The 67,840-nt window shown below is 39.3% G+C and overlaps 9 protein-coding genes across 10 annotated transcripts; 4 read left to right on the top strand and 5 right to left on the bottom strand.

Moving 5' to 3' along the window:
* Positions 1-5,888: 5,888 nt before the first annotated feature.
* On the bottom strand, positions 5,889-21,883 carry shcbp1 (SHC SH2-domain binding protein 1). The gene is given in 14 exon segments (XM_043245587.1): positions 5,889-6,643; positions 6,645-6,706; positions 9,263-9,404; positions 10,085-10,171; positions 10,410-10,528; positions 11,853-11,984; positions 15,681-15,801; positions 17,228-17,405; positions 17,741-17,971; positions 18,431-18,526; positions 20,607-20,815; positions 20,924-21,039; positions 21,127-21,318; positions 21,580-21,883. Coding segments are annotated over 14 exon segments (2,052 nt in total). The 5' UTR covers positions 21,668-21,883; the 3' UTR covers positions 5,889-6,364.
* Positions 21,884-22,190: 307 nt separating this feature from the next.
* On the top strand, positions 22,191-24,664 carry pop4 (POP4 homolog, ribonuclease P/MRP subunit). The gene is made up of 7 exons (XM_043245588.1): positions 22,191-22,331; positions 22,519-22,571; positions 22,747-22,967; positions 23,057-23,134; positions 23,261-23,322; positions 23,473-23,574; positions 24,142-24,664. Exons 1-7 carry the CDS (start codon positions 22,325-22,327, stop codon positions 24,276-24,278), a joined length of 660 nt encoding a protein of 219 aa, XP_043101523.1. The 5' UTR covers positions 22,191-22,324; the 3' UTR covers positions 24,279-24,664.
* A 1,648-nt stretch (positions 24,665-26,312) lies between these two features.
* plekhf1 (pleckstrin homology domain containing, family F (with FYVE domain) member 1) lies at positions 26,313-27,823 on the top strand. The gene is made up of 2 exons (XM_043245399.1): positions 26,313-26,485; positions 26,675-27,823. Exon 2 carries the CDS (start codon positions 26,687-26,689, stop codon positions 27,554-27,556), a length of 870 nt encoding a protein of 289 aa, XP_043101334.1. The 5' UTR covers positions 26,313-26,485; positions 26,675-26,686; the 3' UTR covers positions 27,557-27,823.
* A 2,391-nt stretch (positions 27,824-30,214) lies between these two features.
* Positions 30,215-32,673, bottom strand: si:ch211-260e23.7 (protein C19orf12 homolog). Its single transcript, XM_043245401.1, has 3 exons — positions 32,496-32,673; positions 32,107-32,285; positions 30,215-31,698 (listed from the first exon to the last, which is right to left on the bottom strand). The coding sequence occupies exons 2-3, from the start codon at positions 32,264-32,266 to the stop codon at positions 31,430-31,432; spliced, it is 429 nt and encodes a 142-aa protein (XP_043101336.1). The 5' UTR covers positions 32,267-32,285; positions 32,496-32,673; the 3' UTR covers positions 30,215-31,429.
* A 1,221-nt stretch (positions 32,674-33,894) lies between these two features.
* Positions 33,895-35,147, bottom strand: zgc:101715 (Protein C19orf12 homolog-like). The gene is made up of 3 exons (XM_043243534.1): positions 35,047-35,147; positions 34,716-34,893; positions 33,895-34,610 (listed from the first exon to the last, which is right to left on the bottom strand). Exons 2-3 carry the CDS (start codon positions 34,873-34,875, stop codon positions 34,345-34,347), a joined length of 426 nt encoding a protein of 141 aa, XP_043099469.1. The 5' UTR covers positions 34,876-34,893; positions 35,047-35,147; the 3' UTR covers positions 33,895-34,344.
* A 268-nt stretch (positions 35,148-35,415) lies between these two features.
* Positions 35,416-37,033, bottom strand: si:ch211-260e23.8 (protein C19orf12 homolog). Its single transcript, XM_043244822.1, has 3 exons — positions 36,648-37,033; positions 36,063-36,240; positions 35,416-35,779 (listed from the first exon to the last, which is right to left on the bottom strand). The coding sequence occupies exons 2-3, from the start codon at positions 36,220-36,222 to the stop codon at positions 35,514-35,516; spliced, it is 426 nt and encodes a 141-aa protein (XP_043100757.1). The 5' UTR covers positions 36,223-36,240; positions 36,648-37,033; the 3' UTR covers positions 35,416-35,513.
* A 142-nt stretch (positions 37,034-37,175) lies between these two features.
* On the top strand, positions 37,176-40,448 carry si:ch211-260e23.9. The gene is made up of 4 exons (XM_043244821.1): positions 37,176-37,304; positions 38,486-38,644; positions 38,983-39,118; positions 39,611-40,448. The coding sequence occupies exons 2-4, from the start codon at positions 38,515-38,517 to the stop codon at positions 39,837-39,839; spliced, it is 495 nt and encodes a 164-aa protein (XP_043100756.1). The 5' UTR covers positions 37,176-37,304; positions 38,486-38,514; the 3' UTR covers positions 39,840-40,448.
* On the bottom strand, positions 40,438-44,543 carry zgc:162297 (uncharacterized protein LOC555865 homolog). 2 transcript variants are annotated; one of them, XM_043244820.1, is made up of 7 exons: positions 44,089-44,543; positions 43,929-44,011; positions 42,756-42,936; positions 42,586-42,663; positions 42,513-42,540; positions 42,251-42,378; positions 40,438-40,675 (listed from the first exon to the last, which is right to left on the bottom strand). In XM_043244820.1, exons 1-7 carry the CDS (start codon positions 44,315-44,317, stop codon positions 40,485-40,487), a joined length of 918 nt encoding a protein of 305 aa, XP_043100755.1. In that variant the 5' UTR covers positions 44,318-44,543; the 3' UTR covers positions 40,438-40,484. The 2 variants fall into 2 exon arrangements, with proteins under 2 accessions (XP_043100755.1, XP_043100754.1); XM_043244819.1 differs by having other exon boundaries at positions 42,513-42,663.
* A 125-nt stretch (positions 44,544-44,668) lies between these two features.
* ccne1 (cyclin E1) lies at positions 44,669-50,834 on the top strand. The gene is made up of 12 exons (XM_043244818.1): positions 44,669-45,034; positions 45,514-45,567; positions 45,722-45,809; positions 45,893-45,955; positions 46,746-46,909; positions 47,204-47,339; positions 48,151-48,297; positions 48,450-48,545; positions 48,652-48,786; positions 49,464-49,575; positions 49,686-49,843; positions 50,071-50,834. Exons 2-12 carry the CDS (start codon positions 45,551-45,553, stop codon positions 50,185-50,187), a joined length of 1,233 nt encoding a protein of 410 aa, XP_043100753.1. The 5' UTR covers positions 44,669-45,034; positions 45,514-45,550; the 3' UTR covers positions 50,188-50,834.
* Positions 50,835-67,840: the final 17,006 nt, after the last annotated feature.

Genomic DNA, 67,840 nt, shown 5'->3' on the forward strand with positions numbered 1-67,840 from the left:
GCTAAATACAATAGTTCTTGGTGATTATGTCATATGCACTGCAGGTCTGTGCTGGCACGCTTCTACTGAGGCAAGCCTTCAGTGAAATCATTAGTTCTCATGCAAAGGCTGTTAATTATTAATGAGCATAAATCCTGCGATCTTGAAATGGTTTGGAATTAATTTAGCTCTACAATACCTTATCTCTAGTACAGCATGACATAAAAATTAGCTCTATATAAACCACGGGTGTCATGCACTACATTATTTTTGTGGCATCTTTGTATATAAAAAAAAAAACCTAGACAAAATCATTGCATGACGAAATTAATAAGCGCACTGTGTTTTAGCTCCAGCAGAAACTACAGAATAAACCTGGCAAAAATGGTGCAACAGCGAGAGGCCAGATCTTCAAAGAGCGTGAGACACAACATTGATTTCTGCTGTTTGATATGTGTCAAAAATCATATTTGGGTTCTTAAGACAGACAGCAAGAGAGAGATGAAAATGAAAGAATTTCGTAAAGCTATGAGATGAATGAAAATAAAGGGCAAGTGTTTCAGTTTGGTTAGATGTATAACATCCAAAATCCAAAGGGAAAGATTTCGTCTCCACATCTTCATTGTCTGTTAATGCGAGATTCTTCTGCTATTCCAATGCAGAATTGATTAATTATTTGACATTTCAGTCAAAGACCATTTTGTCAGACAGTAAACATTGTTTAGCAAATAAAACATTCTGTGCGTCTTTGTACACAGGCATGTTATTACCAGCAATTCTCAACGTTTTTCAACCAGGCCTGGTGTCCTAGCTTAAACTCTCTTTAAAATATTGAAATATTAGATCACAATTTCTGTGCCCAAAAGTCACAGTTTCAATTATAAATGCGTGAGGCGCTGAATCTCTCGGGAGCCCTTCAATATTCTTGTCAAATTTTCACCTGACACTGACTATAAGCTGACACTGACTTGACAGAAAATCGGTGATAGATAAGTTATACAAGAACTCTTCATTACAAAATGTTAGGACCCGGAATCTGACAGATTGACAAAGCCATCTACTTCAAAAACCCTTTAAAATGAGTCAGCATGAAGAAATGAATAACTTTACAGCACTCAAGACAGCCTACGAAGAGGGAAAAAATATATAATTTGTGACAGGATGGGTACCGTAGATTCCGGAGCCAAACTCATTGAACTCACAGCGTGAGCAGTAATGGAAGTATACACATTTTTCCGCCATTCCCGGCTGCTGTCCCTCCTTGGAGGTGATGAAGAGGGGGCTGATGGAGAAAATGGTCGGGGAGGTGGTGTTGAGGGGGGTGCGCGTGTCGATACCATCCAAAACACACTGGCAAGAAAGGCAGAATATGAGCTGACAATTACAGCCTTTAATCCTGAACAACAGAATCGGACCTCCTGCCTCGTCCAGCGCGGCGTGACAGATGGTGTGAGATATTGCAGTCATTAAAGCACGGAAACTCTGGCAAAGCGATCCTCCAAGTGTGCGCAGACTTCATTGATCCGAGCTCGAGCGACACGTCCAGCCTCAACACCTTACACCTGACCCCCCGATCTAATAATAGAGAGAGATCTGTGACGGAGGGCATGAGAGAAGAGCGACTTGAGCCTCTGCTGAAAGAATCAATGTAGCATTATCTCTTGCTGTTCGCGTTTCCAGCTGGAAATGCATTATATTCAGATTTGTGCCTGCTGGATTAAGTTGGCCTTTTTAAACCCTTCAATGGCGTTATTGCTTTGTCTCGTAGTCCGACTCCTAATAATGGAGTGAAGTCACTTATCTTGAGTGGCTCCTTTACAGATTTGGCAATAACAGTCTGCTGACTGGACGCTTGAGCCAATATGGAGATTTAAATGAAGGAGTCCATCGAGGACGCAAACCACTCATCCACTTTGGCCTGGAGATAATAGGCCTGCCATCTGTGACAGGTTTTCTCAGAGCTAAAAGCTCAACCACACATTACATGAGAAACTGATGCCCCATTCGATTTTTTGACTTTTGACTTGCTAATGCACAACAAGACAAATAGAAACTTTTGGAACTTATGAATCATGTCCAAATTCATAGCATTTATAAAGTCTACTAATTCCATTGAAATTGTACAACTAATTCAACCGACATTCCTAGTGCTGCATTTTTTTTTTTTTAAAGCAAAAGAAAAATCCTAAGCCTGATTTTTTTCTCAAGGGCTTTTTTCAATTGCAGCTCACGCAAAGCATCCGATGACTGTGGTAACTTTAACATTTGAAAAGATACCATGACAAAGTTCCTTATTCAAAGAAGAATAAAATCTACATCACACCAAATTAGTTATATCACTAGAGGAGTGACAACATGGCATGAGAAGACAAAATATTTGTCTTTTAATTATAAAAAAAGTTAAACAATACAGTTGTATTTTGAAATATTTTAACTAATCTAGGGCTGTAACTACGGTAATCAATTATTTCGGTAATCAAGTAATCTGCTGATTATACAGCTTTTCTTTTAGTAAAACAAACAAGACTAACTTTAGCATGACTAATGATAAGGCGGTAATAAAATATCAAAGCCAAGTAATTACATGTTTTATTGAACAACACTGTTAAAATCTATAGTGTAATACGCATAAAGGCTACATAAAATGAACAAAAAACCTTTTTTATAACAAATTCCTGAGGAGGGCACAGATGACCTGGAGACGTTTCTCCGAAACGTTATTTTAAAATCGAGTTAATTAATCAAGTACAATAAACGGCATATATTAAATGGATTAGAAATAGGTCGAAGTATTCTCCTGTGTTGGCAAAGGTTTATAAATGATTGACGTTGCAAATCTAGTGAGATAATACAGACTGTTTTCCCCCGATGAACGTTAAGCAATTCATATTCACAGCGTAGAAAGAGTTAAGTCAGACCGCTTTCACACAGTTACTGGTAAATTACTGGCAAGTTTAAACATTAAGAGATGGATAACAGCAATAGGACCTTTTCAGAAATCCCGGTGAATGTGTTCTGGTAATCATGTCATCCTTATGGAGATGACATGATTACTCTGAGCTGTTTTACAAAGCTCCGCTGCTTGTTAATTAGTTCTTCCATATCAATACAATACAAATACATGCGTTAATATGCACATCTCGTGTTTATATGAGCAAAACATTCTGATTGGCTGAGATGGGAGATGATATTCGAGTCAATCAGGCTACAAGACTGCACTGTGACTCAACAAAAACATTTCGTGCTCAGCTAGTTATAGCAAAATGAAATCAACGATCTGTTTATTGTCATTGTTCATCATTTAAAAACCATCTCATTTTAAATATAAAGGTAGCCTATGCATTTCTAGATGTCTGACAAGAAATTATTGAGCAAAAGTTAAACAAAAAAGTAAACTACTTTTTAAGTAGAAGATGGAAAATATCCAACTGCCAACTTCTGGAACCCAGCATAAATGTGCATCTAATAAAAAAAAAGTGACTCCAGTCCAAAACCAGTCATAAATATTATGGGTATATTTGTAGTAACAGCAAAAAGAAAAAAAAGATTAATGCCAAAAATCATTAGGATATTAAATAAAGGTCATGTTCAGTGATGACATCATTTAAATCACCTACCATAAATATCAAAACGTAGTTCCATTGCTAAGAACCATGAAGGTGATTTTATTTTATTTATTTTTTTTTTTGTAGCTCAAAAAAATCTTCAAATTCCAGAATTCATCTTGGGCAAACATTGTCCTGTCCTAACAAACCATACATCAGCAGAAAGCTTATTTATTCAAATAAATATAAAATCTCACTTTCAAAAAAAATCTAAATACCTCTACGACTGGATTGTGGTCCAGGGTCACATGACATCACAGATGTTACTCGTCATCAAATGAAGAGTGATTTTTCTGCTATTTTACGGGGAGATTTTAATCACTCTTTAAACACAATTACGCAGTCAGAGTGCTGTTGTTTAAATATTATTTGTCTGCAAAAGGTCAAAGGTTGTCAAAACTGCATTCAGACAGACACCAGAGCTGAGAGATAAATCATACAGCAGCTGAATAAACAATTGGCTAATACTGAATAACTCCCATTCTGCGATATCGTGGGTTATTTCTTCTGCTTCTCTTTTTGCTCTACCGGACGAAACAATTCCAAACGCAGACGGAGCAGGAGTAACACGCAGTAGTGACATTTCCTCTCTGAGCGATGCAATCTGCAGAGTCAGAACCCGTTAATGCAGACTGAACGTCTGGAATATAGACAAGCCGAGTGATACAAACGATTTCACACTTGAGTGCCGAAACAAACTTAATTTTACTACTTAAAAAGATGAAAATATTAACTCAGCTGACGAATTACAATTTACAATCATTGTCAAAGGTCAAGCAACTACACGGAGGGAGAAAAACCACCTTGCAAAACAATTTTATTCCTGACATTATCAGAGCTCTCATTCTTGTATCCACGTTTCCTCAGATCTCGTAACCCCCGGGTCAAAGCATTTGTCCGGTTTTAATAGAGTTGGGCGCAGAGGTAGTCAGGACGAGACCAACAAACCTTTATGTCCGTCAAAACTTTACAAAACACGGCCTCTCTCACTCCACCGAGGAGCTTTTAAATAACAGCATCCCAGAAAAGTCCAACCTCAAGAGAAGGACGATGCTCCCTGACATTTAATTAACAGACAGCTCTGCTAATTAACCAAACCGCATTCACCGCTATCTTGTATTTAAAGTGTACACGAGCAGCTTGCTTCTCCAGCATTCATATGCAGCATCACAAACTCTTGAAGGTGAAACACTCATTGTCACAATTAATGAGCAACTGGTAGATATTGTAGGTCACCTTAGTTTTGAGGCGGAAGGGAGAAAACAAGGAGAGGGTAGCGATGTTTACAGTCATAGGGGACACACCGAAACTAACTGCACCTTCAGTGGCTTTGACAGTCGCCCTTACCTTTAACAACGGCGCTGGCATTGTTCTCTAGACCGCTCGCTGGTCTGAAGGACACCGCTTCAAAATGGGACACTTTTAGAGTCCTCCATGGCTGCAAGCTCTTGCTTTAGTCTGTCCAGACTGTGACACCTCTTTTGAAGATAAAACAATTGGCACAAAAGAAGCCTGTCACTTCTTTACCCTCCATTTCTGTTGCATCTAAAATATGCCAGATGAATCAGTAGAAGGAAAAAATAATCAATAATCCCCAGGTCCTTTATGCCCCCTTCAAAAAGAAAGGTGTATACACTTTCTTTCTTTTTTTTTTTATCGATTCCACTCAAAGACTTTGACCTATACAACAAACGACGACGTCTCATGAAACTGAGAAAAACTTATGAGAGTGTAATAAACAGGAAGAGAATTCTTTCCCATAAGTCTCCTTTAAAAGACAACTGGCCTTTCCTAAACGCACACTTTAGACAGCAGTTTAAGGCAACAGTTCACATGCGAGTGCCAAGTCTAAAAACGCATTGAATTAAGATTCATAAATGAATTCGGCGTAAAACTGAATTTAACTTGGTGCTACGAGGAAGGATAAATAACTAAAAAGACAAACCATTTTCATTATTTAATTGTTCTTCACTTCATGTCCTCCAATGAATTTTGTAGGGTTATATTTCACTTTCATGCCTTTTAAATATCTCATGATTTTTTGGGGTAAATTTTTTTTACCCACTTAAAATGAAAGCCTTGCAAAGTTTGGCTAATGCTGATGTCCTTAAACAGACCATTTTTGACAGGGCATGCTGGGTTATGAAATTATTCAAAAGGTATACATGATAAAGTGGTTTACCTTTAATTTTCTAAGCATCAAATAAAGTGTATTTAATTAATGAGAATTAAGTTGAATGAATACCAGCAAAACCAGTAACTCTCTTATTCTTTATAAAGTAAACAACAAAGCACAATTTGCCATTTGGGACAATAAAACAACTTTATTTCTACAAAATATAGAGAGATAAAGGAGAGGAAAATGTTTTTGCTCCTTGCTCTTTTAGTGACAAGATGCTTTTCGGTGTTTATTAGTGACTATATTAACTAGAATGTGGCCAAAACGTGAACTCTCTCTCAAAACAAAATGTGTCTTTGAACAGACTCGTTCTTAAACATGAAAAACCGAGGTGCTGCTCTTTTGTGTCATTATACGCACAAGTGTTTCAGTGTTCAAAAAAAACGTCCCGATAAACAAAAACTCCATCCAAAAAGGCACAGGATAAAAACTAAATTTTAAAAAGGCTACACATTTTAGCACATTTAATTCATTTAGCCATTTCACTCACACGGTAATTAATGAAGGCTCACAAAGTAAACTCGCAGCAAAAACTGAAGAAACGCAGAATAAATAATTAAACAGTAAAGTGTGTCTGTGCGTGCTTGTCGTAGAGAAGACATCAGTACAGGAAGGTCCCAAAGCTACCCTTTCCGTTGTGCTTGAACTGATTTCCATGAATGGAAATGAACATTTCCTGTGAGAGTAGATTCTCATCCGCCTGCATGGCCCCTAGTGCTTTCATCCTGCTCTTCTGAAGCCCATGTTTCTTGGCCGATGTGGCAACCAACTCTTGCTTGATGGCATCATTTCCCTCAGTGAAGTCTGGAGGGACGGAGTGGCCATGTTTGATGACTGGGCACTCTTCCTCCACGACAATGGCAGGCATCATCATCATCATCATCATCATCATTATCTACATCTGCCTCTGATTGTACTCCGTTGTCCTCGAATTCTTTCTCATCTGACAAAACAAAAGAGGCGCACGACAAGCTTCAGAACACATTTAGATTTGAATTGTTTAGCGTTAGCATGTTTTATCCAAAACCCCAAACCTTAAAGGAAACGGTAAATCTTAACTAGAAAAGTCTCGGTGCAAACATAATTGGAACAAACACGGACTGAATTTTCAGTTCAGAAACAGTCGTGCAGGTTTGGAATAACGCAATTTTCATTTTTGAGCGAATTGTTCTGTTAATTCCTCACCAGAAAGCAGGAAGCACAGACAGATGGGTCAACACAAAGCGCTCTCGTTCACCCTTCCAGCAGGGAGCAATATGAATGGTTATAGTCAGCCAGAAAATGATAGGGTACAATAAAAGGATGCGTTTGAAACATCTACAACTCTCCCTTAAATGGAGGGCCTCTGCGCTCAAACTAAACCTTCCTGGCAAACAAAGTCATTAATGGCACAAAGAACAATTACACTGTAATACTAGACTGAAAGACTTTCATTTCCTATATAGGAGAAAGCATCTTTAGGAAAACCAGCAGTTATACTCGGGAGTATAGTATAAAACTTTCTCTTTGCTTTGAGACCTGCAAGGATGAGCTACCCTATACCCTACATTTTCTTTCCAACATGTATTATATTTCATTCAAACGGTTTCATCTGAATACAATGAGATTTGCAATCTAAATTACTCCTAACCTGCACATACAAAAATGGCTACGGATCAACCCATGCGTAACTCACCTGCATAATAAAAATGCATAACATCATTTATTTTAAAGAAAATAGATTCTGTATTCCCCTAACCAACACCCAAATGAAAACATTCGCATATGTCGAGCGAAACTATTTAAATTGCACTTTCTTTTCATGTAAGAGAGGTTTCAACGCAGAAAAGAAAGTCACTATGCCAATGCATCTAACAGACAAAGGCAGACGGTGAGAGGCGGAAACAAAGGAACCAGAGGGAGAAGTGGGGTCTACTTTTATTTTGAAGCCGAGATGCCTTCTGCTGAGCATAATTCAGAAATTAAGCATACTGCATTCACAGCTGCCCTTCATTGAATGTCAAGCGCATTTCTGAATACGTTCTTTCCTTTTCTCAATATGGAACTGGCTGAGAGAGAGGGGGAAAAAAGCCGATCCTGCTGAAGAAAAGTACCGTGGGGATGGCAGTCATTACAGACAGGCCTTCCAACAGCCCCAGGGGGGCATTTTTAACAAAAATTTTATGCAAGCGAATATATTTTCACAGATATTACCGCAGGAGAAAGTAGAGCACTTTTCTCATAGTCCTGCGGGTTCCTTCACAAGCTATATAGACGCGTGGCGTACGCAGGCATGCACAGAACCATTTACAGTAATGGGGGGACTGGTTGTGGCCTATTTAATTTGTGGCAAAGGAGATGAGATGTGCGTATTATACATTATAAGGTTATAAAAACATCAAGTATGGGGAATAGTACTATTCCCCATACAACAAACCAAGGACATCCAGCAGACCAAAAAAATAATACAAATATTCAGAGCTTACATGGACGGCCTGGACACATGAATGTATTATTTATGTTGTGTATTATTTGCAAGCTCAAGCATGTTTTATATTTTTCAGTAAACAGTAAGAAAATTCTGAATAAATTACAAAAAAAAAGATTAGCGGTAACATTTTACAGTAAGGTTTGTTAGTTAATAAATAATAAGTAATTGTCATTATCCACACTATGACAGCTCATAGTAAAAGATTTTTTTTTTTTTTTTTTTTTTTTTTTTTAAATCACATTTTATGGACTGCTTTTAATGACTTATGAGTGATCTCTGAAGCTATACAGTTGGACTTACTGACTTACAAACTGGACTGGTTCTTAGGTTCAGCTCACTGACTAAGAGCAATTATCAATAAATAACTACAATTTATTTTACAAATTCTGACATATAATTGTGTTATGGCTGATAACAAATACATTTAAGGTTAGGTAAATGTATAACAATAAACAAAATTACAGGATAAAAATTTTTTTTTTTTTTTATTAAAAAACAATACAAACACTTATTTGTTTAACTGCATGTCACGTGGCACCTGGGAACCTTGAACATGCAATCATGTAGAAGTATTGGAATTTCTGATACTTTGTCAAAAAGCCTTTCATCTTACAACTGGGTTTGGGAATCCATGACTGTATTTTATTATTTATTTAATATTTGTAGTAATATTTGCAGAAAACGTAACATGTGCAATGTTTACTCTTTTTAAATACTAGTACATTACATTAAAACTCAAATCAAGTTTATCACAAATAGGTGTTGCGCCATTTTGTAGTTTGACAAGCTGGTCACCATTAACAGTTGTTATATAAAAAGATCTGTGCAAACATTCTTTTCCCATTTTTCGTTTTGGATTAGCAATATCTATAGCGCTTGAAGCAATTTTTCTCTTTACAAAACCTCGAGGCATTAGCGTTTATACTTCAGGTGCTGCTAGGTACTTCAAGATAAGCCCCCTTAATGAACTAGCTGGTGTCGAGAATATGTCCTGCTGCTTGTGAACTGAGGTGGCAGAAGAAGACGCACCTGCGGCATTGGTCTCTGTGGGCGGTTCCTCCGCGGTAGCGTCACCTGGCTTGACCAAGATAACAGCGTAGCCCTGATTGTTGTGGATCACGTTATTCACCATGGTGATTTTAGGCATGGCGTCCAACTCGTCTGCAAAATCCTGCCAAAGGGGAAGCAGGGGGGTGGTAAACACGCAGCATGCCTACACAAATGAACATGTGCACGCACTCTCTCACATCACTTTTCTGGCCTAAGCAAAGTGGGGAAGAATAAAAGACTGAGGTTGGGAAGGCGCAGCATGTACACAAACGCACAGAGCTTTAGGAAGGCAGATAAAATCCAATTATTCCGCCGGAGTTAATTGTGGAAAAATCCTTTTGGGATGCTGCTACCTGTGTGTGAATCTAATTTGCTCTCAGGTGAAACACTGACGCCGAGTTGAGCTGAAGCATTATGCGATGGCTTTCTTGAAACGCGCTTTCTCAAATGAAGCCATGCAACTCCGGGGTGCTCACTCGCTTCTCGAAGATTTCCTCTGAACTGTGTGAGTGTACTGACCTCTGGTGACACGGCTTAAAGCTATTAGCATCAAAGACGCCCCACGGTAGCCAGTGAAGTCCCACTCCACTAACACACTAAAGAGGCCAACTTCCCTGGAGGTCTTCTAAATGCATTAATCCACTAGATCATTAATACGATACTAAGACAGCTCTAAAGTGTGGCTCTGTTGGGTCCGGTAAGATACTTGCTGTTGCCTGGGCAACGATTAGCAGTAACCAGGAGCCAGACGGGCTAATCTATAGGCGTTTAGAAGAGCAGAAGCTCATCCATCTTCCTCACCTTAATCAGGATCCCCTCCTTGCAATGATGGATGCCGTTGCCCACCAGACTGCATACACTCCCAGGGTAGATCTCCACACCGGCACCCTAAAGCAGAGCACAAAATGACCATCAGAACGATAATGGTATTGGTCAATGAAGAAGAGGTTCTTTCGTAAAACGGTGGTAAATCAGTGCAAGAACGCTGCTGGCAAGACCTTTTACATCTCTATTTCATGCTGTAATAACTACTGCAATGAATAGATTGTAGAGCAAGACATTCATTTTATAAGTGAAGAAGTCATTTTATAAATTACGTGAGGTATCGTGTGCTAGTGCAGCTCACCTTGGAGCCGTACAGGTCACACATGTTCATGCAGAGCTGGGCCGCCGATCGCACAATCACACCTGTGGTCTCACACTGCATCACACAATTTTCCATTTCCAGCTTCCCCTGGCGAACACCTGATGAAAGATAAAGGGTGACCAATCGAAAAGACATTAGAGGGCGGTGACAGGACATGCAAGGAGGAAAAGTTTCTGGTCTTATATAAAGATGCCTAGGTTATATTGAATATAAGAAACATAAAAATTAAATAACAGTAGCATATCACAAAGATTTTGTTGACTAATAGTTTCCAAAAGGGAAAAAGATCTGTTATCCCGATTTCAGAGTATGAAAACGTTAAGGCGGATAGCATCTTTTATACACTGCTTTATTTATATTTGTGAACCACTTCAAACTGTTTGTTTCGAACAACTGGAAATGTTGTTCATGCAATTATATCATACATCTATATCATTGTATATCTTTATTGCGGATCTTTTATTAATGATTGTTATTATGGTTTAAAAGTTTGGGGTCAGTACAGTTTGCATTTAATGTTTCTTATGCTAACCAAGGCTACATTTTTTAAAAATCAGGATTTTACTAAAATATAGTGGAAAAAAAAGAAAGAAAAATAAATATTATGTTTAAAAACATTACTCCAGTCTTTAGAGCATTGGTCTCAAACTCCAATTCCTGGAGGGCCAACAGCTTTGCAGTTTATCTCCAATCCTAATATAACACACCTGATTCAGATAATCAAGGTCTTCAGGACCACTAAAAACATCTTGGAGCTGGTTGGAGCTTAAGTCTGCAGAGCTGTGGCACTCCAGGAATTGAGTTTGAGACCACTGCTTTAGAGTCACGTGATCCTTCAAAAAAATCATCCCATATACTGATTTAGTAAAGAAATTGTTTAATATTATCCATGTTGTAAATAGTTGTGCTGCTTGATATATTTAGTAAAAATCAGGATGCATTTTTTCATGAATATATATATTAATATAAACAAACAGAAACCTTTTGTAACAATTTAATAGTGTTCACCGCCCTTTTTTAACAATATAATGCATCCTAGCTGAGAAAAATATACAATCTTAGTAGGGAACATAATGTTTTGGAATCCAGCAAGACATCCAGTGGATAATAAACAAGCCTGTTACTCTGACCAGATCAGAAATCCCACAGGAAGCAAACCTTTCGTGTAGCCGCACACAGGGAAACAGATTTAAAGTCTCCCTAGGCTAGGCATGCCAGAATGGCTCTCCAATGAAATGACAAGAAAAACATAAGATGACTCTCCTGTTACCGTAGAGGCCAAATGAACGTCTGAGCAAAGTGTGCATGTCAGGTCTCTGTTGAACATGCTGCTGTCCATTCAACAGCAGCAATCTCTCAAGACTCCTCTACAAACAGTTGATAAAGGGGGAAGGAAGCAGGACAATTTCCTTTGAAACTCACACAAGATGCCTTCAATGGCGTCTTGCTGTATGAACTTTAGATTCAAGAGTTTGACGTTTGCTCCTGTTGACTCCACAAATGCGTCACCCTTGTTACGCTTCTCGATCACCACCTCATCCGGCAGACCGTATCCTGAGGGAAGACAGGAGAGAAATGGCTCTAGAAAAAGTGATTTTAGGTCCAACCCTTACATTTTGTACTCAAAGCAATTTACAAAAAGCACAAAAAATGTATTTGACAAAAAAAAAAAAAAAAAAAAAAAAAAAAATTAAATCAGCTTAAATCAATTCATGGACATTTAAAGTTGTTTATGCCTCTTTTAAATAACACAAAAACAACCTTGTTATAAAACAGGCCGGCGATAACGGTTTCACCGCTAACAAGAACCCGTTAAAATTGCACTCTTTGAATAAAACATTTTCTGAACCTGCATGACAAAAAAAAAAAAAACGCTGAGGGGAAATTGACAGGCCCTTAACCCTGATGGATCACTGTCATTTACCACTAGGCCTACCATCCAGCAAAGAACATCTCATTATAGAAAAAGCCTCTCCATAAAGGACCTAATTCTCTATGGAAATTAGACCGTCTCTCGGTCTAGACGCATGGTTTCCAAGTAACAATGTGGCTAAATGACCATCAACAAGCATGTTGAGTTTATATCAGCCGGCAGACTGATGACTGAGAGGTCAGCTTAGCACCATCTCAGTTAGAGATAGTGGTGGCAGGTCAGCGAGAGCAGCGGTTCAAAGCCGCAGAGTTTGACAGCCCGGCTTCATTACACACTGCTCTTTGACAGATGGTCCTGAAGCAGGTTTCTTCCAGAGTTTTCTAACAATGCCCAGATGAACTTGAGCCCCCTGGTCAGCGCTCACACACTTCTTTCAAATGCCAAAGGCTGAATATAGACCAATAAGGTCACAGCACCATCCTCACTTCTACGTCTGCAGGTAACAACGGTGGATTTGCTGGAAGATCTCACCGTAATTGACAGCAGTGGGACGCTTTGAATTGGAAAATCAGCGACTCGCGGACCGTACTTCCTGAACTCCGAAATGCAACACTGTTGCAGATCTCAATGACTCAATCACTTCTAAAAACATGCAAAACTCTTTAGAGCTCCTTCAAATAATCTTGGCGATAAAGCCGTAGCCTGAGACAGAGGCATGTGTGTGACGTTTTCGCTAAATATCAAAGACCTTTAGCGCAGGGAGCTGAGTTCTTTTATGGTAATCTGGCAGTGGTCTAATTGAGTTGCTCTTCTCCTGTAGTAGAGCCAGCAGCCGCCTGTGCGTTATCTCCTCTTTCAGGGCTTCCCTGACGCTGCAGGAGGGACTGCCAAGCACACAAAACCTCCATATTTAAACAGCGTCCTCCAGGCCTTCTTTCCTCTTCCTCATTTGACTTCATCACTATCTGACTTTGCAGGTCGTCCATTTGCATAAAGAGACTCGACCCTGACCCTGTGCTCTCTCTGCTCGCCTGCCTCCACATTCCTCATGCATTAATTTCCGCCCCCCCATCATTGAAAGGTGGTTATTGCACCATCGAGCTCAATTACCTCGGCAGGCTTTCTAATATTACACGTCGACTGCGGTGTTCGTTTTATACACGTCCAGGGAACCATTTTGACAAACAAGGCCCGGTGCCAGACTATTGACTTAGTGTTATGAAGCATGCTGTATCACAAAGCTTTATTAAAGGGAGAAGAATAGTACAAGACACGGGTGATTTTCTCAGTTTCAGATGGAGGTAGATGAAGAAAACAAAAGAAAGTACTTTCCAAACCAATCGGACGATAAAGGTCAACATCTGTACATCGCTGCAGCTAAAACTAGGCAAACCATTTAGACACCAATAATGTCAGTAGTAGTGCGGAAAGCTACTTTTAAAAGTAATGCATATAAACAACAACCACACATTTTTGGCAGTTGTAAAGGCCTTTTCACACACAAAAAACCCCTAAAGCCTCCGGCTGAAGAAAGCATCTCTGCCTCTGCACCTCACTCCCAATTCCTCAACACGGGACAGGAGAGGTGTCAGTGATTACACAGGAACAAAAATATGAGTTACTTATTTGAAAAAGTAACTTTTGTTGTAAATTTAAAAGCAATGCATTACTACTAGTTATTTAAAAAAAAGTAAATCTAATTACGCAATTTAGTGCTTGCCCCAATAATGACTGTCACTACCTTTCAAAGGGATAATATATATATATATATATATATATATATATATATATATATATATATATATATATATATATATATATATATATATATATATATATATATATATATATATTTTTTTTTTTTTTTTTTTTTTTTTTTTAAATTTCATTTCACTGTCACTGCCCTCCACACTTGTAGTATTATTTTGGAGACTCATTTTCATTTTTCAGAGAAAAGAGAAAAAAAGTCACAGATCTGGTACAACAAAGAATCTAAATGTTACCCTCCTGCTGTGTTAAAAGACTGCTCCATTTGTGTTAGGGGTCAAATGGAAAATGAAAAATTAGATGCACAGACAGAAAAGAATTTTTTTTTTCCCCAAATATCCACTTGTAGTGACTATTTGCTAAATGAATAAAACGAATGACTGCATGTGAAAGACTGCATGTGACTGCAAATGACTACAATTAGTTTTAATAGCTAAATTAATGTGAAGTGTATTTATTGCTATTGGCACATAATGCAAAAAGACTCTGCCTTTGTTATTGAGTTCTGAAACTCTGTGAGGGTTAAAAAAAATAATAATAAAAATTCGAACAGATGAAGTCGAACAGATGGAGTGGAAATATTCTTGAATAATTCCCAAGATAAGGATGCCTTAAATTTCCCATTGATTTTACATGGTCTTCATTTTTTTTTTTTTTTACTCAACTCTTTTTTTTGTTTTTCAAAATGATTTTGGAAAATTGCAGGTTGCACATCAGTGAAAACACTAATTTTTCCAATTATTAAGAGATAAGCGATTATCTTTTTTTCGTTTTTGAGTCCTTTCAAAAAAATTCTTCCAGTTAAAAAAAAAAAAAGCTGAACCAATGTCATGAAAATTAAAGTATATGCGTTAATTTGGCGTTGAGATTGGCTGGAGAGAACGCGTCTACATCATCAGCTTCCCAAGCTTTTCTCAGTATTATTCATGAGAATAAAGTCTTATGATCCAAACACTGCGCTGTAGGCGTAAGGTTGGATTACAGCAGAGAATTCAAATCTCATGAAAGAGCTTTGTGCTGTCAGTTCATCTCTGTAATCATGACCGTAACCGTATTTAATATGTAACTACGCATGAGAGACCGGTTTCTGCGCTGAACATTACGATAGGTTTACCAACACTCGCTGTGAGGATCGTAGTTCAAATCCGGGCTACAGTAAGCACGTTTCAAGTTTTTGCGAACATATTTTATATCGTCTCATGCTCCACATGAACTAGCATAGCGTACTCATAGATATCATGTAATACTAAAGTAACATGCGCAAATAAGGGCACTGATACAGCGTTGCATCTGAACATGAACTCTATGGAACAGTAGCTTATCAAAATACACAACTAACAATGATATTATCTGTATGTATAATACCTGTGTTGTAGTTTTTATTGTATGTTTTCTCCCCTCTTCATGCCCACCTTTCCGTAGCTTTACATGCTCATTTATGGAGTCTTTATCAAATCTAAGGTGTTAAAAACCAGTGCTGAAACAGGAAGCTTCATGACACTTTAAGCCCCAACATCAGTGTAGGCGCAAAGTGTTATGAATGTCAACAACTGTCAGTTCCAAACGAGGTCAGTTCGGACAAACATGCACACGGTGAATCATGTGATTACCTTCAACCTCGATGGAGTCAACAATACTGATGGAGCTGGTGATGCTATAAAGGCCAGGGCATACGATGACCACATCCCCCTCATAGCACGCATTGACCGCAAGCACTGGGTCACTGTGAAACTGGGATCAAAAAACACACACCATTACTCCAACTCAAATCATCCTGATCCTGAAAGCCAACTGAATTTCAAATCACAGGAAGTGGGGGAAAAAAAAAAAACAGCCTGACACACAAAAACACGTAAGTGAATGCGCCTCAGTGGGGTTGAGCAGAGGTATCTGATCACACACACATCTGCACCATTTTAACAAGTTCTTGAGGGATAAACTGGCTCACAGTAACAAGAGAGATCAAACATGAGCCAGCGCATGAACAAAACTTTACAAATCCTGCATTACAGCACCTTGACATTAGTGATCAGACCCTCCTAACAACTTCCTGCACAAGGCGCTCTTTAATCTTACCATCTGAACAGAAAACGGAGAAGCGAGAGAGCACACATGAGATTTTACTTGCAAAATTATGCACGGAGTCCTAGTGGTCATAAAATTATACTAGCACGAGCGAAATCGATGATTTGATTTTTTTCTGAGAGCTCCGAGGCAGCCAGCGCTCTCAGGCAGATATTAACCTTTAGGAGGTAAACCCAGGAAATTAAAAGACAGTGATCAGAGGCTGTGGGAGAAAGAGAGCAGGGCATTAATATCAGCATTTGGGGAGGATTTGCACTCTACCTTCCCTGTCTGAAACTACTTTATTTAGACGATCAGACCATCCTCCATCCAGATTCAGCTCCCAGAAGTGTGGAAGTGACCTTTTCCAATTCAAATACCATATTTCCCACTCAAATGTCTTGTCATGGCTTGAAACTAGGCTTAGCTCAGAATGCATGCAAAAGTGGCCAAAATCCTTTTCTTTCTTTCTTTCTTTGTTTTTTTGCTTATGTGTGACTCAGATCTGGTTTTTGTTCTTCTTCATAACAATGTGAACAGCACAATCCACATTGAATCCCATTTTTAATTTCTAACTTGGGTCTTAAATCAGTCTTTGTTGATATTAAATCAAAAGATTAATGTTTGTTAATGACGACCTTAAATTATTGGTAAAGATTACCATTAATAACGACACATGAATGTGTTACAAGTACAGGTCATTTTAAGTTCATGTTAACCGAGGTGTTTTAATACATAAAACCTCACTTTAATCACTCAGATGTGAAAACAGTAATAAATATTATTGGTAATATTTTCTGTTGTTCATCTTCATCCTGCTTACAGACTATACACAAGCATGAATGAGATCTTTGTTTTTATTCTTTTGCATTTACACACACAACATCTGGACTGTGAAAGGGAGAACTTTAACCTTATATAATGTATAACAAATATCACTAAGGCTAAAGTGTGAACATTTCTCTACAGTTCTCCATGTCACAGTCCAGATATCATAAACCCCTTTGAAAATCCCCATTTACAAAGCCAGTATTGGAGAAAACGAGACCATTTTTTCTGAAAAGCTGCAGCAGAGAAAGGGTTATCCACACACCTGAACTTCAAACTCTTCACTCGAATAGTGGGGCATCAGTTTGTCAGTTATCAAGCTTTGAAGCTGTTGAACTGTGGCCGAGGCAGATACCAAGTGAACCACTCGGCCGCCAGCGGGACGTGGCCCTTTTGCCCTGCATGACTGCTGCCCGGAGTTCACCTTGTAGCCCAGAACATACCTGCAAAGGACACACGGGAGCAATGGGTGAGCAACCCAAGGAACTAACAGGCACGCTCTCTCAAACGCAGCTGTTCGCACCGACACGTCTTCGATCCCATCTGGAATCTAGTAACTAGGAAAAACGGAGGATTAATTACGGAGCCATGCATATCGATACCGGGGGTTTTGAAAACGCGAATAAGTCAATGCTTCAAAAAGCATGAATGCCCGACTGCAATATTACACTCATTACGTTACTCTTCTGATTAACTTGGATTTGAGTAGCAAAGTCATGTTGTGGGTACATATGTACAAACACCTCTCGATCTCAACGCACGCAGCAGTAATAATCACCTGAGCAGCGGGTTTTCAATAATACGCAGCTTGCGTTTAAGTGCTTCCAGCTGCTCATACAGACGCAGTCCTTCCACCATGGATACGTTGTCTTGCTCAGATTCAGAGTCGCTGTCCAAGCCACTTCTCAGGCTGGAAAACTCCTGAAACTTCTCAAAGCAGAGTGCCAGCGTTGAGTGATACTCGGCTACAAGACCAGCTGGAACACGATCCTCTAAGACATCATAGTACCTGTGAAAAAAAAAAAAAAACACGGAGGGGGAGAGGAATACGGACATGAGCTGACAGAAAATCCTGTACTCATTAAAAGGTGATGAAGTGTCATTTCTGCATAAATAGTGGCACCAAAAAAAGTCGAAATCAAATCAATTAAAAAAAACGTCACAATCGTACAATTAGACTCGTTTTTATGCCATCTCCACCGTTGATGCGAGTTTAAAATTATATATGCTGTGCTCGGATTAAACAGCACACTCTATAAATTATTTGCGAAGTAAATTTATTTGCATTACTTCAAGCTATTTATATTGTTGTCTTGTAATGAACTGCTCATTAATGAGTACACACTGCCACCTGGTGGTCGGAGCTTCTCTGCAGCAGCCACAGAGCTGCTGGGATAACGCTTAGATTTATTCAGTGTTACGCGGTCATGCTTCGGGGGAAGAGACAGGACGCACAGAGGACACTTACAGCCTAAGACGAGGCTCCACACAACGAACAAAGTAATCAAAGTCATCGTCCTCATCTTCCTCATCCCACTTCCTCCAGATATGCTTATAGAAAAACCTGTGGGGATTAGACAGAAATGCGCAAGAGTGAATGATAGAGAGGAGGAGGGGGAGGAATGAGAAAGCACTGTGGAGGGAGAGTGATAGGAAAACCTGCTTAACCAGTCAGTTTAAAATGTAATAGAAGAACCTTTTGAGAACCGCAAACCGGTATACAACTGTCCATTCTCATCACTCTTTTGATACTCAAAGGATGAGCCAAAGAATTTAATTTCATTAGATACTCAAACCAAGATATGCAAGGTATTCATTACACATTTCAAAATGTAGTCCACGTGTTATGGAATGAAATGAGAAATAAAAATGAAGAATACAGGTGCTGGTCATATAATTAGAATATCATCAAAAAGAGGATTTATTTCACCAGTTTCATTCAAAAAGTGAAACTTGTATATTATATTCATTCATAACACACAGACTGGTATATTTCAAATGTTTATTTCTTTTAATTCTGATGATTATAACTGACAACTAATTACTGACAACTAAAAGCCCAAATTCAGTATCTCAGGAAATTAGAATATTACTTAAGAAAAGAAAGGATTTTTAGAAATCTTGGCCAACTGAAAAGTATGAGCAATGCGTCGTGGCATGAAGTCGATCAGTCTGTGGTACTGCTCAGGTTGATCTGACAGTGGCCTTCAGCTCTTCTGCATTGTTGGGTCTGACATATCTTCCTCTTCACAATACCCCATAGACTTTCTATAGGGATAAGGTCAGGCGAGTTTGCTGGCCAATTAAGAACAGGGATACCATGGTCCTTAAACCAGTTACTGGTAGCTTTGGCACTGTGCAGGTGCCAAGTCCTGTTGGAAAATGAAATCTGCATCTCCATAAAGTTGGTCAGCAGCAGGAAGCATGAAGTGCTCTAAAACTTCCTGGTTTACGGCTGCATTGACCTTGGACCTCAGAAAACACAGTGGACCAACTCCAGCAGATGACACGACACCTCAAACCATCACTGAATGTGGACCTCAGCGTGGATTCTGTGCCTCTTCTCTTTCTCCAGACTCTGGGACCCTTATTTCCAAAAGGAAATGCAAAGTTTACTTTCATCGGAGAACATAACTTCGGACCACTCAGCAGAAGTCCAGTCCTTTTTGTCTTTAGCCCAGACAAGATGCTTCTGATGCTGTCTGTTGTTCAAGAGCGGCTTGACACAAGGCATGAGACAGCTGAAGCCCATGTCTTGCATAAGTCTGTGCGTGGTGTTTCTTAAAGCACTGCCTCCAGCTGCAGTCCACTGTAAATCTCCCCCACAGTTTTGCATGGGTTTTGTTTCACAATCATCTCCAGGGTGCGGTTATCCCTATTGCTTTTACACTTTTTATCTACCACATCTTTTCCTTCTCTCCGTCTCTCTATTAATGTGAACAGCCGGTCTCTTTTGCAATGATCTTTTGTGTCTTGCCCTCCTTGTGCAAGGTGTCAATAGTCATCTTTTGGGCAACTGTTAAGTCAGCCTACAGATTGTGTAGCCTACAGAACTAGACTGAGAGACTATTTAAAGGCCTTTCAGGCCTAGGTCAGTTATAATCGTCAAATTTAAAAGAAATAAACATTGGAAGTATATTGGTCCATTTGTAATGAATGAATATAATATACAAATTTCACTTTTTGTATGGAATTAGTGAAATGTTCAACTTTTTGATGATACTCTAATTATATGACCAGCACCTGTAATATTGCATTTACTAATTAGTAGCTTATGCAGTTAAACGTGTGTGTACATATGAATGCACATACATACATATACACATACACACACACATATATACACATACACACAAAGTTTCAACTTTGACACTGAAAAACTGTTTCATGAGCACCAAATAAGCATATTAAAATTATTTGTAAAAAAACTTTTACACTTTTAAATTGTACATTTTGAATACATTTCACACTACTGTTACTATTAAAGGCTAACTGTATTTTTAAATCAACCTGACTTTAACTTCAGTGTATGTGAATATATGCATTTACTGTTAAATGTCATTTCATGTTTGTTCTACCAATATAAAACTAAATTGCATGACTGCTTTAAAAAAAAAAAAAAAACCTTTAAAGGGTTAACAAACCTGAGGTGTTCAAGGGCCAAAGCTGTCTGATCAAAGTCCCCGGATTCATCATAGACAACCGAGAGCTCGAGAAGAGGCACTTTATGAAGTGTAGCCTCCAGCAGGGCCTTCATGGACTCTTCAGTAAGATCACAGCCTCTGGTCTCACACTCCATCGGCAGAACCAGCTCCACCTTCGCCTTTAGCTCCTTACACTCGACATCAACAACCTACAACAACGGCAACCCTCAGCTTTCTAAACACTCCCCTGCGAAGATAGCACTACCTCCTCACGTTTTAATTGTAAATACCCAAAAGGCATGCCACGATGAACTTACTTCGACCAGCACATCAAACACATCAGTGTGCCACACGGCCTGCCAATCGCACGGCTCCACGATCTTCTCCAGGTACTCAGCCGTGAAGGCTTCCACTTCAGACGTTTTACAGTCACCTGTCAAACACCTCAGGTTTATGAACGCACACATATATCAACTCATTTACCGTTGCGAGCGTCTGTCAGAGGTGTTCGCGTGGTTACCGAGCATGTAATCTTGATACGCTTTGAATCTCTCGTAGTACAGAAGATGGTCTGTCTGGAAGGTGTCCGGCAGTTTTCCATTCCCCAGCCTCTCTGCTCGCTGTAGATGAGTACACGGTCTCTCATCTCCATTCAGATAATGGGTTCCGCTGTCATCATCATCATCATCTTCTTCTTCTGCCTGAAATAACCCTAAAAAAACAACATACATCAGCAATGGAAGCTTAATAAAGTGGCCTACAGACTTATCGAACAAATGTATTTAGGATCATTTGATATTAAATACATGAATAAACAAACAGCATGTCGCAAAATCAGACATTGGATTGAAATATTTATTTATTAAAAAAAAAAAAAAAAAAAAAAGTAAACTACATACAAAGTAACTTTATATGGGAGAGGTCACAGATATGGGTTAAATTCATATGATGTTACCGTGTAAACTTTACAAACCTTTAGAAACACGCCTGTGGTTTGGTGTGACCTGGTTACCAGCAGCCTCTGCCTCTGTCTGCTGTCTGATAGCTGACGTTATGATCATGATTGTTTGGTGGATCTTCGCTGGTCAGCGTTATAACGATTTCTACGCTGTTTTCAGTCTCGGCGTTCCTCGGCTCCTCCGGCTTTGGACACAGAAGCTCCTCAGACATCGCTGCGGTTTAAAACGTCAATTTAGCGACGAAGGGAAAACAGTAAAAGAGTTTAGTTAACCAAAGTTATTAACTAACTGTCGGTCTCCTCCCTTCGCTTGTAACTATTTTCAAACGCTGCCCGGGCGGAGCAGAAGAGCCCAATAAACTGAGGGGGCGGGGCAAACCGACGCAATCTTAAAGGGGGACTACACGTATTTTAAACTCGTCGCGTGAATCGAACGCTCTAAATGTAACGTTATGTTGTAGATCGCATTGTGAACGTTTTATCACTCTATCATTCATTCTGCAGTCTACTATTCGTTATCATGTCATAACTGGGTGTTATCTCTCGTGACAGTAAAGATACGTCTGCACGTCTGAATCATACCATACATCGAGACATAAATCTTCTCCACAGTGATTTATATTTATTTATAATGTAAATGTACGGTGAACGATGCCGCGCTCGATTACTCTGGTCTGAATCCGCGATCAGCTCGTCCTTCCTGTCAGCACGTGCGGTTTCACAGCAGCGGCGTTATTTGGATCCCGTGCGTTTTTGAGCTATGGATAGTAAGTGCGACGAGGCTTTTTGTGTTGTTTACGATCCCATCAATGTACCGTTGTTTAATACATTGCGCTGCGACCATCCCGGAACCCGTTTCCGTGCTAAACTCAAGGTCGCCGCCATTCACTCGCTCCTAGCCAAAAGAAAACAAACGTTAACCCTACACTGTTTTAACTATTTTCACTTCCCCAGGTGTCGTGCAATCCCCACTCCCGCCAAAACAAAGCGAGATACTGGGAATCAAGGTGACTCCTCATGAGCGTTACTTTCCTAATCCGCGCTGTAGAAATACTAGTCGTTTTGTTAAATCCGTTAATATGTAAAGGGCTTTTTATGTCGGGCTCTGCACGGGGGCCTCGGAACAGATGCTGTTTGACTTACAAAAACTTGACAAACCTGTCGAAATGTCACTTTTCACAGTCTCAGCAAGCAGCGGCGGCGGATGCGTTCACCGCATCTTTCCTGAGGAATTGTCTTCCCCAAATGAAAAGTAAAGACATCGATGAAGCGATAGCGTACAAAGCGGTGATACTGGAATATAAAAGAAAGAAGAAGAAGGGAAAGAAAAGAAAGGCCAAAGGACTGAGTGCCAAAGAAAGACGACAGCTGAAAATACACCAGCTCAGACCTGAACATCAAAAGTACCCTCTCTTCAACTGTAATATCGTGTTTTGCACAAAAGCACTGCTTATGGCTAAAATCACTCATGCATCTTTGGTGATTATTGTAGGTATGAACTCTTCTTGCCTCTGCATGAGCTATGGAAACAGTACATTGCTGATCTGTGTAATGGACTGAAACCGGGAAGGTAAGATGCGTGTCATAATATCTGGAAGATGCCCTTCAGAATTTTTTTTTTTTTTTTTGGGATGTAATTTCATTTCCAGTCTCGCTAACGCTCCATGAATGTGCTGCCTGTTTCTTTTGAATGCAGCAACCCACAGATGATCCAGCAGAAGCTCTTGAAAGCTGATTTCCACGGTGCTGTCTTAACAGGTACAGCGTCATGCGCATTGGAAAACGTCTGTGAACAAAGAAACACATTTTTGCTTTAGCGGCGGTGTATCCTGATTCGATTTAATGGTGATATTTTTAGCGTGTAGTGGAACCTCATGTTCTGTCTCTCATCTCTTTTTTTCCCTGTAGTTGTCAGATCAAAATGCCCCTCGTATGTTGGTCTAACTGGCATCCTGGTGCAGGAACTGAAGCACGTCTTCAAAATCATTACGAAAGAGGACAAACTAAAAGGTATATTTGTAAATGCATACATTATTTTTACAGGTACTAATATTTTATTAGATCTATGTATATATACCGAAGGATGGAGAATATAGATTTTGCCCATATAGATATATATAGATAGGTGAAATATATAGTCCAGAAAAATCTTATTTTTGTTATTTATTTCAAACAATAACTCAAAATAAAGATATAATATTTAGATATGATAGAGTAGAGTATATATATATATCGATAAATATAGATATATATATATATATATATATATATATATATATATAGATATATATAGATATAGATATATATATAGATATAGATAGGTGGCAAAAAAAAAAAAACCACTTCTAAACTTCCCCCTCGCAGTCATTAGCCACCTTTCAGAACCCCTGTGCCTAAATGAAACTGAGAAAACAAAGTCTTGTCGAAATATATTGTGTGGAAAGATCTGTTCTTCAGTTTTGTTTGACCGTTGGTCAACTTTAACCTCTCAAACAAATGTCGCTCATTTATTGTAAAGCCTGTGCTCTACATGAAATCCCTCTGAATATTGACTTTTTCCCTGCTCTCTTTCTGCAGTCATCCCGAAGAGGAATAGTGTGTTCAGTGTGGAACTTGATGATTTCGTAACGCACATCTATGGCAGCAAGTTTGAACTGCGCTCCAGTGAGCGGTCGGCAAAGAAATTCAAAGTTAAAGGAACTATCGACTTGTAAAGGGACGTTTTAAACATCATGTCAAGTTTAACGGTATAATTTTACTTATACTGGAGAATTAAGAGAAGACGTTTAATCATTACGGATTATTTTTTGTTTCCTCCTTGTATTGTTATTACACTTTTCTTTTCTTCTGTTTATTTATGTTTTTGGCCAGTCGTGAAACTATATGGGCCATTTAGAAAAGTTAATTGTTTTTGATTGTCCACCAGGGGGAGCTTTTTTTATTTTTTTTGAGGGCGTGAGAATGAATTTTGATCTTTTTATTATTATTTTTTTTTAATCGTACCTGACACATCCCACAACCTATTTATTTATGGCTTTATTGCATTGTCAGGCGTAGGCAGCACTGCAAATGCTACAAATAAAAGTGCTTCTCCCTTAAAGACGTTTTCCAAGTCTTTTTTTTGTTACTGTTAGATGACATGATTGTAGATTCAAGTTAATTTATTCATAGAGCACATTTAAAAAAAAAAAAAAAAAAAAAAAAAGCCACAAGGCTGACCAAAGTGTTGAACAATTAGTAGAAAAATAAAGTCGTAAATATATAAAATTCTGGTCATTGGATCTTGTGCGTATAGAAACGTAGCCACTCACTGAGATAACAAGGTCCTGGTTATGTAGAAATATATATATATATATATATATATATACACACACACACACACACATATCCACCAGTAAAAAAATGACTCTGCACAAAGTTCATATCACGCAATTATTTTCTCATAGTGTGAGGTATTTAAGTAGATTGTATAATGTTTATTTTAATACATAAGTAGCAGTTGAATGAACACCGCTTCAGATTTCAGTTAAAAGCATCGAGTAGAATTGGAATAAGTTTTGTGGTTTTGTTTCACTGAAGAATATGTTGTAATATCTGCCAGCTTACAAAACAAGGAACTTTTTTTTTTTTTTTTTGTCCCACAGTGAAACTGGGCCTGACACTCAGTCAAGGTTTTTCCTTGTTAGCTGACTTGCAAACGCCCCTTCTGGTAATGCCAGGGAAATCCCTCCTTCCCGTACCAAACACAGAACAGGTTTTCTCATTTTTATTTTTTATTACATGTTATTTTTTTATTTATTTTTTTTTCCTCTGAGAGCATAGTGCAGCTTTTGAGTACAGACGCTGTTTGAGTTAAAGGAGAATACGACTGCTTGTTATGTACTGAAATAATGGATGTCGTCATTCTTGCAAATGCACACGAACTCCATTCATCATTCAGCTGTGCAATAACTTTTATAAGAAAAGAGGTCCTTACATTAAATGTCTCCTCCTCTGAAATCACTGTCTCAATAGCGTTGCATCAAAAGGATGTGCACTTCCTCAAAAACCTTTTTTTTACTGCTACAAAAAAGTTATACTTTCTTGTCACATGTATAGGCCGTAAACATATTTAAAGCCTGTTGTTTACAGTCTCCTCAGAAAATTCTTTTGAAAATCTTGCTCGACTGGTTATGGCTTCAGCCCGGTGTAAGGGTCACCGTTCTCTTGTCGTTTCGTCACTGTTGACGTATCAGTAAATCTGATAAAAGAGTTCTCTGTTGTCTAAGCCAATACTGATTATAAGATAAACGGCAAATATAGACTTAACTGTTCGCTTCGCTGTAATAGGAAGTGCGTATGAAGAAAGTTTATCCTCCTCATATAATTATTTGAATAATACCCATAAAAATGGCTGCACTTATTTACCTCTTTTATTTTACGGCAAAAGAATGTAATTTCTAAAATCTGATCAGTGCTGTGAAAGAATTATTGTAGATCCTTTACAGTTTTAATTTATCGGTTGTGAATTTTGTTTTAACATTTAATGCATTGGCAAACGTGATTTAATTTTTCATCTAATGTGTATAGATTTTTATTTCAGCTTTAAACCAATTAATTAACCTGATTCGTCTGATGTGCAAAACATACAGCGTTTGTTATGCGTTACATTCAATCTGATGAGCAAGGAAGGTTCCGCCTCTAAAACAGCACAGACTTCAGAGAAGATCTGGAATTTCCCCTTTTCAAACAGGAAAGACGAGCTCACGACATTATAAAAGGGCTCGAAACAACCTGCCCGGAGAAAGAAGAGATTTGTCGTGCTGAACGCAGAGGAATATTTTTTTATAGCGATTTTTATTGGCGTTTGAAGGACGAAAGAACTGCAAACAGATACGGTCTGTTTACCCAACGATAATTCACTACTTTTTACAGCAATCAGGTATTGTTAAATTAATATTTAAGATATTTGAACATCCATGTGTGTGTTGTATAATTTCGTTAATAAGAGTAATCAGGGGTGAATGACTTTTGAAAGTACTGCTAAGAAATGAATAAATAAATGTACATGTTGGAAAAAGTGAATCCATCAAAATCAACTTGACCATATCATTGCTTTTGCATTTTACAGGCAATCCAAAAAATGGCAGAAGAACTGACTTTTACCATTCAGAACCGCGAGCGAATCCAGGCGGTGGAGAGCACCTTCGGCCGAACCGGAAAGATGCTTCTCAAACCGGGCCGTATTCTGGTGGGGGAGGGCTGCTTATCGAAGCAGTGCAGACGCGGACCCAAACCCAAAGCGTTCTTCCTCTTCAACGACATTTTGGTCTACGGTAGCATCATGGTGCCCGGTCGCTGGAACAGTAGCCAGAAGGTCATTCCTTTGGAGGATGTGCAGCAGGAGGACCTGGAAGACGGTATGGCCATGCCCAACCAGTGGCTCATCCGCACGCCGCGCAAGTCCTTCTACGTCTCGGCGGCCTCGCCAGAGGAAAAGAAAGCGTGGATGGGACACATCAAGCAGTACAAGTCCCTGCTAGTGCAGGTTAAGGGCCTTCCCGCTCACAACCATGCAGAGAACTTCGCTGCCACCTGGATCCCCGACACGGCGTCGGCCATCTGTATGCGCTGCTCCAGGCGATTCAACGTTGCCAATCGGAGGCACCACTGCAGGAGATGCGGTTATGTAGTATGCAGAGCTTGCTCAAAGAGCCGGGCCTTGATACCGAACATCTCCTCCAGACCGGTGAGAATTTGCCGGGCTTGCGCGAACAGCGTTCATGAGGGAAATGAGCAGGGAAAGCAGAGAGCTAAGGGAAAGCACTGGAAGAAGAACTCCGTCGAGGATGCGCCGACGTTACCCGAGTACGAGACGTCCAGCGACGACGAGTCCGGTGAGCAGGGGTACCAGGTGCCCACCAAGTGGTTCAATAGCCCGGAAGATGAGGGTTACTCCCCCTACTGCTACATAAAGCCTGAGCACAAGAGTCCTCCTGTCTGTGGACTCTAAACCTGACAGAGGCGATGAAGTACTAATATGAACTACGATGAAGCTCGCCATGTGTTGCACTTCTCCCGAGAACAAGAGCACAGAGACACTAGCACTGATTTTGCACGGAAGTATTTGAGTCACTTCTATTGCTTTGCACTTTTGTATATTTGCATGTGTACGTATATTGTAACTTTATTGTGTAGCAGATGTTTATATTATAGCTTGTGTAGAACTGATGGAACTATGTACTTTTGTAATCGGTGCAATAAATAAGCATTATTCAAATATTTTGGTAATCGTATTAAACACAGACACACACACACACACGCACGCACCAGAATTTGTGAGTGTACATGTTTATTAAAAAACTGAAGAAATAATCAAAACGTTCCTAAATGATCATTTATAGTGTGGATAATATCGCATTCAGTAGCAGAAGTATTCTTAAAGTTATTACCCGAGATTGCAAAAAACATACAGACGGTACATATTTCAGTATTTTAGTCCAGGTTTGCAATAAGTAACTAGAGTCGTATTACATTTTTGATAATTCTATTTTTTGAAATTTAAAGACTTAAGTGAACACTGCACACGTTAAAATGAGTAGAAATGCCACAGTTGTGAGTCATGACCATTAAATAAGTGTGAAAACTCTGAACTGATATGAGACACGCTTAATAGCTTATTAGTGAGAAGAAAGCGAGAAGGGTGTTTTTTTTTAAGTAAAAGTGGGCGTGGTCATTTGTGAATTATGGGTCTAGCTTCCTGGCTCATACTTCTCCAGATATGTTAGTATCGTACAATATTTATAGTTGTGTAAAATGTGTGTTTTATCATTTTATTTTAATGTATTATCTTAATTATGAACACACTGGTTTGTAGAGCAAACAGTTTTACTGCACGTCGTTTCTCTCCTTATTTACCTGTAATGGAAGTCTCACCCATAGGTTGAATAAAAAGGTGGATGGTGTGCCAACATTGAAATCATCGTTATGTTGAAATTAGATAGTTATTTGGGATGTTATTTTGTTTAGGTCATTTTACAGGTGCACACGAAGGCAGCTCACGAGTTTCAGCATAAAACTGTTCTTCGGAAAGATGAGGTTCTAAATAGAACCAGCGAAGAACCTCTACAGAACCATCGTGTTTTTGGTTGAACAAATCAAATTAACTTTGCCTTACAAACCAAAAATAACATTTATCTCTTTTAAACAATCACTTAGTCTCAGGCGATCGCTGAGTAATCAAAGAAAGCATCATTTAACCGAGGCAGACCGAGAGCTCCTAAGTGAGTTCAAATGTGCACATGTAGGCTGAAGCAGTTTTTCACTTTTTTTTCTTGCATATGGAAGCAGAAAGAGAGAAAACAACTCTGTTTTGCGAAATGCACAACTTAATTTCCACAACGAGTTGATGAGCTTTGGCACACCGTGTATAGAAAGTTTTATCTACAGTAACTCACAAAACCTGTTCAGCTGTCAGTTCGGCTTTCACATACTTCATTTGTTCCTATTATTAGACAGACAGAAATAGTTACGGAAACGCTGAGGTAAAACACAACCCACTTGAGCAGAGACACGTTACCGAAGAAAACTGTTAGCGAACTGAGCAAAATTCTGAGAAAAAAATTAAATAAATGCAGTGTAGCAAACTCAAACACACTACAGTCTGAGAGTCTTACCACAAGCTTAATTTCTTGGCATCGCAGGCAGGTCTAACATTAAATACGCAATTAATATGACTATAAATGCACAAGATATTATAAACTATATGGAAATTGTTACATTGAAAACTCTTACATTTGAAACGTTTCAGTTTTTGTTGCCTATAAAGGCACAGTTCTGCCAAATATAAGCATGCTGTCGTTCTGCGCTCACCCTCAAGTCTGCATGATATTTCTTCTTCTGCAGTAAACAACAGAAGATGTTTGGAGGGATCTCGATGACCATTGACTTACAAACAAACACACACACACACACACATTAAACAAGACATTTCCCTAAATGATGCTTCAAAGATAAAAACATTGTAATTTGAAATGACATGAAAGTGGTGACAGATTTAAATGTTTTCGGTGGACTACTTTCTTAAGGTCATCACTGAGTGAGTGTATCTGGAAGAGTTTTACGTCTTTTCATGTTTACTACCAGAAATAAATGCTATGTCCAAATACACACACCTGATATGAGGAAGCGGTAACATTTTTCTTGGAAAACATCCAATGTTATACAACCCTTACAATCCCCTTGTAGTGAAACTGGTGTTTGTACTTTTATGCGTAATGTGCGGGGTTTCAGCGTAGGCTGTTCTAAGTAAAAAATGTCTGCTCTCCATCAAACCACAGGAACCGCACTCCATCGCGAACCGAAGAGCGAAGTACAGAAAGAGTGAGGCACTGTGGTTTTATTGGCCAGCGACAAAAAAATGTGATGAGGAGAAAACTAAAACTAAAATCGTCATTAGACTTTTTCTTTCTTTTAGTATTTTCTAAACACAAAAACACCCTTCGTTTCTTCCATGCTCAAGAAGAAATATCGTCAGTATGCTACAACATAACCGAGCTCAAATTATGATGATTCTGTTTTTTGTGGCCTATGCAGTCCCCCGTGATATGAAAAAGATAGTCTACGTTAACAACCTGCGGTCTCAATCTGCACAACAAAACCAAACATTTCATAAAAGATACTGATGCTTTTATTCAGCGATGGTGCATTACATTGATCATCATGTTTTCCCGCAAAACTATTAAGCAACTGTTTTAATGGTTGATAAAAATATATATATATTTTTAAGAATCATGTGACACTGAAGACTGGAGGAATAGCTGCTTAAATAAATGACATCTAAATAAACAAATGGCATTTTAAATTGTATACAAAAATGTTCATAATAGTTCACAATACGTTCTTTTTGATCCAATAAATACAGCATTACAGACTTTTATGAAAAGGGGATACAGTTAAAACCTTACCAATCCTAAAGTTTTAAACAGCAGTGCATCTAAGTGTCACACACTGGTTGTTTTTTGTCTTGTACCAGGTGCTCTGTGTGCCCTACCTTCCCTTCCTGTTAATTGTATCATTGTCTTCACCTGTGTCTTGTTAATTTAGTCAACTGCTTTGTGTATTTATTCCCTGTGTGATTCACTTCTGTTTGTCCGATCTCGTTAACTTTATATTCTCGTCGAGCGCTCCTTCTCTTTAAACCTCACCCTGACAATAAGGTACCAGGTAAACATAAAAAAATAGCATGCGGTGCACATGTTAGTGGATTATTCCTGCATGTTATGAAATTACGCCGTTAATCATGTCACGATCCGGTTGGAGAATATCAAACACATTCGATATTTTGAGTTTGTTGTGATCGGAACGACTTAAAGCCTTGTAGTGTGTAATGGTCAGTTTTCTTCGGCGGCTATTAAGTGAATGATATCTAATATTTTCAAATCTGTGTACTGCATTCCAGCCATAAAAACACAATGATTCTGATTCAGGACATCATTTCCTAACTATATCCTCTCCTATGTTTTAAAATTTACCTGAATATGAACAAACAACGCTTTTTTTCAATTCAAAAGCTATTGTACACTTTTTGCAGTGCGCTGTCCCTTTAACTATCCATCGAGCTGATCTTGATCACGCGTGTTTTTCTAAAGGATTGATTTAGGTTTCATTTGTTTGTTTTTTTTTGCATATTTTTAAAATTTACATATGTTAAGCATCGAGGTTTACAGTGAAAATCTCGCTCTGGTCAGCTGAATTGAAACTGAAGTGTTGGAAAAGGAGCTGAAAATTAAAAATAAAAACACATTTTTCAGAAACTACAATAAAAAAGCTCTTTAGATAGGCCCTAGTCAAACTTGCCTTAGACTAAGAAGGTGAAATGAACATGCTATTTTTGCCCATACTCCACTTTGGCTCCAAGCTCTTTTGTGGCAAAAGAGATTAAAGTAGAAAGGACTCGCATCTGTAGAGAGGAATTACCCGTCACTAAAAAAATGAGTTGAGCCAGATCGACCCAATCCAGATTGCCCAAGACAGCCATGACCTCAGAGTACAGTTTCCTCTTCTGTTGCGGAGGCATCTCCATTATGATTTGATGAAGAGGAAGGAATTTGTCACTAGTCATCCACCACCCAACGGCACCACCCAAAGCACCACCTGCATGTGACAAAGGGAGAGCAAGCAGGACGAGATGCACCAGGTTCACTTAACAAACCGTCCACAATTATCACTCATTATTTCTTTCTATAATATTGACTGTTTCGTGTTTTCTAAACATTAGCCTTTGCGAAACGAAGAATGAAGAATGTTTCTCGATGTTTTTCCACTACAAAAAAAAAACTTTGTGTTAAAGTTTTTTCATGGAACTATGTATGCCAATAAAAAAAAAAAAAAACATTTATTTAGTTAGCTAGTTATTTGCTTTGCATTTTTACAATAATACATACATAATTATAATAAAATAACGTCTTCAGAGATTTTTTTTTATATTACAGCGCCACTCTGCGGTTAAAAAGTAAAGCGGGTCAAAGTTTGTAAACGAAAAGAAACCGAACACGTACGTACCAATAAATATACCGGGCGGACCTCCGAGCAGCCCCTCTAAAAAAGCCCCCCCGCCCGCTGCGGCGGCTCCTTTGGCTGAGTTCTGTACAGCTGCTTGAATCCTCCCGTCCTCTGATATCTTACAGCACAGAGCCATTACATCTTCTAGTCGACGGCTCATCGTGCTGTTCAAAGACCGCCTGAGGAGGAGAAACATGAATCAAAGTGCTGACTTTTCTCGAACGTGTGAAGATTTAACGGCATCGCAGACCGGTCGCTTTCTGTCAGACCAGCAGCTTTTAACTAAAACTAACCAAGCGCGTTGGGCCGCGCAGGATGTGTGCATTTGACGATGTTTAGTTTCGTTTATTAAACGATATTAGCCTGTGAGAAGTTAGCCTTTAGCCTACCTCTTTCTTTCGTTGAAGTTACTTTGGGTTTGAGGAGTCAGTGCATCGCGCTTCCTTTAATTCGTGTCACGCTTTAATAAAGCCTTTAGTTTATGTCGGAGCATCGCGTAAATGTAATGTAAAGGAAATGGAAACGGTCTCTGCTGTGGGCTACTTTTCCCGATAGGCCCACCTGTTGGACGAAATAGAAACAGCGCCCTAAATCTTTTTTTTGCTTTTAACTCTACAGGTAACACTTTATTTCAAGGCGTCATGATACAGAGTAATTACCTGATTTGGTACTTAGTAGTAGCTATTGTACTTACATGACATAAGATGTACTTATCATCAAGTTATGGGACAGTTTGCAGGGCAGCTAGTGTTACACATATGTAACACACCGAGTGTGTAACACAGCAACTTACGCTTAAGTACTAACTTGATGCACTTTATTTTAGGTCGCTCTTGCCTGAATAATATTCTGTCATTTTAATGCAATTATACAGGTGTTACATGTATTCAAGCTGTCTAATATTTAAAATCAAACTAAGCTAGATAAGTTGTACAGTAGATACACATGAAGTACACTTAAAGACCATCTTGATACACTTTATACACCTGTGCTTGTGTAATATTCAGAAATTCTAATGTAACAGTAGCATCTACATAATTACAAACTAAGTACAATCTGTTTCATAACTTATATGAAGTTATATTAATTTAGTACAATAGCTGTAGTTACTAGGTAATTATTCTGTATTATGGGCACTTTAAAATAAACTGTTACCCAACTGGGTAAATAAAGGCCTATTACAAAACATTTCTAACATTTTCACTTGCATTATTATCTCTAAGTGTAATCCCATGGCAACTTCCGGCCCCATCTTCTAACGAAGGACCCTCCTTTGCTTTCAGAACTGACTTTATTCTTTGTGGCATCAGTTACACCGTAAAATATAAAATAAAAAAATATGTTTTTGGGGTCTTCTTCTGCTGTAGCCCATCTGCTTTACTCTTCTGTATTAGGCTACCTCAGTTCAAACAAACAATTAGTTTTTTTTGTCTTCAGCTCGAATTGTTGCTCTTCTTTCAGCTTGAACCAGTTTGCCAAAACTCATCGACCCTCTGGCATCAACAAAGTGTTTTCACCCATGCAATCTTTTTTAGATTAAAAGAAAATAAATGAAAATAACAGTGCCTTATATTTTATATATATATATATATATATATATATATATATATATATATATATATATATATATATATATTTATATATAATCATTGATGTTTGTGTGTGTGTGTATACAAAGATATATAGTGTTTTTAGTGGAACAATAACTTTTTTTCTTGACTTTCGTATTTTGAACTTGTAGGGCACATTTTTGACTTGGGATAAAAAGACACATTTACACAGTCACACTTCATGTTTCTTTTCTTTATGCATTCGCCTCAATATACAGTGACACCTACATTAGCCTACACATTTTGCATCCACAGTATGAATGAAGAGATGGTGTGCTTTTGTTCACGTAAACCTATTTTTCAGATTTGCAGCCTAAACACGAAGGCCCATCAGTGATTTATTGCAAACTCGCGCATGATATGATTGCAAAGTAGTTGCTCCATGTTCTTAGCTCTTCGTCGAACATGGAAACTAGTTCTTTAACAAATAAACCAGTGTTGACATAAATATAATTACTAGTAGTCAGCCTTAAATGCCCTGTCATTCGGAATCATAAAAAAATAAATAAAAATATCATAAAAACTTCTAAAAACTACAAAATCGACATTTAAATGAAAGTATCCCCCAGTTGAAGAGAAATGAATGCATTAAAGAGATAAATCCTACGTTTCGCTTATTCTCCAGCGGTCAGTCTTCATACTGCACATCAGCCTTGAGTTGGTTTTTAGTATAACTGAGTATGGCACCCAGGACCTGCTCGTGCAGAGTGGCGTTCCCGTTAACTTTAGCGATCAGCTGAGCGACATCGGTCCAGTTCAGTGTACCCACTATGGCCATGACATCCGAGTACAGTTGCTCCTGTTGTGCAGGAGCCATTTCCATGAGGATCTCGGGAAGAGGCCTGAACTGACCGCTGGTCATCCATCCTCCCAGAGCACCTCCCAGAGCGGCACCTGTGAGCGATAAATCAATAAAACAATGCTATAGCAACATCTAGCGGCTAACAAGTGAACTGAACCAAAAGACGCGGATTAAAGGAAAACGAGGCGCAAACGTACCGACAGCTATACCGGCCGGACCACCGAGCAGCCCTCCGACAAAAGCGGTCCCTCCGGCGACCGCGGCTCCTTTCGCCGAGCTCTTAAACGCTGCTTTTATCTTCTTATTTGAGGAGATTTCACAGCAAAGTGCCATTATATCGTTTTTTCGATTTGCCATTTTGAAGCGTTGCGAAACCTGGTGATAAACAGCGAGAAACGACACACGACGACATTTCTTTAATCGTCCTGTTTGTTTTGAGGCACTGGCGCTGGTTGTAGTCCAAGCGCCGTGACCTATGCGATCCTACGGCCTATACCTAAATATGTCGGGCATTTGCACAGTTCTTACCTGAGTGTCGCTGAACTAGAAGCAGTTCTTATCAAGTTAAAGTTACTTTCGGTCTCATATTCATGAGCATGTATGGACGTGCACTTCCGTGCTGTGCTCAGCGATTCTCTCCGTGTGTTAATGACACTGTAACCACTAAGATATACTTCGTAGATATGCGTGATAAACTACCATCCAGAATAAAATGTTATGTCCGTGACAAATAGAGCTAAGGATTTAAAACAGGCCTAGACCTATACCATTTTAAAACTCGCATGTCATTTCTCTCTGTCCATATATGAGCTAATTAAATATGACATGTTTAAGGAAGTTTGGTTTGCACTACATCAGAGGTTTTAACGAAGAAAAAAACACGCAGACTTAACCTGCTTCGTTGTGATAACCTGCGTTCTGCAGGGTTTTTTTTTATTTGATCAGAGAAACAGAAACACATTACATGAACGTGTGTGACATCAACCCTCTAGAGGTCAGTTTCCATACTCTACTTCAGCCTTGAGCTCTTTCGTGGCGTAAGTGAATATAGCAGCAAGCACTTGCTCCTGCAGAGTAGCACTGCCCATGACCAGAACGATGAGGCCAGCCACGTCTGTCCAGTCCAGCGCGCCCAGAGCGCCCATGACATCAGAGTAAAGTTTCTCCTTATATCTTGGAGGCAATTCCTTGATGATCTCGGGAAGAGGTTCGAACTGGCCACCGGTCATCCAAGTTCCCAAGAGACCTCCCAAAGCACCGCCTAGAATAAAACGATATATTATGAGATGCACAGAATATGATTAATTAGCTTTGTTCATAAGCTTCCCAATAACCATATGCTCAAACAAAAGCGTATAAAACGGATCTTCTAACTATTAAGGCTATGAAGTATAAAGTATTTTCTAAATTTTAGCTTACTTGAAGGCAAAAAAACATTTGGGTAATACTGCACCAGGCCATTAAAGATGATATTATAACACAGCCCTGTGATGAAAGTAGATGAAAGTTCGTTGATTGCATGGAAAACCGAGGCATGATCTTACCAACAGCTATTCCGGCCGGGCCTCCCACCATTCCCCCTACGAAAGCAGCTCCGCCGGCCGCTGCAGCTCCCTTTCCAGAGCCCTTCACGGCGGCTTTCATCTTCCTGCTGGCCGAGACCTCACAGCAAAGCTGCATAACATCATCCACTCGACTGCTCATTGTGATGTCAAGAGAAACCTGGAAATAAACGCTAATGGGTCATTTGCCCTTTTACACGCAAATGAGAAGCACAGAAAGGCACGTTGATATGCGGACACAAATGAAGCACTTTAATCAACGGGTCGCCCATTCACATGCGACATCTCAGAAAATTACAGACCATTTCATGATATGCTCATTTTTAATCGCTCGCAGTAATACAGCCTTCGTTTAGGTTTCACTGTTTTGCAAGCAAACAATGGAAAAACCAGTAATAAGCCAATAAACTTTTCAGAAACTTGTTAGAATAACTCAAATCTAGGCTATAAGCTTAAAACAAACATATATATATATATATATATATATATATATATATATATATATATATATATATATATATATATATATATATATATATATATGTTACAGATTTTTAAAAAGCTTACTTTTTCTTCTTCCAAGAGGAGCTAGCGGACGCCTGTTCCAGTCACTCTGGGTGAAATCAGTGTGGGATTGCTCAAGCACATTCAGACACTTCCGCAGTCTGTTCATCTGATGTAGAGTCCAGTGACTGGTAGACCCCCAGCCCCCCTCACTTAATTTGTGACAATATTAATATGAACGTGACACACAACCCATTTCAAGCTCGTAATTCATATTAGGCATTTAGATTAGTCCATGCATCTACGACCCTGTTCTAGATAATCATCCGAGATTAATTCATTTTAAGATGTAATTATTAGGAGATACTAAGTTATTTGTTTATCATAAAGTGCCCGTGACCGTTCAGTTCGACGGGTGAGCGGGCAGGAATAAATCTGTGAATGAATCAACGTTTTGTTTAGTGTTGTTCAAGACACCTGTGAACACCTATGAGACGTTCAGCGTGTAAACAAGAAGACCCGCGTGCGCGGGTAGCCCTGACGCCCCGCCCCGTGGGGCGGAGCTTGTGGACGTCAGGCGGAGTACAGTCAAGAACGAGGGGGAGGAGCCTCGGGTACATAAACAAGTCCAGACTGTACACCGACAGAAGCGCCTGCGACACAATAAAGATAAAACAGAAGCATTCGAGCTGCAAAACTACTTTTCCGACAGCTAATGAGGTAGGCGAATCTTAAACGTTATTAACGCTTTTCACCCAATCTTTCTGAAATGTCGAATTTCCGTGTAGTTTAAAGTAACCCGCGAATGTTTTTGTTTTTGCTTTCTCGAGAAAGTTACAATGATCTGTGCAGTTAAATCGCGCTGATTGTTTTTTTAAATTAAAGATTCAAACATTTTTTAAACACTGCACTATCGAAACTTTCTGAAGGACAATAGACAGACAAAAGCAAAAGCAGTTTATGTCATTAATGTCGTTCGCTTCTTCAATAATCCGCCTATTTAACTATCCTTAAATTTAGAGTTAAACTATAATAGAGTAATTTGAATAGATATGAAGAAACGTACAGTCAGCGCTCGACTGTAAACAAGTCTAGATTCTTTAGATGGTCAGGGCTCCAGCTGATCGCTCCTTCCTGTCCCACTTCACTGACGTGTGTTGCGGATAATTTTAGGGTATTATTAATAAACATAACAGTGTTTATTTCTGACTGAGGATTTAAAAACGGCCCATAAACATCGTGAACTCGTGTAAAAATACAAAATAATAATAATAATATTAATAAAAATACAGTCAATGGATCAGCATTTCCTTTGATTTTTTTTTCATATAAACTTTATTCAAAAGGGTCTCACGTGGTGTCGTGATGGTGTAAGTCACCTGATTTGTAAAAGTGTGTTGCCTTTTGTAAGTTGGATGCCATTCAAACCTGTAAAAATGGGCTCGTAGAATCGAGTTTGCAAAATAACTTTAGTTCTTGCCTTTAGCAGAGCAGGGTGACATGCCTGCACGTATCTGATCTGCACAGGAGTATTGACGATCTGATGCGGATTCATACATGAAGCCTTGATTTAGAAAGGAATTCCAGACGATGTTAAAAATAAGTGATCTGTGGAAGGGAACGCCATGTCTCCGTTCGACCAGCTGATACGTGCCAAGTGCATTAGTCGTACCGAGCCAGCAGAACATGACCTTACATTACGCAAAACTGTCTGCGGTGTCTGATGTGACCGATGTGAGACCTGAAGCACGCCGCACGCTACTCTCCATCAACAAGCTCCAACAGAAGCAAAGACGCTCGCGTGCAACATATGCTCATTTCAATGCGCAAAGAAAATATTGCATCGGGGGTAATTTCCACTAGAGGGCGACATAACTCTTTATTGATATTTTTTTTGACAGATAGCGGTCTGACGAAGCCATAAGAGAAAATGATCAGCAGAATCCTCGCACAGCTGGTGGGAAGAGAAGAGAAAGACGTCGGTGTCGCGGAAGAAACGGAGAACTCTGCAAACCTCCTTGAGTTTGATGATGGAGAATGGGTTATTATAAAGATACACGGTGAGCTGTTATGTGTACTTTTCAATTATTGATGAAAGGTGACCGTTTTTTTCTTGAGCATATTGATGTATGCATGCTTAGAGTGTCATTACTTTCATTTCTAACCTGTTTTACAGTATATTATTTATTGTGATTATACAAGAGAAACAACCTTAATTATTTAGTCTTAATGTGTCCGACTGGTTTATTGCATATATTTGTTTTTCTTTACAGTCTAAAACTTAAAACTAGTTATCTTCCTCGCGGCAAACACGTCTGTGTGAAAACTAGTCTGAATTGTACAGCATACCCACTCGAGTAACGCTACTGAAATAAAGGCATTTGTGTTTCCCGTGCAGAGAATCAGTCACTTGGTTCCTCTGACTCAAACGTTCTTGAGAACCTGTTGATCGAACACCCCAGCATGTCCGTGTACCAAATGAGACATGATCAGGAAGACCCTGGCTCAGATGAAGACACAGAGGACATGCCTAGGTACATATAACAACAATTACAGCTTTCTAGTGAGGATCGGTTTGAGCGCTAACATTCAGTATTTAAATAGCTAAAAATATCACGTTTATAAACTATATTTGTTAACATGTTTGGAGGTAAGATTTGTGTTTTTAAAATAAGTCTCGTGCTTAATCCGTGCTTAACATCCTATAGCGTGACAGCAAAAATGTAAAGGAAAAAAATACAACTCTAAAAACATCTCTAAAATTGAAAATAGAAGTTTTTTACATTTTAGATGTCACACCATATGACACTGTCCGATTTTTATTTGTAATTTTATATATATATATATATATATATACAAAAAATAAATAACTGATCAATCATGTTTTTTTTTTATTTAATGAAAAGAGTTATACCCAAATAATATGAAGAAAACAAATCCGTTGATGTCACACTGACATGTAACCTATATGTGCATGTTGTAACTGTGGTTATGTTGGCTTGTGATTTGTCAATGCACCCCTTTAGGCCTGTGCCAATCAGACGTCACGTTTCTTGGCGGTTAGCTGCATGGGGCAGCCCCTTGCCCTGCAGCACCATTCTGCTCTCAGTGCAGCGTGCCAGAGTCTATAATGAGCACAGAAAGCTGACCCGTGGTGCCCTCAACAGGCAGAACCTCGCAAGAACGCGCCATTCACCTTCAGAGCGCCGCTACGGCTTCTTCAAACAGCCCACTCAGCGCCTCTACAACTACTGAGAAAAATCAATCGCGTCTGAAACCACTAAACAACCGGCATCGTGATAAAGTGAATAGCTGTTTTAAAGGGGTATGCTTGCAAATCGTGCCACGAAACCATTCCCCTGTGAGACTTGTAAGGATTAAGGAGAACGTTTTGATAAATGCAGCGTGTTATTATCTTAGGGATGAAGTCTCACTTATGGTCCGACACTGAAATAACTCTGAAAAGCATGTGTTACAAAACTGCAAGTGAGCTGCATTAATAGTCTAGGATTTTAAGGTTTTGTTTTTTTTTAAGTGTAATGTTTGTATGCTTCGTTTTTAGCTTAGCTGTGACTGGTGCATGCATATTAAGTGAGAGAAAAAATATTCAGTGTTGAAGTCTAAAATAAACTGTACTGTACAAGGCAATGCATTTTTTACATCAAATATTAAGGTGAAAGTCTATCTTAATGTTACTTACATGACAAAGCAATATGCTGTGATTTACCGCCAGTGATTTATACCGTTACGACTGTTATTTGACTTTGTATATTTAAATGACTTTTTGGCGTTGCTTTATTTTTATCTTTAAGAATGCATTTGATAAAACCTTTTAAAAAGTGAAAAATAAATATTTTATCTTCACGCTGTTTATTTCACGTCCAATCTGAATTGCAATGGTCACTCCCGAAGTCCGTGCATCTTCCCCATGAACCTTTTGACTCTCTCGGTTTCCACACCGTTTGCCCAGTAACCTCCTTTCTTGAAATGGGAGCCAATGATCATGGCGCTTGCCTGAAGGTAGTGCTCCACATTATCATGGGTCACCCCGGAGCCGATGAGAACGGGGATCCGGACAGACTGGGTCACCTCTGTTACACAAACAGGGCTCAGAAAACAGGTCAGCAAAAACACGGGTGTGAGAACATCTTTCTGCTGCACGCGTGCATAAAAATACAAAAACATGTTGTTCCTTCATTGTAATGAGGATTCTGGCAGACTGTGACTCATCCTCCATCTGACAGCTTCCCCAGTCCAATGGATCAGAACTAAGGGAGGCAATAGGCACAAGTCCAAAGTAGGCAGCAGGGCAGTGGCAGACTAGTATGGGCCTGGTTTTCATGCCTATGTTTACAGCCTTCCATGATCACCAGCCATCTGGAAGTGGGATTTAAAATAGCTGGCAGCGCTAGTGTCTATGTTAGCCCGTACAAGGCCACTAGTTTTGAGGAGGGAGGGCAGGAAGCCGGCCGGGGGCGGGAGACATGTGGCATCCTTTCTGCCCGAAGGACACCACTGTTTTTAAGGACTTGCGCACCTGGCTGATGGGCTCCATTAGATATTAGACGTGGATTAACCTCTAAATAAGCAGGTTCACCTCTGAATGGGACTGAACACTGAGTCTATCACAAAAGTGCATTAGTGTTAAAGCTAGACAGCTTTGCTCACCAGGGCTGTATTTGTTTGACAAGTAATATTAAAAACAATTACGCCCAATTTGAAACTACTGTCTTCTATTTGAATATTTTTAGCGTGGCAAAGTTGAATTTTGAAGTCTTTTGTGTCACACGATCTTCTAGTTTAAAAGTAGAAAAAGGTAGTGTTGGAGTGTAAGAGAACATAGAAAAGCAAAAGGACTAAAAAGTCCTGTCAACTCAGGAATCATGCCGGTCACATGAAAGCCCTTGTATGGCACTGTACACGTTGCTTAGAACTCATTAAAAAACATTTTTGTATGATAAACCGGTCACAATAAGAGATACTGGCAAATCATGCATCAGTACATTTCTAAACTGGCAATAGAGCTAGTTTGATTTTGTTTTGTGAGACGTTTGGAAGCTGCAGGTTTGTACTGTGGCAGATCAAAGTTGTCTAACAGAAACGTGCACAGCGTACTAGAATGGCCACAGTATGCCCAAATACATCAAATGCAAAGTTAAACTACAAAAAGACACATAGCATTACAATACATGATACAGAAGATTTCTGTTCAAAATAAGCGCTCCTTTCGAACTTCCTATTTATTTGTTTCCAACACTGATAATAAGAAGAAAGGTTTCTTGAGCACCAATCAGTGTATTAGAAACAATTCTGAAAGTCTGTGTGACACTGAAGACTGGAGAAATGACAGCTAAAAATTCATCAGAGAAAACTTTAAATACATTAATAGAAAGATATTTTAAATTGTAATAACACTGAATATTATTACACACATATTATTATTTTGGATTAAGTAAATGCAGCCTAGGTGGGCATTATAGTTGTCTTTCAAAAACATTAAACAACCTTTTAAATGCTCTGCATAGAGTATTATAAGAGGACATACTGGTAAGCATGACCGTCTATGTAATGATATAATGAAGAAGGTGTAGTATGTAACATAAAAATACCACACTCCACAGTAAAAGAAATTAAAGTGCATCAAGACATTCGGCTGCCAGGCTCACCTGTCAGTTCCTCGGGATCAGCCTGCGCTCCAGTGGCAGTCCCCGTGACGATGACTCCGTCAGAGAGGAAGAACTCAGCCGCTCGGGCCGTCTCAGCTATGCTCACATCTGAGGTTAGGGCATGAGCACTGCAATGGCGGTTTTCAATATAACTCATGCGACGCAATCTTGTGACACAATAACACAGAAACCACTGCGCTGTGCCTCCTTTAGAGCTCTGCGGCCAGCCAGTTGCACATGACACGCTCGTATCTGATCATACCTGTGCTTCTTCTTGATGTCCGTAAAGATCTGAATATGCTCTGCTCCAATGCGCCTGCGGTAGCGCAGCAGCTCTCCAGCACAAGCGTTTAGCAGGCCTTCATCTGCGACGTGTGAGAACACAAACCCCTCTGCGCGGAGGAAATCCAGCCCTGCGGAGAAGTTAATGTTCGTTAAGTGTCTCGTCAGAGAATACTTGGGTTTGAAATGGCATTCGGGATGGCTTGTACTGTCATGCGGACACCTGAGGCCAGGGCAACGGCCAACGCTGATTGGTTTGCAGCAGAGAGAATCTGAACACCAACTGGCCAAGATGGATACAGGCCCCTGACTGCTGCACACACAGCTGTCATGGATGCACACACTTCTGGACCCACCTCGAGGGTGTACGGAATATCATGCATGTTTTCAATGATCAGCCCATCCTGCCATAGACGGGATTGAGTGAAATTAGCAATCACACTCTGAGCACACTGGCCAGAAACACAACTGACACAAGTAAAAATCTTTATCTTTATAAACAAGACTATTTTTGTGTCATTTCGTTCAGTCACGTTTGAAAAAAAAAAAAATATATATATATATATATATATATCTAATAAGAAACGCTAGGTATGAGCCTTGCAGGCACCCGTACTGACTATAAGAGAAGAGTTATTCAAAGCCTTTTCTTACTCGTTTCCACCAATCGGTTCTTTTGAACAGCTCGTTTCAAAGAACCGATTGAAAAGTTTTTACTACAACTATTCAACAAAGCATGTCATTTTTTGTATTAGATGAATAAAATTAATGCAATTTCATGTTCATTTTAACACGATATATGTCGATAATTTATGTTTAGACCAGCGATAGTATATCGATTGCTTATTGCTCGTCTTACTGCTTAAGTTCGTTAAGTGGATTATGATTGACTGTCAATGTTTTTCTCCTTCGTTAGTTGAACGAAAATAGTTTTTACATTTTGTTCGAAAGATTTTATTCAACGCTATTGTTCCTGTTGTCGTTATAAAGTAACCTTGGTTTGGACTTATTCTCAATATAATTACAACATTAATTAATAACTAACAACTGTAATGATTATGCGACTTAAGCAACGTTTCCAATCCTACATTCACTATCAAATGTTTCTGTGTTCTTGGCTCATTACAATTCGGACATGCGGAGGATGATTCTGTGTTCAATGAGTCAGATGACTCGAGAACCGCTAGAACCGAATCTCACCAGCTCATGAATCGTTTGAACCGATGCCAAGAACCGACACCGCTTAGTGATTGAATATATTCAAAGGAGTCGTTCACGAATCAAGCGCCCTAATACTTCAAAGGCAATCAAATATAACGAATGTGACAAAGCGCGATAATTCTCCGATGACTCGCGATAGGCTGTACTTATATGTTCACCTATACTGAACACATACAAGGCCTGCTTGGTGGTAAATTTCCGCCTCTCGACACGCCGCCTCTGTGATCTCAGAGATAGTCGCGCGGTTCAAGGGGGTTCCTGCGAAATAAATAAATTAAGAGTTCAGTGTTTCTCCTCGTTTAGGTTTGCGCTGGTGACATAAATGCGTTAGTTACCCGGCAAGGCTCCGACGTGAATCATGCCTATGACATTTGATTTTAAGCGTCCGAAAAGATTGAAAAACTTCATTTCTTCAGCGAGCAAAACCCAGATGTGTGCGTTTTGATGGTCACGTGACTGGCCAAAGGTTATATTAGCGATAGTGAGCGCGAATCTAATGACAACACCCGAGCTACACAGCGTTGTACGAACACTCAATAATATATTTAAAACGTTGCGGTACATTGCAGTATATAGTGTATTTCTAAGGGGGCGCCAGTCAATGTGCTCAAACTGATTGTCCTGCTTAACCCAACAGCAGCAACAGGTCCAGAAAATGCGCTATACCGTCCCGACAGCGCTTGACATCTCAAACGGCCAACTCGACACAGCTAAAACGTCGCGTTTTATATGTTGCTAACACAAAAACGCGATAAAACCCAACTGTTTAACCCGAACTCTCCGATTGTTTACTTCTTCAGCCTGCTAGCCATGTGCTCGACGCACTTCCGCTACCTCAACCCCGCCCCCGGCGCGACGTCACCAAACACACGCCTCATTTTGCCGGCAAAATGTTCACGTTTCTAAACTTTGTTTTTTTTTTACATTAAATATTTGAAGTGCAACGTCGGGATTTCCCGCGCTCGCTCGGTGTCGGTGTCGGTCCCCCGGAGGTACCGATCGCAGGGCTTCGCTGTCTTTGTAGCAGAGCGGGGATTTTAAATGACCCGCGTTGACGGCCCCTTTTAACGACTGCTGGCGGGTTATAAGACAAGGCGCAAAATTACTGGCGCCAGCTCAGAGCGAGCGGACTGCGGAACACGGCGCATCTTAGCCATATGCTGCCCGTTAACAGATTATTAGAGCGGTTTTACTAAATAATGCCTTGTGTAACGCCATCCTAACTTTTGCTTTCGAGGACATCCGCGGAGAGAAGGCATTTTCGGAGAGCATCGCAATAAGGTACACGCGCGCTGCACAATCTCGGAGTTATCGTTAAAGATCGGTAAAAGTGAGATGGAACATGTGAGATGCGTTCAAAGGGTCCGGGGAAGCAAGTTTGGGAATCTCGGATTGAACAGACTTCGGTTTCTTACTTTAAACTGCTCGGAGAGCGGGTTCAATGAAATGAGGAATAATGATTGGCTCGGCCATTTTCTGACTCCCATGGGTAGAGCCAAGCAAACGTGCAGTTTTAATACAAACGATATATAAATATGGGCATGCAGCGGGGCCGATTTAAAAACGTAGACTGTGAAGTGCACGTATCTGGGGTTTTGAAGCGATTCGTTGTGTTTTTTGTGTAGTTTTAACTTCTTGAACATTGCGCCCAGCTCCACTTCCCCGCGCCCAAAGCGCTTTGTGAAGCCTCAACGCGAGGGGGGTTGGGATTAAACGACACAAATCGGACATTTTTATAAAGTAACATTTTTGTATTATAGGCTCTCGACACTCAAGAAGGTCACACGCGGGGATATCATGCCAAGCAAGAAAGTGTAAGTTTCGGTTTCGTGTCTTTTTAAGGCGATTTCGACCCCTCGGTGCTGCATGGAAAAGTTGCAGCAGCGAGTTAGCCCAGTCGGTGACTTCCACGGAGTTTCAGGCCAATGTGGAAATGTAACGATATCGGGGTTCTTTTTTTCGATTCAGGCTACGAACAGAGCAGGTCAACGTTACAGATGAAGCTCCCACAGCTATTTCAGTGCGTCCCAGGAAGAGAAAAGCAGACGTGGCTATTGTAAGGACACCGTTCTTAAACTTTTACTTGCATGCTGAACTTTGAAAGATTAAGTCTCTGATTGTTTTATTTTTCATTTACAGCATTTGCAGGATCCAGATGAAGAGATCGCAGAGATGACAAGAAAGAAACCATGTGCATCCCAGGTATGATTGAGTCATGACTGTGTGTGTGTGTGTGTGTGTGTGTGTCCATAGGCCTCACCAGGCATGGCGTATCAGTGACCTTAAACTGATTTCTCTTATTTCAATGTCTTCTGTAGATTTCAAAGTGATATTTAATGAGATTTGTGTATAAAATGTTCTGAACGTATTCAGAGTCTGTGGTGACTGTATACATAGATTTTGAACCTAATACGAAAGCCATAATGTTGTGGAGAATGTGTTCTTGGGTGGAGCGAGGTAGAGTTGCCTTTTTAAGTTTTAAGATTTTAAGGGAACGAATGAAATCTAGAACAGCTTTTGTCAAGTAATACACGTTTAGGTACTTGCGTCTTGCCTTACGATCTTTCACAGTTTAAAAACTGAAGTGTCACACTGGAGTTCATTTTTGGTACCCGTGAACAATATCTGCCTGTTTTGATGTTTTTGGCAAACTGCTGAGGCAGACCGGTCTACAAATGTCTTTTTCTTTTTTTTTAACATTTTGTCAACATCAGTGTCAAGTTTATCGACTGCCTGTGCTGGTCAAAGCCCTACATAACGTAGTTATCAACAACCACCTTTTTATTGTGAGTGGTTAGGGTTAGTATTACTGCTTGAGTTTACACGGCAAGCCGTTTTTGTGTCATGGAAGGTCCTTTTTCAAAATGCCTTTGAAGCCTGTCCTAGTTGCAGAGGGCGGGCTGTCGTATTTGTTTATATCCGTTAAAGCGCTTACCCCTTTTTTTTTTTTTTTTTTTTTTTTCGTTCTTCTGTCCTCTTGTTTTCTGCACAGGCCTGCTGGAATCCCGACACAGGTTACACAAGCCCATGCAGGCGGATCCCCACACCTGATGAAGTCGAGGAACCGGTTGCGGTTGGCAGCGTGGGATTCACACAGTATGCATCGGAAAACATTTTCATCACCCCTACGCGGTCCACCCCTCTGCCCCCACTCTGGTGAGAGATTTATGACGTTTTGAACTATTAGCTATGTTGCGTTGACGTGTCAATTTTTGCCAGCAAAATATCTTGTCTGGGTAGATGCTTTTAATACGGTCTTAATGACTCTCCTGTGATGTGCATGGTGTTAAATGCCGAAGTTAACATTCTAGGGGTCAACATCAGCATTGATCTTTGGCCCACTTGGAGTTTTAATCACTTTAGATAATGTTGCTTTTCTTATCAGTGGGTGATTCAGTTGTGTTTTGGCACATTACATTCATTAACTGTCGATATTGTTGTTTCGCAAAGCTGGGCAAGCAAAGATGACGTGTGGAACAACCTGCTCAGAAAAGACAAACTCTACCTGCGAGATACACAGGTTATGGAGAGACATCCAAATCTTCAATCCAAAATGAGAGCGATTCTGCTGGACTGGCTAATGGAGGTTCGTAATCGTTGTTTAACCGTTCACACGTCTTACTCTAATCTCATTAAGAGGGGTGGGGACACCGTTTTTTTCAGTCTCAAAGTTTGTTTACAGAACTTGGTGGCGACAGCCTTTTCTAACTCCAAGTGCAGCCCAAAGTACACTTCTCTTTTGATGCAAACGCTCCATCCGTTTGACGGCATGCCTGATCAACACACGCCCAACAAGAACATCCTTGCAGTCTTTGTGCTGTCCAGGAATTGATATTATAATATCTTCCATAAATATCAATAAGTTGAATATTCGATAAATATGTTTTTGTCTTTGCTCAAGAAACGGGAACGAATATGGCCGTCCACCATGATTTGATATTTCTAATAAAAACTTGAACATGACAAACTTGTAGGCTAATTAAAACTTGTGGGGAAGTAGGAAGTTTCCAGTGGCACATGAAGGCAGAATTAAGCCTCACACAAGTCCGTTACTGCGGTGTCTGGTAGTTCTAGTTTTTTTCTGTCTTTATTCAAGAATAAATCTGCGCTATTAGAAGTGATAAATAAAGGTTATATGGTACATGTAGTCACACTAAGAATTTTTGCCATGACTTTTCAGATACATGTATCATGGCTTGCACTGATCTTGCATCCTGCCATAAATGGTTCCTTTGCATAAAGGCCTGTCGTAACGGCATGCAACGCTCTGTCAAATTTCACAAACTTCACTGAATAAAAGTGTCAAACAGCACTAGAGTTCATGTTGCATTCAAGGGTGGAAGTGTGTGTGTGTGTTGTGACTTTTTGTCATTCATTGACATCTGCTGTTCTTTCAGGTTTGTGAGGTATACAAATTACACCGAGAGACGTTTTACTTGGGTCAGGATTACTTTGACCGCTTCATGGCCACACAAGACAATGTTCTCAAAACAACACTACAGCTTATAGGCATCTCCTGTCTCTTCATCGCTGCCAAAATGGAGGTGCGTTTTTCTTATAGAAGCTCTCATTTCAGCCTGAACTTTTTGACAAATACTGTAATATCATTGTGGAAATTTTGCATTTTAAATGAATATTGCACGCTTGACATGTAACTGAACTTTTTTAAATTTTTTTTATTTTTCTTCCCCCAAAGGAAATTTACCCTCCTAAGGTGCATCAGTTTGCTTACGTTACTGATGGGGCCTGCACAGAGGATGACATTCTTAGCATGGAGATTATCATCATGAAGGTATATCATCAGATCATCATCTAATCTCAGTACTGTGCTTAAACCTGCAGCCCCGCTGCTGTTGTGATGCATTGGACTGCTCTTCACACCGTTTGTTGTTCTTCAGGAGTTGAATTGGAGTCTGAGTCCTTTAACCCCAGTGTCTTGGCTCAACATCTACATGCAGATGGCCTATCTAAAGGAGACCGCTGAAGTTCTCATGGCCCAGTACCCGCAGGCTACATTTGTGCAGATTGCAGAAGTAAGATGGCACAATTAATCACATTAAAATCACAATATGGTGTGACTATATTTACCACGAAGGATCTGGTTCAATTAAATTTATGTTCTGCACATGTTGTGTGAGTGGTTACGCAGGCTACTGGTTTTAGTTTTCTCAAAGCTGCTTGCAGTATACGAATGCACCGAGTCCATCTGTAGAGCTGCACTAAAATGTGCTTGGGAAAAAATGTAGTTTACTCGCCCTCATGTAATTCAAGACCTGTATGACTGACTGAAACATGAAAGCGGTTTTGAGGAATGGTTTTGTCTGTACAATGGATGTCGCAAACCTGTGTTACTTGTGCTCTTTTGTGGAAGATATGTTGAATCAAGTAATACAGGATTGGCACGAGGGTGAGGAAAATAGACATTTCTTCTTGGGTAACCCTTTTGACAGCAGAACTCTTATAAATTGCTTTTTAAAAGAGGTTAACCCCAGCCATTAAGTAAAAGTTACTATTACTTTACTAGAGTTGGAATTGAAAATACTGAAAAATTGTAAGTTACGCACTGAAACTCCAAGAGCATTGTTTGGTTTCTCTTTCTAACCGACAGCAAAAATGTGTAAAACAAAACCAGACTTGTCTATAACCTTGTTGTGGATGTCTTTCTTTTATGATTTACTTATTCTTTGTTTGTTTGTTTGTTTTTAAATAGCTTTTGGATCTGTGTATACTGGATGTAAGAAGTCTGGAGTTTTCTTATGGCCTTCTTGCAGCTTCTGCGCTTTTCCACTTCTCTTCTCTAGAGCTAGTAATGAAAGTTTCAGGTATGATTTTTTTTTTTGTGTGTGTGTAAACTTAACTACTCTATTTGAGCATTTGCATCACAGTTGACTTAATGAATTGGAAGTGACCTTTTTAATTGCTTTGGTTTCAGGGCTGAAGTGGTGTGACTTGGAGGAGTGTGTGAGATGGATGGTCCCTTTCGCCATGTCAATCCGTGAAGCTGGCAGCTCAGCCCTCAAGACATTCAAAGGAATAGCGGCAGATGATATGCACAACATCCAGACCCACGTACCTTATTTGGAATGGCTGGTGAGATTACTTATAGTTTGTATTACTGTGTTTTGAATTTGTAGTTTAATCTGTGTGTGTGTCACTTAAAATTTGTCTATCCATGTACAAACTTAATTTGGGCTTAAACGGTAGCATATATCTTGTTCTTACTACAAAATTTTGCATAAATTTTCCCCAGCCGCAGCATTTGTTTCTTTCACTTCCTCTGGCCTAAAGTGTTTTTTGTTTCTTGTCTTATTTTTCAGGGAAGGGTGCACTCGTATCAGCTAGTGGACATTGAGAGCAGTCAGAGGTCTCCAGTTCCCTCTGGAGTGCTTACACCACCACCCAGCAGCGAGAAGCCCGAGAGCACAGTCTCCTGACTTCATTCATGTATGGAATAGGACACGACTCTGATGAATTTGAATGAAAATCAACAAATCAATGGCATTACAGCTTGAAACCAAGCATCGATTAACATGCATCTGCGTAAGACTCGGGACCAAAAAGTCTTGCGCTGCTTAAATAATTTTATTTTTATTATTATTATTTTTTTGAATGGTCCAAAGGTTTTTTTTTTTTTTTTTTTTTTTTTTTAAGTTTATAAATGTAGACTACCTGCCAAAATCTCAGAGCTGCTGCTGGCTCTGATTGCTGCTAAAAGAGGGTGGGACTGGAGCAGATGGAAAGATGACCATAGAGATCCCCACACAAATATGGGCATGGGTTTCTGTGGCTCAGGTTGCCATTTGGACCAGCAAAATCCTGACAGGTTGTCATGGGGACTTGAGTCTCCAATGCCAGAAAGGACCAGAGAAATCACCAGCTTCAGAAGCTAGGACTCTGATTTTATATTTAAGATTTTCCTCTGGTTGCCTCCCAAGTGTTTGTAACCAAATTTGACCATTCTCTTTTTATAGGCTTGTTTTTTTTTTTTTTTTTTTTTTTTTTCTTTTAAACAAGATGCTGCTACATTTCTCTATATCATATCTCTAAATAAAGCCACTGTCGCAGACAGTTTTTACATATACCAAGCTGATGTTTCTTAATTTATATGAATTGCTACTAACGTTTTGTAATGCCAAGTGTATTCATTTCTTATTGATGTCTTTATTTGCAATAACGTACTTCTATGAAACGTGTAATCGTTTTAAATTTAGCAAAAAACTGTAGAATTTAAACCAAACTCATTAACACTCACCTTAAAAAAATATATAATTTAGTAGGCACCTACTTTTTCCCAAATAATGCTACATTTAACTTGAATGCGAAAACTCTCAAGCATGTTTAATTTGACGTACAGATGTAAAGAAGCGGCCTAATTTGGCTGTTAACACAACTGGAATGATTGAATTATGAACAGCCTGTATCTAAGTTGATCTGGTTATTAAAGAGCAAGCCATGCAGCTTGATTTAAAGAAAACAAAAAAAACCAATGCATACTTGCAGGCTTTTTTTGTCAACACTAGTCAAAAATAGCAGATGCACTGAAGTGCAGCATCACGTATGAGATCTATGAAACGTCACAAAATGGTGAACCGGGTCTGTAATGGCTGTCTCGCTCGTGCATCTACATACACAGTGCCCTCTGCTTGCAGTTTGAGAACGAGTGTTACGGAGAGACCTAGGACATGATCCACTAGATGTCAGTGTGATGCTTTGTCTGTCACGATCAGAAGGCTGGACTTGAGGTCTGTGAGCTCCTCAACAGCTGCTGCTGAGACAAGGGTAATTCATTACATAGCACACTGACAATCGCTCTGCTGCCTTGGTCTGGCAGTGTTTGGGTGCTGTGCTGGTGACTGGAATCTGCTTAAGGCAATTTTGGTTTTGGCTTTATTATTTCGGTTATTGAAGATGGCAAACTGCGGAATACGCTTTGCATTGTTTTAACGAAACATTACATGCATACGTTGTTTCAATACGCGCTATTCTCAAACATGGACCATTGTGTATCCTACAATGCAGTCCGAGGTAATTACAAAAAAAACCTCATGTTCAATGGCAGATTGAGCAGTTGATAACTAAAGGGATTTGGAGATGAGGTACATGAAAGCTTCTCGACCCGAACCATCAACTCCTAGCAGCTTTGTGTCTCTCACGCTAAGCTCTTTTAACCTTCCTCAGGTTGACGGTGAATGGAGTCCCACGTCACTGGTCTGTATTTAACAATGTGGCAGCAGGATGGCTACCACGCAGGCTCTTAAAAGAGCTGTATGGAGGTCAACGCTGAAGAGGAGGAGGGGTCTTCCCCCAGCAGACAGACCCTGGGGGCCGGGGGCCCTCAGGCAGGCAACAGCGCAACAGCTGTTATGTGCTCAATGGCCCCTTTTGTTCTCTCCGCACAGACGCTGGTGGCAGCAGCAGCAGGTGCCCATTGGATGATCTCCCAGCCACCATCGCCAAAAGTCACACCTAGTCAGAGATCTGTGTCCCCTGTCTGCCACTAATATTCATAATGCCGTGACTACCGTGACGCCATCCAATAAAGAGTTCTCAAAGTTCTGGTTAAAACACATGAGAACTGCTTTTAGTGCTGATTGTATTGCATTGTGTTTTTGGGATGAAGAATGTTTAAAGCTATTTGGTCCTTAGTGGCGTGCCGTTTTCAGAGCTGTTTTGTGGTCGCAGTTGGTATTTAAAACCGAAATGGAAATTTGAAGCTTATGTTACCACAAAGACTATAAACACTGACATTTACTTTTATTTATATATTATATAAAAATGCATATATAATGTATATAATTTCACTGTCTCCAGTACTGGACTCCATGTTACAGCTAAGACACTGAACACTTATATTTACATACATTTGCAACCATGTATATGTTGTCGATATCAACATTGCCATTTTAGCACATCACATGGCAATGGATACAGTGGATTAAAATAAATATACAAGCATAATTATTAATAACGGAAACAACAGTGACAAATGTCGTAACCAGACTACAGTACCACAAAGTACACCGAGTAAAAACAGTAAAATAATTACAATGTAGAAGCAGTGCGATATGATTGATTTACTAAATGAATAATATATACTGTTACTAGTATTATGTGGATACAATACATACAGTAATGCACAGCACATAATGGATAATATTTTGAATGAGTTAAAATGATGTTAGTTACATCTTTGGTTGGTAGGTAACTCTTAGCTTGTTTAAAATTCTTAAAATGTGTGAAAGTCACTCCACTTCAGTAGTGTAGAAGATACAAGAACGAGCTTCTTTTCAGACTAACAATAGGGTCAGCTTTCCAGTCCTTGAGTGAATTGCTTGTTTGTAATTGTTAATTGAGTAGTTCAGGTGCTGTCAGGGTTGAAATGTATAATCAGCCTACATGCATTAATGAGTTTGTGTTGTGCTGTTCTGTCTCCTGTACGACACGGGGTGGGGAGTAAATTGTTTTAGATAATTCATTTAGATGACTCAGTTTTAGGCAAAATAAACGTGCTTTTCTCGGGTTGTTAGCGAGCCATCTTCATCAAAAGCCCCCTATGGTTCATAGAGGTGGCGGGGGCTAAAAAGCTATATTCGCATAACTTTTCTTCAGTTCAAATGAGAAAATGTAATCTTTATTGTCTCATTTTCACTGAGAACAGTTCAACTAATGGGGTAGAAGTGATTGTGTTTTGTTTTAATGCAATAGTGTTATAATAAAAGGAAAAACATGATTAAGTGGGTCTTTTTGATGATAATCCTATATATATATATTTTTTTACACACACAATGATGCTGAAACAGCTGGTTTTAGACCAAAATAATTCATTGGTATGGTGTAGGGCCTCCTTTTTTTTGGCCAATGCAGCATCAGTTCGTCTTGGGAAAGACAGATACAAGTCCTGCACAGTGGCCAGGTCACTATGATGCTGGTGGAGGAAAAGGGTTCCTGGTTCGCTCCTCCAAAACACCCCAAAGTGGCTCAATAATATTTAGACCTGGTGACTGTGAAGGCCATGGGAGATGTTCGACTTCATGTTCATCAAACCACTATGTCCCCAGTCTTGCTGTGTGTATTGGTGCATTATCATTCTGATACACGGCACCAGGATACAATGTTTGAACCAGTGGGTGCACATGGCCCTCAAGAATGGTTTGGTGGTCCTTGGCAGTTGGACCATCTAGCACAAGTACTGGGTCTAGGGAATGCCATGATATTGCAGCCCAAACCATCACTGATCCACCTCCGTGCTTCACTCTGTGCACGCAACAGTCTGGGTGGTACACTTCTTTGGTTCTTCTCCACACCGTAACTCTCCCGGATATGGGAAAGAAAGTGAAGGTGGACTCATCAGAGAACAATACATGTTTCATATTGTCCACAGCCCAAGATTTTAGCTGCTGGCACCACTGAAACTAACGTTTGGCATTGGCATGAGTGACCAAAGGTTTGGCTACAGCAGCCCGGCTATGTATATTGACCCTGTGGAGCTCCTGACGGAAACAGGAGAGTTGAGGTGCATATTTAATTCTGCAGTGAGCTGGGCAGCTGTGGTTTTATGTTTTTTCGATACACATGCGCCAGCAAGACGTGCACCAACCATTCGCCCTATTTTGAACTCATAATGTTGTGTGCATTGCAATATTTTGGTCAGATGTAACCATGAAACCTCCAACACTAAATTGACCAGTGTTTCAGTTTCATTGTCCAATCCCTGTATCTATCTATCTATCTATCTATCTATCTATCTATCTATCTATCTATATATATATATATATATATATATATATATATATATATATATATATATATCTATCTATATATATATATATATATATATATACACACACACACACATATATATAACGATAAATAAAACAATACAAGCTTATTGAAATTTACTAGCAGTGTAATCCCAGTTGCCAATCACGACATGCTTTTAACATTTTAAATTTTGGTTTGGGCCCCATATTGCTTAGGAAATTAACAGCTAATATTTACAGCCATTCATACAATCAATATATTGAACAAAAAACAAACAAACAAACAAAAAAACCTTTTCTGTGCAACAAGGTAAAACAACAAAAAGGCCTAGACTTACAAAATGCCTACTTTTGCATTATTGGCTAATATATATATATATATATATATATATATATATATATATATATATATATATATATATATATATATATATATATATATATATATATATATTTAAACCGCATTTATTAAAACACTACATTGTTTAAATGTAAACGATATAAGTTTCGCCACTCCTATGTCAGAACTGTGTCCTGTGAGCTGTCAAACTCAACTGTCACGGAAGCTTTCCCGCCAAACCACGTGGCAGCAACTGTTTACACACGTGACCCGCCTCGACGTCATTAAGAAAAGTCACGAATGGGCGCGGTTTGAACTCGACTCAGCTTGTCATGCGCAGAAACTCAGAAAATGTGCAGTCTGTCGAGATTTTTTTAAATACCAGGTTAGTTTTCATTAACCACTGTTATCAAATTATATTTACTGTGTTTTAATAGACACACCTATGAGTCAGTCCGCGTCAAAACTCCCCTCCCCTCCAGGGTTTGTGTAATTTAACCATAAACAAACGTATTACACACATTTAAACGAACTTCAGGCGAAAAAACTGCAATTAAGCAACTTAACGTATCTGCGTTGTTTGTGATTTTAAGCAAGGTTTTAACCGCATTTCGGCTCAATAAGTTCACGAGTAAATCTCAATAACGTTTTGCAAAGTCTCACAGGAAGCCGAAAAGTATTTCATCCTGGTATGTAAAATGAAATTAGCCCACGTTTTGAAACGGCATATAATATCGTATGCATATATGTCGAAATCATTAGCCCACGTATTGTTTAGTTCATGAAAACGGAATATAAGAACTTCTTTTAAATTTATGTCAGTGGAATCCTACTTAATTCAAACTCGAACTGAGAGTCTGCATCCTGTGTGCTGCTTCAGTTCGAAAGCCGCACAGCTCTGATCGCGAGGAAACGTCTGAATGTGTAATATTCCTGTGAAATATTTTCTTGTACAGTGAAAGGATGCTGTTAGGCAGCAACCAGGCTTTGAAGTCATACTCACTTCTGTCTTGGCATATGCAAAGCTCCTGTACAGACTGTTCAGACTAGTGTTTGACATGTATTAGCATATAGACCTTAGTCAGAGTTGCTCCGTATTTCATTTTTTTTTTTTTTTTATAGAAATGAAAAGGCAGATGTGAGGGATTAGAAGTACAGTGAACGATCGGCTCAATCAATAGAAATATAATGTGGCTTATTGTACTGTTGTTTAACAACACCGCCTAATAATTGTTCAGCATCAAAAAAAAAAAAAAAAAAAAAAAGCAGTAACAATAACCACAATTTAACTAAAATTCATCTCATATCATGATTAACTAAAATCATCTCATACATCATGGATCTGCATTTTCTATAATGTACAGTACTTATAAAAATACATATCTTACATGACTTATTATATAATTAGCATCGAACAAACAATATAATTTTTATTATCAAGGAACATTAAACAGCAACAAAAAAATATTGCACAACCGCACGTTAGGTGGTGATGTGTAAATAAGCATGTAAATGATCTTTAAACAGAAGAAGAAGAAAGAAACAAGCACGGCTCGCCGATATGTTGCTCTGTTGAGGATGTCTTGCGTGTTAACCAGGAACCTACTCTGTGTCCAGTGAACCAGAGCGAGCAAGGTTTGGGTCGATCGGCTGAGAGTTCAGGGTTTAGCAGATTGTAAGTTAAACCTGCTTTCTGGAACACCCCCCTGACCTTAGACCTTGGGCCAGTTTTTGCACACTTACGCCCAAGAGCGTGCAAGTGTGTGTTTTGGGACAGGCCCAAAGTCTGTCTTGCTTTATGCTTATTTGATCTGGTCTGCCCCCTCGCTCTCATACTCCCTCTCCTGTTCATAAAGAGAACACACCCACAGACTGCAGTGGAAACCAACGTGGGGGTGCTTGCGGTAAAACACGATCTGCAAAAGGACGCCTTGTAAGTCACCAGCACCTATCGTTTTTAGGCGTATTCTCAAGTCCTTCGGCTTGACATGTTGATGCATTTCCACAAAACTTTACAGAGAAGCATTTGTTCTCAATCTCGGTTGTTTTTTTCTCTAAACATTGACACGTTCCCGTGAAGCTTGTGAGCCAGAGGAAAACCGTTAAGCCCGGTTTTAAACATGTGCCGTCCTTCTATATTGAATGCGGAAGGGGTTTACGCGTGTGTCAGATTTCTTCATTTGCATGCTATTTGCTTGTGAATGAATTGCATATGTCCGGGTGAGTTTGCGTTTGCCGCCCCCTTATGGTCGAGTAGACAAACTGCTCCACTGATCCGGCATCAGCTGGGCTGAGCTCACCCCAGCTGTCTCTGGGCACTGCTCCCAGTCTATTTAAAACAAGAAGAGGAGGGTGAATATAATCAGGGCTCATCTTTGTTGTATATCAGATTAAGAGGAACCCTTCGTCTGTTCTATGGGGGTGGACAGTAATTTTGCTGTTTTGTTTGCTCGCAAGACAGCATGATATTTCAAAAGTATACAGACAATTGGAAGTCTTTTTTTTGCCGCAGAATGCACAATTTGCGGTTCGGCATCCTTATGCTGATTTCTTTTTATGCTTAAGCATTTAGAGTAAAAAGATTTGCGTGGTTTGTGGAAGTCTGAAAATAAATGATCTGATGTTTGAACGGCAATTAAATTTCCTAAGAACGCGGAGGCTCCCACCCTTACGCCCAGATTACCTGATAATAAAGAACATTGGGAAAGATCTGTGTAATGTAATTACGTGTGTTTTACTGTAATTGTTGCGCTTGATAGCTTCAGAAAGAAGCTGCGGGCTTTTCGATTTATTTGTGTTTAGATCATCGGGGACCTCTGTTCCTTTTAGGTATTATGCCGCTTTGGCTGTGTGTGTGTGTGTGTGTGTCAAGTATGAGGGCCGTTTCCTGTCGACTCTGCCGCATGTATTCTCTGTTCATTGTAATGCCTTTAATTAAAGTGATTTTATTCACAGGCACACAGCTGGCATCGGCGACTTTCCATTAGGCATCTGAGTGGCCGCCTCGCTGGTGGGAGGACCCGCACTGGGGCCGCTTCCTGGGGAACACAATACTAGTTTCATCTCCCCTCTGAGTTTGTTGTGTGTTTTGAATTTATTAATCATTGATTTTAATGCGTGCCTCTTGACAGTGGCAGCTACCCATGCATTAATTAATTCCTGAGATCCTCTTTTACAAAATGGCATTTAGAAACAATGCAGGGTCGGCCAGGGTTGCCTCTGACCTATAAAGAGATGTGCTGAATGCGAAATGTCAAAATTTGCTTTTATTTGTTCGTTGTTGTGGCGCTTCTTCACAGGTTTTATTGGCTCTTTTTTATGCTGATGGCGCGGCGATATAAAGGCCTATTTTTGTAGCCATTGAAACAGCAGTAAATAAAGTTCTTTATGTTTCCGCTGCTCTTCAGGCTCAGGCGTTTCGCTGAAAACGCTTCTTAAACTCACCTGCTTTGCATGTGCTGGCAAGCAGTCAATCGTCGAGCGAATTGTTGGTCTTAAGTTGCGAAGAAAGGTGCTTTGGGCTGACAATAGCTAGACTGTGTTTATCCGTTCAGGTCTTAAGGAAGTATGTTAAAAAATTGCCCTCAGTGAATTGCGTGGATTAAAAAGACAGATTAGATCTCAAAGGATGCATAAGGGAGCCGAATTTGAATTTGGAGCAGGATTTGAATGCATTCAAAGTCGCTTTATTTTTTTATTTATCGAAGAAGGGGGGAAAACACTTATTCATCCATTTAAATGAGTAAATAGTCTGTGCGCTCGAAAAGATAAAAGCTATGCTCATAATCCGTATTGACACTCAGAGATGCGGAAAGGAAGATTCCTAAGACCCATCCGCACCCTGCCCCGCTGAAAGGGCCTGATCCCCATTCAGGAGGCAGACCTAATGCTAAAGATTTCCTGACAGATTTCTTTCACCGGATTGATCAGGACATGTTGCTAGTAAGCGAGCGCGCCCAGAGAGACGTTTAGGAGGGCGTTCGGTTAGCAGGTGCTTATCACTTGTCTTGAGGAGCTCCAACCAGCCACAGAGAGCCTGATTGTGTCTGCCGGCGTTATATGTGGTGGAGCGGCGGGAGACGCTCGCTTGGCCTGATACGAAAGCCCTGCAGATGTCTTCTTTATTCTGGAGAGCTTAAAGACAGTTCGTCGTTTACTCATCCTCTTTCCGTTTCCAACATGTTTGACTTTTTTTCTTTTGCGGAGATGTTTGGAGGAATTCGCAACTCTTTTTCTTTACAGATGACTCACGATAAAGAGGCCACCTATATATTTGGTTCCGAAAATAAACTCTTCCTGTTGTAGGTCAAGGCTTTTGAATTTTTTTTTTTTATAAAAATGTCTTCAATACGACGGAGACTGTGTTTAATATTATCACAGTTTACTAAAAACATTGTACGATAGTCCTATTAATGTTAGTGATTTAATTTAAAAGTTATATAGAGAAACTAAATCATCCAGTCTGATTTGTTTGTTTTTTGTCATGAATGATTTGATTTAGATCGGGACATAGGAGCGGGTTCGTGAAAATATTTTTTTTTTTTAGAAAAAGCAGAGGCAGGGATGCATAGACCAAAGGGAGGGAACACTAATATATGTAAAGAGTTCATTTCCAAAAACAGATGACCGCAATTTTTTTTTTATGTAAGCCCATTATTTTCCCCGTGAACTGAAACCTAAACAGATTCGCCAGTATTGCCCACTTTCAAGGCATGCGAGTTCACGTTTTACTAGCGATAAATCCATTTTAGCGAATCAGCGTGCAGTATTCAGGTCAGGTGACAAAGGGCTACTTGAAAAGACGTGCATGCTGAGAGAAGTTTCGTCAAAGATGACTAAAAGTAATCGAGGATTGATAATTTAGACGAACTTGATGAACCTGTGTTGTCTTCTTCAGGGCGTAAAAGGAAAATAGACAATAATATGTGAAAAAATGTGTGTGTGTGTATATATATATATATATATATATATATATATATATATATATATATATATATATATATATATATATATATATATATATATATATATATATATATATATATATATATATATATATATATATATATATATATATATATATATATATATATATATATATATATATATATATATATATGCATGAGAGGGACTAAATATTAACAGATTTTATTTCTATTCTTGGTTGATCTCAAGAAAGTCCTTGTAAGATAAAGAAAATCACTGTCAAGATTATTATTCTTGTGACAATGCATTACTACAATAGTTCAGTAAGATAATATTGAGGACATTTTAGACACAATAGTTTTTTATTATACGTTTTCCCATTTTCTGCGTTTATGAAGAGAAAAATCATGTTTTTTTCATTGTGCATTCCAATTAAACTCAATCAGACTACAGCTGTTCTTTTACTGGTTAAACAATAACTAAAAGCAGCAGCTAACTAACACAATAAAAACATGATAACATAATAAAAACATCATTTTTAAAAATGTTAAAAACACATTTTTTGCAGATAAACCCTTCACATATATATATATATATATATATATATATATATATATATATATATATATATATTTATTTTAAAAAGCATGTGCCATCGATTATCAACCTTGTAGCTCACAGCAGGTGTGTTTTTAAAGGTTTATACGTTTTTGTTTAAAATCAATCCCACTGGGGAGGAAACAAATGGGATTTTTAATTCCAGAAACAGACCGGTTCACTCTGTTGGCTTTCATTGTAAGACAAAAGAAAACAAAGTCTTTGAAAACATACCGCAAAATATCTTCTTTTGTGTTCCACAGAAAAAAAAAGCAGGTTTGCAATGACTTGCTGTGAATGGTGCAAGAATTTCCTTTTTTTTGAACGAACTAATGCCGCAAACGTGTGAGAGATTCTATCAGGAACTTTTCACCGATTGACATCATCACAGACGGACGTTTTTTTTGTCGGTGTGCTCCTCTCCGTACTATTTTCCCGCTCTTATGTGTTTCAGGACCCCCTAAGCTCTGCTAGCCGCAAAGCCTAAACGATGCTGCCCTTTCTTTTTCCCCTCCATCTGTAAAGAGGGAAGAACAGAGGCAAAGCGCGCGAGAGAAAGAGTGAGCCATCGATCAGTGCCGATCGTTACACGGCCCCGCACCCTGCCTCTCATTGTTTTTTATCTTGTCTCTCAAGCAGGGTGAACCCTTGTTGCCATGGCATCCCCCACACATTGGCGATGGCACTTCAACCCTTTAGCTTAATGATCTCTTGGCTGATAGCCTACTTGTCAGGCTGACTCGCTCTGTCAAGAAGCAAGGAGGATATTTGAATCGCTAGCATAACCATAACATCTCCTTACAAGCCATTTCCACTTTACTTTCACAAAAGCAGGGCATGTAACCACCCCCTTCCACCCAATCGCGTGCACGTATATAGGCCCGCATTGATTATTTATTTCCGACTCCTTGTAGTTTGGCATTGTACGGGTCTCCCAATGCCGAGTGAAATCTTATTTTACATGGAATGAAGCCAATTTCCATTCATTCGGTGTCTTTTTTGTTTTTTAGTCATTACTTTAAACCATCACAGTGCTGGCAGATCAGAGCCGGGTGAAGGATTACCGTTCATATAAATAGCTGGCATTGATTCGGCAAAAAGAGAGACTTCTCTGTCATTATGGAGACAGAAAATCCTAATTTAGAAATGTGAACAAAAACGCCGAGCGTTCAATTCAATTCAGTAATCCTCCATATTGCATGAAATCAGAGGTGTCGTGTTACAATGCGCAGTTTAAGTCAGTGTGGAGATTTAGACAAAAGGTAGCGCCTGGAGCTATATCATGATGTACTGAGCTAGAAAATGTGTTCTTAGTCAGTGTTTCATTTCATCTCATTCAATTTTTTTTTCATATTTGGAAGTACCCTCTCTGTTACCTTTTTATTGCGGTATATGTACAGATCTCATTTAAATGTATGCGGTTAAGGCCTTTAATATTGAATCAGAGACACAGAACCGTGGATAGGCCCTCGTTAATTAACGTATTTTCCTTTTCTGTCTCGCTCACTGTTTCTTTCTCATTGTGTCTTTCAGGCGTGCCTAATCGTACATGACTTTGAGGAGACGGCGTGCGTTACAATCCCAGCACGTCGTATTTGAATATGGACAGAAACAGATCAGACATTAGCAACTGCTATTGATCCTCAAATAGGGGCCGAGCTGTCTGTTTTGAACGCCGCTGCCCGGTCGATCCCATCTGACCTACTGTTCACAAGGTAAAAAAAAAAGAGAAAACAAAACGGGGAAGAATCTGCTCATAATTGGGTTGCGGCAGCAGTTGCTATTTTCATCGACATGAGAGGCTCATCATCTCCAATAACCAGCATCACAAGATGGAGAGTTCAGCCTCTCGTTGTTCAGCTGTATTGTGCTAAACCCACGTTAGAAAGCAGATAGCCTTCTCTTTGATTATGTTCAGGAGTCGTCCTGGGTGTGTTTTCAATTAATGCAAAGTCCGCAAATACTGTCCAGAACATTGGGATTTTTATGTCATTGAAAGAAGTCTCACCAGGGCTGCATATATTTGTTGAAATATACAGTAGTAATATTGCAAAAAGGTTTTAGATAATTGTTTTCTATTTATGCAATTGAATCGGGAAAGCATTACTGGTCACATGATTATAATATGCTATTTTTGTACTTATAACATGCTGTTTTAAAGCATTTCTTCTTATTATCAATGATTAAAAGAGACGCGCTGCTTGATATTTTTGCGAAAACCTTATATTTTTTAGGATTCTTCAAATTCAGAAGAATAGTGTTTATTTATTATTTAATCCTAAGTGATTGCGGGACAGTATATTAATAATTAACGCAAATACATCTTAACCATGATAATTAACATAACAAATATGTACATCGCTGTGTGAGCGTACTACAAGAGAACAGACACTTTACACGGAGGTGTTAACAAGCTGCATATCAAAGTTTCAACACAAAGCGCCCTTGGCAAAATGCTATAAAATTAAAATAAGTTTCCATTGCTGGAAAAGTGCTATTGGTTATCATGTTAAAAAGCACTTAATTTTAAATATTTCTGTTCCTTCATGCTTGACAGGTCTTCATGCATGTCAAGTGTAGGCCACCTGATTTCCTACCAGCTGTTGTTATTTATGTATGCATTTTAAATTTGTCCGAGCGCACATCTTCAGATTTTAGTCCTTCGTCTCTGATGCGATGTAAATATTAATGCTATGAAATATGCCTGCCTACAGCTTAGGTAAGGATTATTTAAAGTCGGCTCCAAATTTCCATTTGTATCCTTTGGTATGAATGCACGAGCTACTCGCAGGTCTGTGGGATTTTGGACTTTTTGGACCACAGAACACAAAATGTAAAAATGTTTCATTTTAGTAGATCGTGGAATAAACTTAGTGCATTAAAATACCCTGATTTAATGCCGCTGTTATCCATGAAGCCAGACAGGGGCTACACATCTTCTCTGTTGCTTTATTGCATTGGCCATGTGCAAGCCTCGCATGAGTTGAAGCTCAAATTCTCTTTGAGCACCGAACCTTTTTATACTCTCCATTGGTTAGTTGTTTTTTTTTTTTTGTCACATGGAACCACTCACCTGGAGTAACTCACTCTTCTAAATGCGTCTGTGGACTAGTGGAAACAAGAGACTAAAAACCTGGCAGATGAAAAAAAAAAATCCACATTATGTTCAATACTTAGTTTTGTTAGTTTAAATCTAACAGTTGTGGCAGAACTCACAATTCTGTTTTTGGAGAAGGTGACTATCAGTTATGACTATATTCTCACTGTTGCGAGTTAATTATATCTTACATTTCTAAGTTTATATCTCTCGCAATTTTGGGATTTGCAAGGGCGAAAAAGTCAAAGTAGTGAGATATAAACTATACAGTTATGAGAATTAGTTTTTTACATTTATTATAATTCCATTGTGGAAACGGGCTTCCATGCGCCATCGACACTGGGAAAAACAAAACACAAAAAAGGTGTGGGATTTACAGTGAAAAACGAAATAATTTAGAAATTGTAAATACATTTCCCAAATACTTAAGATGTGTAAATGAGATGTAATAGATGTTATTATTTATTTACTCTCTGTAAGGTTAAGGGATTTTCTAATGTTGTTTTGTCATCTAGTGCAAACATTTGAAGTTTGAAACACACGCTACTTACTCTGTGTGTATATATATATATATATATATATATATATATATATATATATATATATATATATATATATATATATATATATATATATACTACAGATATGGGGCAGTGTCGCTTCATCCAAGTTCACCGCATCCTTTTGAGCTCCTGTGATGTCCAGAGCTGATTATGAATAGTCTGTCAGGCAGAGAGTCGAATAAAGTCAATAAGGAATAACTTCTCCCATTACTATTTGAGGCAGTTAGATGATGGATGCCTTGCATTTACCGCTAAGCGCTATCTAAAGCACTTATAGCCACTTTTCAACCCCCAGACAAGGCAAAAGTAAGCTTGACTTTTTATCTGCTTTTATCCCAGTGCATACTTGCCGCCTTTAAAAAAAAAAAAAAAAAAATCAGTTTTACTATTTTATCCTCCCATAATGTAATATGGCGAGCCAAGCACTTCCTGCATATCATAAGGTATTGAAAGGTACAATTGAATTAGACTAAAGAGCTCTGAAGAATGGAGGGTACTCACATTCTCTTTTTTTGCTGTAAATTGACACTGAAATGGTCTGTCTCACGCCCTCTCAGATGGATAACTTGCATATTAACTGGCTTGAAGCAAATTGTGTCAAAATGGGGCAGAATGCAGTAAATGAGATATCTATCGCTTCAGATCGCATTTCCTCTCATCAGTGGCCTTCTTTATTTCCTCACTCCCGTTAATGGGAGTTTATGACGTCTGCTGATGACCTGACCTTGACTCCCCTTCCACGGCAAATGTACTTTGTTCCACAGAACTAGAGCACAGTTAGTATCCGCCAAATGAGGCGTGTAATTTGTGTTGCTAAACATCCCGCTTCTGACACCTGTGAACTAGTTAAATCAAGGGGCAAGCGCTTGCGCCTTTTTTGACATCGGCGCCTTCCGGCGTATATTTTAGAGTCTTAGACTTAATCGGGGGGCCTCTCGTCAGATTGAGACTGTCTGGGAATATCTAACGCTCCCAAAAAAGAAAAGCTTTGAATATACATATGATTAATAATTAATTCCATACTTTATTCCCCTTTGGAAGTTATTATGCAGAATAAATATTTCATTTGAGTACAAGTCTTACATGACAAGTGCGCAAAGACAAGGGATAGTAATGGCACGCGGTTTGACAAGTCTGTGTAGGATTGCGGTCTGAGAGTTGGCCTCCCTTTCTTATAAATATAGCATTCAAGAGACGCCTCTATTTTTGGTCATTTCCCATGAATGAATTCCCTTTTCTGGCTCCTTAAACATTAGTGGCACAGAGTGTTTTCCGAGCCCGCATGCATCAGTCGACCGTGAGGGTTGTGTTATTAGCGAGCTCGAATCGGAGCGTCTCTCCCTCATGAATTGGTGAAGTTATTCCAACTTTAGATGGCTTGATCTGCAATGATACGGTTTTTGTGCTCGTAAATGTGACAAGGGTTCCTCCTGTTTGAACTGGCTTGTTGTCTGTTGTTATCTGTCTTACACCTCCTGATCCATCTGTCTTTCCTCCTCCTCTGCCTCTCTGTCTCCATCTTCTCTCTCTCTTTCTCTCCCCCATTTCCTGATGTGCCGCAGAGAGACACAATTATCCACTTCATTTGAGTCGCCGTGATAATGGTTGGCCCAGCCCTCTCGGGGAAATAGGTAGCAGTAATTGTGAATGGTGTAATGAGTGTGGAATTGTGAGCGTGCTGGGTGACACCATTAGAATCGACCCGCTCCTGACCTCAACCCCAACAACAAGTGAGACCCCCCAGCCCTCAAAGCACAGCAACCGCACCGCAGCCATTTCGCTTCTCGGACAATTAATCCCAGCCTTCCTTCCATTTGTATTCCCACTGTTCCTCTCCTTCTCACCTCCTCTCCACTATGAATTTTGACACACTTAACTGGGCTTTTATCAAGTGCAGTGCAATAAATCAGACAGGATGCGACTTTTCGAGTCCCAGGGTTCCTGACGCCATGGAAAAAAAAAAAAAAAAATGGAAATATCAGGGAATTTGTAAGATTGTGATTTCCGTGCTTGGTAAAATGATATAAATAAATGAAATAATATCACTTTAATAACAACTTAAGTTTGTTTTTTTAAGTAAGTAATGAACGACACTTTTACTGCATTCATTTTGATGTTGATATACACTGTTGTTCAAAAGTTTGGGGTCACCGAAGATGCATGTATTTGTTTAAATATGCAGTATAAACGTTGTGAAATATCATGACATCTGTAAATATCTGTTTTCTATTATTATTATTATTATTTTTAATTCTTGCTGGTTTGGTGCTAAAGATCAACATTTCTAATTATTGTTACAGGTAAAAATGACTGTGCAAAAAGTTTGGAAGATATATTTATATATTTGATCAATAAGTCTGAATAAAAATAAATAAATAATAATAATTGTATTAAAATAAATAAATAGGTCTAAATAAATAAAAATACTATTACCAAGCCTTTTAAATAACACATTTGCCTCAATAAACTTTTTTTGCTTATTTTTTGTAAGTGAAGGTAGTTGTTAAATTTAGGTCTCGGGTAGGTTTAGGGATGTAGAATATGGTCGTGCAAAATATGTGCTTTTCAAGTAGTAAGAAAGAGCCAGTGCGTTAATAATGGGCATGCATATAAACAACTAGTCAATAGTGTGAACTGGTCCCTTACTGTAATTATTAATTATTAATAATTATAAAGAAATTAAAAGATTATTCATTATTTAATTTTATTAAATGCATGATATATTTATACATTTAAATTAATATTACAGAGATTAATATGGGTCTGTAAACAATCGTTAATTTAAAAAAATATCTAATGCATTAACACCCTTACATTACAGTTGAATGCAGTAATAAAGACTTAACTAGAAAAGCAATGACCAAAAGGTGTGGGACCCCTGAAGACCACGAAGAAACAGAGTGCCGCGGGAGGCACAGGATACAGGTTGTTACCAGTTGCCGCATCGCATCTGACAAAAAGAGGATGATACGCCTCCCTCCAGCCTCCATTTAATCCTGCTGTAGGGTTTCTATTCACCTTTACCTTCCGAAAGCTTCTCCCGCTGCTTTCAGCTGCACGCTACAGCGTGTAAGTGGATCCGTGTAAGACTTCACCGTCGGAGTAGCTTGCACGTTACTCAGAGGCGCTGACACCTTTGCACCTGCAAGCAGACAGGTGAGCGGAGCGCTGCGACGTGCCCCAATTATCCACCGCGGCAGCGCGTTAGTGAATGATCTGGCTGGAGAGAACGGCGGGGCGCTGAGGAACCGCAGGGGGCCTCCTGACCTGAGGTGCTATTAATCTGGGTGCAGAACAGCTGAGAAGCAGCTCCACTTGTGTGTTTGATGAGCCGCTTATCATGGAGCCCCGCCGCTTCTGAGTGCGGATGTGTTGGGCTCTCTTTTAAAAATGCTTTGTATTAATTAACCCCCTACCCACGGCTCCCCTGTTCAGGCTGATCTCCGCTTGGCTTTTGTTCTTAATGTACTAACTTGAGGTGAGCGCGCGAAGAGGAACCCGAACGGAGCGGCGGTTTGTATCCGTGCGATTTGTGAGAGCCGAGCCAGCACGAGTCAGTTTGCGTCAGTAGTTCCAGTTTCATTTTGGGATTATATAGTGCTCATTCAGTGCGTTTGACTTCTCAAATCCTTCAGTACTTTTTTTTTTTTTTTTTTTTTTTTACATCCAATTATCATTAAATTGCCATTAAAAGAACAGTGATCGGGGCTTGTCAGATGCCTAAACCATTCACATGATTTCATATTCCTTTTGCTCAGCAAAACAGCTTTTGCTTGTGTGGAATGCTTTTGTGAATCAGGCCCA

Source organism: Puntigrus tetrazona, chromosome 7, assembly GCF_018831695.1.
Source record: "Puntigrus tetrazona isolate hp1 chromosome 7, ASM1883169v1, whole genome shotgun sequence".
Lineage (NCBI taxonomy): Eukaryota > Metazoa > Chordata > Actinopteri > Cypriniformes > Cyprinidae > Puntigrus > Puntigrus tetrazona.

Bases quoted from the DNA above. Each gene is read 5' to 3' on its own strand.
- pop4 (XM_043245588.1), top strand. The intron at 23,135-23,260 runs GTAAGATGCGTG...TTTTGAATGCAG, and splicing joins AATGGACTGAAACCGGGAAG to CAACCCACAGATGATCCAGC. The intron at 23,575-24,141 runs GTATATTTGTAA...CTCTTTCTGCAG, and splicing joins GAAAGAGGACAAACTAAAAG to TCATCCCGAAGAGGAATAGT.
- plekhf1 (XM_043245399.1), top strand. From the start codon at position 26,687: ATGGCAGAAGAACTGACTTTTACCATTCAGAACCGCGAGCGAATCCAG.
- si:ch211-260e23.7 (XM_043245401.1), bottom strand. From the start codon at position 32,266: ATGAGCCGTCGACTAGAAGATGTAATGGCTCTGTGCTGTAAGATATCA. The intron at 31,699-32,106 runs GTACGTACGTGT...TGTCACATGCAG, and splicing joins TCCGCCCGGTATATTTATTG to GTGGTGCTTTGGGTGGTGCC.
- zgc:101715 (XM_043243534.1), bottom strand. From the start codon at position 34,875: ATGGCAAATCGAAAAAACGATATAATGGCACTTTGCTGTGAAATCTCC. The intron at 34,611-34,715 runs GTACGTTTGCGC...TATCGCTCACAG, and splicing joins TCCGGCCGGTATAGCTGTCG to GTGCCGCTCTGGGAGGTGCT.
- si:ch211-260e23.8 (XM_043244822.1), bottom strand. From the start codon at position 36,222: ATGAGCAGTCGAGTGGATGATGTTATGCAGCTTTGCTGTGAGGTCTCG. The intron at 35,780-36,062 runs GTAAGATCATGC...GTTTTATTCTAG, and splicing joins CCCGGCCGGAATAGCTGTTG to GCGGTGCTTTGGGAGGTCTC.
- si:ch211-260e23.9 (XM_043244821.1), top strand. From the start codon at position 38,515: ATGATCAGCAGAATCCTCGCACAGCTGGTGGGAAGAGAAGAGAAAGAC. The intron at 38,645-38,982 runs GTGAGCTGTTAT...TTTCCCGTGCAG, and splicing joins GGTTATTATAAAGATACACG to AGAATCAGTCACTTGGTTCC. The intron at 39,119-39,610 runs GTACATATAACA...GCACCCCTTTAG, and splicing joins GACACAGAGGACATGCCTAG to GCCTGTGCCAATCAGACGTC.
- zgc:162297 (XM_043244819.1), bottom strand. From the start codon at position 44,317: ATGTACCGCAACGTTTTAAATATATTATTGAGTGTTCGTACAACGCTG. The intron at 42,937-43,928 runs GTATGTGTTCAG...CGTCTATGGCAG, and splicing joins TTTACCACCAAGCAGGCCTT to GATGGGCTGATCATTGAAAA. The intron at 42,379-42,512 runs GTATGATCAGAT...CCGCCATTGCAG, and splicing joins GACATCAAGAAGAAGCACAG to TGCTCATGCCCTAACCTCAG.
- ccne1 (XM_043244818.1), top strand. The intron at 48,298-48,449 runs GTGCGTTTTTCT...CTTCCCCCAAAG, and splicing joins TCATCGCTGCCAAAATGGAG to GAAATTTACCCTCCTAAGGT. The intron at 48,546-48,651 runs GTATATCATCAG...GTTGTTCTTCAG, and splicing joins TGGAGATTATCATCATGAAG to GAGTTGAATTGGAGTCTGAG.